The sequence below is a fragment of the Pistacia vera genome, unplaced genomic scaffold (genome assembly GCF_008641045.1).
Source record: "Pistacia vera cultivar Batoury unplaced genomic scaffold, PisVer_v2 Contig935, whole genome shotgun sequence".
NCBI lineage: Eukaryota > Viridiplantae > Streptophyta > Magnoliopsida > Sapindales > Anacardiaceae > Pistacia > Pistacia vera.
In genome coordinates, this window is record NW_022196818.1 from 129,727 (window position 1) to 190,674 (window position 60,948).

The window sequence follows — 60,948 nt, forward strand, 5'->3', positions numbered from 1 at the left end:
TCATCATCATGCATAGAGAGGCTTCATAATTAGCAATCAATCTCCTAAGTCTGTTCTTTTTAACCATCAGTTCCTTGATTCTTAACTTGGAGTTTGTCCCATACGTCTTTAGCCATTTCACAGTTGGCTATATTTTTCATTTAGCCAATACTAACAGCATTAAAGAGTGCATGGAGAGCTTTAGAGTTGAAATTAGACTCTTCCAACTCAGCTTTGGTCCATTGATCTAGGGGTTTTCCTTTGTTACCGCCTTCTTCAGTCATAACTTGTGGTTCTTTCCAACCAACGACACAAGCATTCCAAGCCCTTTCATTAATAGATTTTAAGAAGGCTTTCATCCTAGGTCTCCAAAAAGAAAAGTTGGTTCCCTCCAACAATGATGGTCTATGAGTAAATCAACCTTCAGTAAAGAAACTCATAGTGACAAGACAACAGATGTGGTCACATAGAACGCGGTGATCACACATATAAGAATGAGCAGATCTACTCAACTAGACACGAAACGAAAGATAGCACAGACAAGCACAACCTCAGATTAAAGATTTGACAAACAAGCAAGGATCAACTAAAATAACTCTTCATAATGTGCTCTGATACCAAATGAAAGTTTTAAAGGATTACCAAGTGTTTAAAACTTATGCGGATTGGGTTGCTTGTTTAATTTTTAGTGCAAATGAGTTGTGAGAAACTTAATTAAAACATACATCAAAGCAAGTAAAGAACACACTCATTTTTACATGGTTCGACATCAAGCCTACATCCATGGGACCATGTCCAGAGGAAGCAAATTCACTTTGAAATACTTATGAGTTCAAATACAAAGTAAGATAACCAAAGTTGTAAAACACTCCCTGTTTTCTACACAACAACTCTATCTTCTTTGGTTGAACTTCAAGTCCTCATAGCAAATTTCACGAACACAACACCATCATGTTGAAGAAGAGCTCCTCTAAAGATTCAACAATGAAGATAGGATAGCAGCTTACACACAAGCTCTCATCATAATGGAAACGACATCCAAAGATCTCAACAAGGACAAGTGAGGATGGTAATTCTAAGCCTACCAAAGCATAGTAAGAAACCTTAACCAAAATGAGAACCTTAGAGAATATTCAGAGAGGAAAACAAAATGTTATTAGATTCCTTAAAGAAAAACGCCAGAAATGAGTGAATATAAAGAGATCAATGCGTCAAGGGTTGGGGGACAAAAAAGTTGAATATTAACTTTTGTGTTTTTCATTTTGTACAAGAAATTTGGGACCAAAGAAAAAAGTAATATTCCTTTTCTCTCACAGCAAATAAAAGGTGGACAAGTGTAAAAGAACAAAACAGAATATCAACAAGGAATAATATTGTCCAAAAAGTAAAACGAGTGCATGCAGTGTGATTGAAGGGAAAATATTTGCCAGAAGCATTGTGTACGCATACATGCTAAAGTGCTCACATTTGTAAAGGTGTTCACCTTTAGCAAGTGTGCCCATAATGGCAGAAAGGAAAAAATAGTGCTGGACTCAAAACAGGATCATAAGGTGACAAAAACACTAACAATTTTAATTTTTTATTCTACATTATCATTTTCATTTTTTTATCATTATCATTATCAAGCAGCTAAAGTATGACTATTTTAATTTTTGTTATTATGAAGTAGTTAGAGTCATGATAAGAAATAGTCCCTCAGAGCTATATAATCAGGATCCATTATTTGAATAAACATTTGTTATTCTTTTTTTTCCCTACACTAAGTGTTTGGAATAGCTTAAGGTTGTTTTGCTAGTGCAAATATCCTGTTTAGTAGCATTTGCCTCTGAATGAATCGCTTCCGCTATGCCAACTTAAGACCGAATCATTTAAATGTTAATAATATAGAATTGTTGAGGTGAGTTTTGTAATTTGATTGATTGTAGGCTCTTCCATACCTAGTTAGTAAATAAGGGTACGGCAAAAAAAGGGTACGGGAATTTTACAGGTATGATACGGCAAATGGTGAAAAATACGTTTGTAAAAATTTGGCAATAAAATTCGGATACGAAAAAAATACGATATGGGTATATATGGGTTTAATACGACACATTGTCAATAATACGTTTTGAAAAATACGGCAATATCAATCCTAGTTTTAGCGCTTTTCATGGGCCACTTAGTTAAGATCTATATAGCATTTCAAATATACGGGTACGGTAAAAAAATGGTACAGGAATTTTACGGGTATGATACGGAAAATGGTGAAAAATACGTTTATAAAAATTCGGCAAAAATTCGGTAAAAATTCGGATACGGGAATAATTCGGGAATAATACGGCTAAGGCATATAATTCGCGAATAATACGGATGGGCTTATAAAATACGGCTATTCGCGAATTATATGCCTAATAATACGCGAATTATATGGCTGGGTGTATAATTCGCGAATAATTCATAAATTTACTAACTAGGCAGTTCCATACGCCCAGTGTGTTGGTGAATCATTTCCCATGACAAAGAGTGAGCATATTTTGAGGCAATGGAATTGACAGAGCATGGCCAATTGTGCCTTGACCATCTTCCCGAAGTCTATCATTTTGACCGTTCGATGTCTCTGATTGGAATGCGATACTTGGAGCCTCATCATATTATTCTAAGGAAAGGCTTGGTTGCTGGAATTGAGTATCCATTGCTTGCAGAACACGTCTGAATACATGGCAAGGACTCTTCTTTCCCATCTCTTCTTTACCGTAACAGTATGAAGCACAAACGTAATGGTAAGAGTTTTTACATCATTTTGATTTTGATTTAGTATACAAATATTTTTTGTTATGTTCCTTTTTGGCTATGTGCCTTTTTTTGTTGTTGTTGTTGTTGTAGTTGCTGAATTTTGTGGAAATGCTGAGCTCTACCGCGTTATTGAGCAATTTGTCTTCTCTTACCCCTACAAAGTTTATGCATATAACCGTTTCACTTCTTCTCTTAGCAATTTGTATTTTAATGCTTGAAATTGTTGAGTTGAAAACCAAGTACTTAATATATACCGACTTCTTTCCATAATATATGGGAATTCTTTCTTTTTGTAGTGAAAAATGCCAAAACGTAAAGCTCCAGAGATATAAAATATTTGACACAGGATTTACGTGGAAACCCTTGCGGGAAAAAACTACGGCAAAAACAAAGGATTCACTATGTAATTTGGATATACAATTTTCTTCTCTCTCGCAACACTCTCCTACGGATACAAATATGAGACTTTGTGGTTTTGATTTTTCCTCTCAAAATCGCTCTAACTCACTCATATTTCCAAGTCTCTTCTCCGCAGCTTATGCTGCCCTTATATAGAAGTTTTTAAGTCGGCCACCGCTCCAGCTATCTTCCTCTCAAGCTTAGTCATCACTCAAGATAGCTCCAGCTGCCTTCAGCCACTCCAAACGTTTTTCTCTCAAGCTGCCGGCAAGAATTTAGCTTCTAGGTGTCTTACATAATTGTTCTACTGAACCGAGCAAGCAATCATCCAATAGTCCAGCTGCCATCAAGAAGTTTGGTCACCACTTGAAGCCTCCAGGTGTTTTCTAAATGGAGTACACCTTCACAATTCTCTACCTTGGCTTGAATTCCTCCAAACATAACATATTATCTTTCTCCCTTGCCTCTCCTCGATATTGTAGCTTATCTGCAACATCCAATAGTGTCCAAGCAAAGCTTGAACTTAGCTATTGGAATTGGTTTGGTCATCATATTTGCAGGATTCTCTATTATAGATATCTTTTCAACTGCGATCTTTCCCTTTTTCAATAATCTCTCACACAAAATGATATCTGACGTCAACATGCTTCGTACTTTCATAAAACACCTGATTTTTGGTCAAGTGTATGGCTCTTTCATTATCGCAATAGACATCAGTCTTCTTCTGTAACAATCTCAGATTGCCAACTAAACCACACAACCACAAGGCTTCTTTCACTGCCTCTGTTCCACGTAAATCCTGTATCAAATATTTTGTATCTCTAGAGCTTTACGTTGTGGCATTTTTTTCATTACAATGTACCAATTGTAGTAAAAAATGCCAAAGCAATTGTTAAATTCACTGGTAATTATTTTTGAGATCACTTGATTTCCAAAATTGGAATAAGTCCAAGCTCGGAAAGTATATGAGATGAATTAAGTTTTCTGATCTATTATGCTTGTCTTGTTATCTTTTGCGTAAAAATTGTCAGCTTTTTAAGTTTAAAATTAAATGATGATTGATTTTTAACACTAGAAAATATTGACGATTAATTTCACGATATGACGGCCAGGAGGATTGTGGGTGTTACCGCTGTTGAGGATTCTGAATCAATGGAGAATGCTAGCAAACGATTAGCTTGTAAGCGGCGAGCTCTTGAATTGGCAAAAACGCTTCTAAATGAAAGACTTGTTAGGATATTGTAGCTTGCTTTCCTATTTTTTTCCCATGTAAAATTGTATGCCTTTAATAATTTTTTTTAATAAAGAATACAATTGTAAATAGGAATAAAATTTAGGAGTCCTATCATAAATTAAAATATGAATCCTATTGAAAATAAGATATCCCATATACTACCTATAAATATAGGGGTAAGAACCAATTCAAGGTTATGAGAGAATATGAGAACACAAGGTATTTGATGTAAGAGTTATTAAATACCATACGTAGAGTGTCTTAGAAACTAGGATTGTTTATACTCTAGGTTTGAGTTGAGCGTGGTTGGAAACTAGGATTTTTTCTAGTATGTTAATTATGTACTGATTTTATGGTGTTGTGTACTCTTGTATATCGTGTTCATGAAACTATAGTGGATTTTGACGAAATATGGAATGCCTTTATTATTGATTTCCCTTGATCTCTACTGGTTGAGATTAAGGAGTGATTAAAGTTTCAATCAATCAACTTAATTCATGTGATTGATTGAACAATTACAAGGATTTTTGTATTAATTAATTTCCTTCTTTACATTTACAAGAATGTATAAATTAGCCAATTGTACAGCCTTACAATATACTGAATATAAAAAATTCTTCACTCTTTCTCTTCTCTTGGCCATACTCTGGTAGTGTCATTATCTTGAACTGCTTCTCTTTGTCCTCTCTCTGTCTCTATCTCGATTCCTTACATGGTATCAGAGCTCAGCTAAAAGCTTCCGCTTGGTTATCAACTAAGCTTCTTTCTCTTTGTCCCTACAAACAACCAAAAAACCCCATTACCTTTCAGCATGGAAATCAACCCAAATACAACTACAACAAATCCAGACAACCCAATTAATACAAATAACCTAATCACCACAGATAGTCCACACAACTCCAGCACAAACATCTAATCTATGTCTGCTACAACCCACACAACCTAAGCCCACACAACTCAAACCAAGCCTGACTCAACCCGTTATCGATATGGAATGTCGGGTTTCAACCTAGATTTTTTTACCCATTCAAGGCCTGACCTAGCCTCTCTTGGAATATCGGGTTACAACCCGAATTCCTTTCCTACACCGGGTTTAGATCCAAATCCCTCCCCATCTCCCTTTTGAATTATTCCAGCCGCCGGGAATAATCACGCTAAACCAGGTGATGTTCTCTTCTTACCAGTCTCTGATAGACTTGAATTAGTCCTCATCAAACAAACCCTAACCAGATCAGACAACTATGCCTCTTGGTCTCACAATTTCTAGCGAGCCTTCATCACCAAAGACAAAGATCCTCTTGATGGGGCTTTTCAACCATCGCCACAACCTCATCTTCACCACCATTGGAATCGTTGCAATATGCTAGTCTAATCATGGATCAACAATTGTCTTTCGTCAAAGGTTGCGACTAGACTTTACCGACAGAAATGGTTGTCGAGATCTAGGCTAACATTAAGGAGATGTATGGGAAGCTCAATCTCCCCAAAACCTTCACTTTGCGGCAGCGCCTCATCAAACTCAAGCAAGGGAATAACTCGGTCACCAATTATTTCAATAGGCTCTCTACCATTTGGAACGAGTTAGAAGCTGCCGAAGAAACTTTTAAGGGCCATCAAAAACACTCAATCAGTACCACAAAATGCGAGATCATGACCGATTGTCCCATTTTTGCTTGGACTAAATGATGGTTTTCTTTCTTTCAGGACACAGGTACTAGCCACGTCTCCACCATCCTCTCTCTGCCGAAGTTTTCAACTGGCAGTGCAAGATGAAAGCCAACGACAGTTGAACTCTGACAGAACATCACCAGATTCAATGGTGTTGGCAAAGTTGAGAGAGAATGGCGATCAATAGCGACTAGGGCAAAATGAAGGTGAAAAACCTTCTCTTATATATGACAAGATGAAGGGCTTAGATTCAATTTTGTGATCTGACGGCCAGAAACTCATTGCATTTTTAAACGCATCTCACAGCTCCAATCGTGCCACGTCACAACATGGGTCAAACAGGTCAACTTCTTGGTCAATAGGTCAAACGGATCTGGAAATGAGTCAAACGGGTCTGAATCTGGGTCAAACGGGTCGAAAAATTCAAGATCCAATAAAAACCGATTGTATTGTGATTATTGCGAAAGAAGAAATCATGATCGAGACAATTGTTAGAGATTACATGGTCGTCCGAATTCCAACAACAAGGATAGAAATGGTAATTCTTCTTCTTTCCAAGTTTCTCTTGGAAATCAGTCAGCACCCACTCTCAATCCGGAATAATATAATCAATTGCTCCAATTGTTGAATAAAGTCCTAACTGCTCCCACCGCATCTTACGCAGGTACCTCTTACTATTTTAATTTACTCACAACTGATATATGGATTATTGATTTACGGGCTAGTGATCACATAATTTGTCACCCAAATTTTTTTACCACTATTTCCACTACCTCGTCCACTTATGTTCGTATGCCGAATGGGAATATCACCCCAGCTACTTATATAGGGACCGACCACTTATCTGCCACTTTATCACTTAAAAATGTGCTATGTGTTCTTGCATTTCCTTTTAACCTCATCTCAGTATCCAAACTATGTGAAGACAATAGCACTATAGAGTTTTATCTTAACACATGTAAATTTCAAGACCCTTCGACTAGGAAACTGATGGGCTTGGGTAAAGTCAAGAGAGGCCTATACTACTGGGCACCTACTAAGTCTACTAAAAATTTTCTTGCTTGTAATCCAAATAAAATTTCCAATTGTAATACGATGATTAATAAAAATTCTTTTATTCTTCATCAAAGATTAGGTCACAGTGCAACTATCCCTCAACCCTAGTGTCCCATATGTCCATTGGCTAAACAAGCCCGCATTACCTTTCTGCATAGCACTTTCACTACAACCCAACATTTTGCTTTAATCCATCTTGATATTTGGGGTCCCTACCACACCCCAAATCATGATGGATCCAGAATTTTCCTCACCATTGTCAATGACTTTTCCCGGGGTACATGGACATTCCTTATGCAATCCAAAACCTAAAAACTTACTCAAATTAAGAATTTTTTGTCCATGGTCACCACCTAGTTTCGTATTTCTGTCCAAAGAGTTAGAACCGACAATGCTAGGGATTTCTTTAATTATAATTGTTCATCTCTATTTTTATCTCTTGGCATTCTGCATGAAAGCTCTTACACATATAGACCACAACAAAATGGGGTTGTCAAAAGAAAACACCGCCATCTGTTTGAAGTAGCTTGTGCCTTTAAACACCAAGCCTACATACATGTTTTCTTTTAGGGCGATTATGTGATCACAGCCACATACCTAATCAACCACATGCCAACCAGAGTTCTTCATGGTAAGACTCCTTATGAGATACTATTCAAGAAGCCACCAGCTCTTGACCACCTCCGAGTATTTGGTTGCCTTTGTTTTGCTGCCACCCTTGGCTCTCATGACAAGTTTGGTACCCGAGCCACCTGTTGTATATTTATGGAATATCCTATGCTTCAAAAAGGTTATAGGCTATATGATCCAGTTGAAAACAAGTTCTTGATCTCCAAAGATGTTGTGTTTCATAAAGACACTTTTCCGTTTGCCACAAACGACACTACTACATTTACATCACCCAGACTGGTTCCTGAAGATAATATCCAACAGGATCCTCTATTTACTATGATAACAATCCCTCCGGTTCCTTAGCCTGACTCCACTACCTCTGATTCTAATACAACGGCCACTAATGATCCTCAAGAAGAAACACCTATTTAGATTCCTACTGCTAGTTCCCCACTAGGATCCCCTGTTCCAACTATTTCCACACCAGGATCCATTGTTCCAGTTCCAATTATTCCTACACGCCGTAGTACTTGGCAGACTCGGCCTCCAATCTGGACAGCAGATTATGAATGTCCCAATATTTCAGATTCCTCAAGTACATTATATCCTACCTCCAATTGTGTGAGTTATGATCGTCTCTCTCTTGTACACATAGCCTGTATTAGTCACATCTCCGTCGATTAAGAACCCATTAGTTACTCAAATGTTGTTCAATACTCTCATTGGCATCAAGCAATGGCTGATGAACTTACCACTCTAACTCAGAATCATACTTGGGATCTAATGCCTCGTCCTTCTCACAGAAAACTCATTGGCTGTAAATGGGTCTACAAAGTCAAGCATTGTGCTGATGGATCCATTGAATGTTACAAAGCTAGATTGGTGGCTAAAGGCTTCACTCAACGTGAGGGCTTTGATTATCAAGAGACATTCTCACCAGTAGCCAAACATGTCACCATTTTTACTTTCCTCACAATGGCTTCCATTCGTGATTGGCCTCTCTATCAAATGGATGTTCACAATGCTTTCCTTCATGGTGATCTTCATGAAGAAATTTATATGGATCTTCCTCTTGACATTCACAGACAGGGGGAGAATACAGTATGTCATCTACAAAAATCCCTCTATGGCCTCAAACAAGCATCCCAACAATGGAATGAGAAATTCACCAAAGCTCTTATTGGCATAGGATTTGTTCAGTCCAAACAAGACTATGCACTATTTACCTGGCATAAAGGTAAAACCTTTATTGCTCTAATCATCTACGTAGATGAGATTCTTATTATAGGGAATGATGAAGTAGGCATCAAATCCTTGAAAGAGTATCTCAACAGACAATTCTGAATAAAAGAATTGGGAGAACCAAAATATTTCCTAGGAATCAAAATTGCAGGATCCCTAGCAAGAATATCTCTCAGCCAACAGAAATATCTCTTGGAACTAATTTCTGATTTTGGGCTATAAGGATGCAAGCCAAGTATTATTCCAGTAGAACAAAACACCAAATTGACTACCCAAGAATACGACAATGGGACATCACCTACTGAAATTGATCCACCTCTTAAAGACCCCACAAACTATTAAAGACTTGTTGGGTGATTAATCTACCATACCATGACTCGCCCAGACATCAGTTATGCGGTCCACATCCTTAATCAGTTCATGCATGGGCCTAAACAATCTCACATGGATGCTACAATAAAGGTTCTGAAATACTTAAAAGGATGTCCTCGCTTAGGTCTCCTCTTTCCTCGAGACAAAGGTTTGGATATCACAGCTCATTATGACTCAGATGGGCCACATGTCCAATGACAAGAAAATCACTTATAGGATTCTGCATCAAGCTAGGGGGAGCTCTTATTTCTTGGAAAACCAAGAAATAATTGACCATATCTCTTTCTTCAGCAAAGGCAAAATATAGAGCCATGGCAAAGACAACATGTGAGATAGTCTGGATTCTGGGATTATTAAAGGATCTAGAACTACAAGTAAAGTGATTCTTTTATACTGTGACAACAAGGTTGCAAACGACATAGCAGCAAATCTAGTATTCCATGAACGAACGAAACATATAGAAATTGATTTCCATTTTGTCAAGAACAAAATACAAGAAGGGGTAATCAAAACTTTACATATTTGTACTTCAGAACAACCAGCAGACATCTTCACAAAGTCGTTATGTAGTAGGCAACATTCATATTTACTTAGCAAGCTTGGAGTTTTTTACATCTACAAACCACAAGCTTGAGGGGGAGTGACAAAATATGGAATGCCTTTATTATTGATTTTTCTTGATCTCTGCTGGCTGAGATTAAGGAGTGATTAAAGTTTCAGTCAATCAACTTAATTCATGTGGTTGATTGAACAATTACAGGGATTTTTGTATTTATTATTTTCCTTCTTTTTACATTTACAAGAATGTATAAATTGGTCAATTGTACAGCCTTACAATATACTGAATATAAAAAAATCTTCTCTCTTTCTCTTCTCTTGGGCATACTCTAGCAATGTCATTATCTTGAACTACTTCTCTTTGTCCTTCTCTCTGTCTCTATCTCGATTCCTTATAGATTTCTCTCATCCGTGGATGTAGGCGGGTTATGTTGAACCATGTAAATATCATGTCTCTTTATGTAGTGTGATTTTATTCCTACATTATTTATCTTGAATGTTTTTTTTCCGGTACACGATCTCCAACAAGACAAAAATTCTAAACCATTACGAAATTTGTTCAGAAATAAGGAGGTTTCAACCATAAGAGTTTTAGGCAAAATGAATGGTATAATTCATATCGAGGGTGTCTTTGTAAAAATAGTTTCACATTCTATTTTAAAAAGAGAAGCAGTGTTCTGGACCGGTTCAACCGGCAACCGGCGGTATTTTCGGTCTGGTACATTGTAAAAACTGGCATTTACCATTAAACTGGATTAAGCCGCGGTTGGACTGCTGGAATACTGCCGAGTTGCAGTCCAATCGTGGTTCAATCGCAGCTCCTTCTCGCCCGATTCTGGCATCGTTCGACGGAGAAAACACCCCCATTCGATGTGACGGCATCTCCATGACCAAACCCATCCATTTTTAGTGGCCGTCATCCAGCCTTCATCGCTCGCTGTCCACCTAAAGTTTACGCGATGTCGGATTTCTTTTGTTGATTCCGACGAGTTCCGATGCCGATGGAACTCCCTAGCATCACCATCAGAGTCGTCGACACCTACACATCAAAAGCCCCAAGATTCCAGCTTCGATTGGCCATCGATCGTCGCTGTCGCCACCACTCACTAGAATCTTCGCACAACAGGGGTGTTTTAGACAGATTTCAAACCTTAAGGGAGCATTATTGGGGTGTTTTTGATGAATTTCAAACCTTTAGGGACTAAAATGTAATTTTGTAGAATACTGTCCAACCAACTGATCCAACCGATCAAACCAAAAATCGGACCCTTGAACGGGTCATTGTCCGGTCTAGTTTTCAAAACATTGAAGAGAAGTACAAATGAGAGAACCATTGCTTCAATTCAAGATTATTCTTGGTTGTAAGTTTGCAATTCCAATGACTACTGTTCATATTAGAAATTAAATAATTTTTCTTTTCCTTGTATGGTTTACTTTTAAATTAACTTTGTGTTATGAATGCACTGATCTTGGTCTTCTTGATCAAACTACTTTCATCAAAAGCTAGTAAGTTCTATCACCAATTATCTCAAATTTTGTGTTTGAACATCCAGTACTAACATAATAAAAAGTCTTTCTTCATTTCTATCCATTAAAAATATTTGAAGATATTAAGAGATGGGCCTGTTTGGTAGATTATTTGAAATGCGATATTCTGAAAAGCTATTTTAAGTTAAGTTGAGTTGGATTAAATAAAATAAGATGGGATTCTGAGGATGTGTTTGATATAATATTTGAAAATTATATCAGAGTTGGATAAAATACTGAATAGTTGTTTGGTACGTTTTCTAAAAATATTTAGATTATATTTTAACCCCCTATACTTGTTAATTTGGCTAAACACCCCCCTACAATAAAACTTTAAAAATTAACAAAAACATCTCCCAAAAAAAAAAATAAAAAAATAAATGAAGCTGTCAACGACAACCAAAATCTGGTTGTCGTCAACGACTAAATAGATTTGGCTGTAGATTTGGCCGAAAACGGCAAGATCGATACATGACCAACCGGTCATGTGTCGTTCCGATGCCTGCAGCCGGCGATGGTTGCCTGTCGAGGTGCTTTAGTTAATTTTTAAACTTTTGCTGTGAGGGTGTTTAGCTAAATTAACAAATATAGGGGGTTAAAAATAATTTAAATGTTTCGAATTAAATAGAATAGGATAATAGAAAACAAGTCTCCTCTCTTTTCATTTTCAATAAAAAAAAAACTTATTTGATTCAAATTAATCTCTAGAATAATGATCTCAATAAGTAAACAAACACATATTCTATTTTTTAATCCAAACAGGATAACAGAAAAATGATTCAAAAGAGTAAAACAAACAGGGCAATAATTTTTTTCTTCAAAAATCTTTGTACTGGGAAGCTTTCCTAGTGGCCAACTACTTATCAAAGCAATGATGACGGTGCAAAACTGATGCGGAAATTTTCCACATTGACAAGTGCTTTCCTTTTGATTAATCCTGGAATTTGAAAACTTTCAGCAGTTTATGCTGACTGAATTTTGTGAAAAAGAAATGTCCAATAGAAAAGTCTTTTCCTCTACATATGAGACTCTCATTTTCAACATTGTTTGCAATTTTGTATGAATCATGATCGCATCTTATTCTTCTTCGCAGTTTATGGCTTTGGCGCCTTGTCTTCGATATGATAGGCTGATCTCTGTTCATAGATTTCATCATCGTCATTGACTTTTATTTAGAAATTATTGATATTATACATGGAGTTGATAATTATAGAGCAGTTTAAACTTATATTAATTCTATCCCGCTTCATTGACTTTTACTATATGTTATTACATTATGAAAGCTCCCTTCTTTATTAATTAATTTATTTTTAATCAATCGTGTGGACTCATCCTTGACAAGAATTTTGGTGTGGTAGTGATAAATAGATTATCAAAATCACTGGTAATGATTTTTGAGAGCACTTAATTCCGAATGTTGGAATAAGGCCAAGCTTGGGAAGTATATGAAATGAATTAAGTATTAAGATTATGCTTGTCTAGTTATCATTTGTCGTTTGAGTAAACCTTTTTAAGTTTCAAATTGAATGATGGTTGATCAACGCTTGAAAATATTGACGACTTTATGATATGACGGACAGGAAAATTGTGGGTGTTGCCCCTGTTGAGGATTTTGAATCAATCGAGAACGGTAGCAAACGATTAGCTTGTCAGCGGCGAGCTCTTGAATAGGCAAAATTGCTTCTCAAGGAAAGGCAAATTTCCAGACCATCACTGAAATTTGTTCAGAAAAAAGAAGGCTTCAACCATAAAAAGTTTTTGTAAGAGATTTTCATAATGATTTCAATCAATATTAATCAAACAACGAACCATAAAATTCAATCTGAATCTCAATTTTTTAAAATCAACGTATAGATTATAAAATATTGAATTGAATTTTGAAGGATAATTAAAATACTGGTTGGAGCCATGATTTCTGAATTCCTGAATTCCTGATTGAAGTGATCAGTCTTCATTTCCAGTAACACACTGAATGACGACTTCCAAATGGGTTTCAGTTGTTCTATCACGTTTGAAAAGGGGATCTAACCATTTTATATAAACTTGTCGGACTCTCCCATTATGGGCCCAATAAGTCCCAAAGTCCACACTTTGTCCTTAACCCAAATTATGTAAAATGAAGTGTTACGGGCAATCTAAATTGACCAGATTAAGCCCATCAGAATATCTAAGGGTCCGTTGGTTTTGTTATTTGCAACCCTATTTCTTATCCTATTTTCAGAGTATGTGTTTGTTTTATTATTCAAAAAACACTATCTTCAAAATTTGATTCTGACAAATGTGACCATTGTCTGTCTATTTTGCAGTGCTTTCTTCTTTTCTTTCTTCACTTTTTTTTTTCTTTCTTTTTGTTCTATCTTGACTCCTTCACGACCATCACAACGATCTTCCTCTCAATTCCCAAATCCCCCTCCAAACGATCTTTCACCTGAATCAGAAAAAAAAAACTCAAGATCTTACAACTCTCCTTCCCCAAGATCTCTGTCCCAAAAGTAGTCATATAACAAAAATCTTCCCCAACCACCGCACATTGTCTGTATTCCGCCACCACTCATCATCGGGAATCTCTCCAAACTATCTGCCACCTGAATCAGAAAAAAACCCAAGGTCCACCACTATCGTCGCACGATCTTGAAGGTCCACTGTCGCACGATCTTCAAGATCCACCACCATCATCGCACGATCTTGAAGACCCACTGTCGCACGATCTTTAGCTCCACCATCGCATGATCTTCAAGATCCACCACCACCGTTGCACAATCTTTAAGATCCACCGTCGCATGACCTTCAACATCCACCACCACCGTCGCACGACCTTCAGCATCCACCACCACCGTCGCACGACCTTCAGCATCCACCGTCACACGATCTTAAAGATCCACTATCGTAGGATCTTCAAGATCCACCACCACCGTCGCACGATCTTGAAGCTCAACCGTCACACAATCTTCAAGATCCACCACCACCATCGCTCGATCTTCAAGGTCCACCATCGCAAGGTCTTCAACAGCCACCACCATCATCGGCCACCCTCCTCCAACGCTATCTCCATAGGCGAGCTCCTTTGCTAGATCTAGGCACATATATTTCAGTTACACATTTAAACCTGTTGACACCAATATGCTTCATTTTATTTTTACGCACGTTGGCACCTAAAAATACAGGCAACAGGATGATTTTTTAGCTAAAAAATTAAACATAAATGTACCTATCTTAAAGTGGGCAAAAATTGGTTAATTAGGTCCAATTGCACCAATCTGTTGCGTTTTCTTAAAAATGCAAAAAACAAATTGATGTAAATCTTGAAAGGGACTAACAACTTGTACAGGTAATGAAAAAAGGAAAACCAAAAAACAGAAAAGAAACTACTAGTAATGAAAAAAGAAAAAAGAAACTGAACATTGTGTGGTGAGTGTTATGTGGCGAGTTAATGGAGAAATTTTAGGAGAAATTTTTTTTGGGATTATTCCAAATATTTTTTTGGGATTTGTCTAACTTATATACTTGTTTTGCAGATTCGGCATCGTTATTTGATCGTAAGAACAAACTACGATCATATGAACAAATGTCAACATAATTTGGCCCGCCGTCATAGGATCGATTACTACTTTTAGCAGAAGAGGAAGCTTTGATATTTTTCCAGACTTGGAGTTCGTCATACACCCTGTTGGTCAACATTGCCCGTATCTTCCCCTGCATTGACGGTTTCAAGTAGCGTTGGATCAAACGAGGTAATGATTTATCTATGTTTAGTTTATGAGGTTTAAATGTGCGTGTGTGTTGGTAATTTGTTTGCTGATTAGTATAGTGTCCTAATCTTGGTTGTCGTTCTCACCGTACTATTATTAGATGAGTGATACTGTGATCTGGTCCGCTGAGATGACCCACAAATTTCTAATCCTGTTGTCTAAGTGGGCAAAAACTTCCCACAGTACTTCAATAAAAACAGTAGAGTACCAGGAAATGTTGAATGACTTATCATCATAGGTTGGGAGGACACTCAACGTGACACAACTAACCTTTAAGTATTTTCGCCTGAGAAAAGTATATCAAGCATGGTGGAAATTGCTTCAACACACGGGCTTTGGTTGGGAACAGGAGTCACAAACTCCAATGTGTCCCTTACAGGTTTGGCAAGAATATGTCAAGGTAAATTTTAAAATTTTTAATTCATATTAATCAATGACATCGTATTTTTACGAATTTTTTTTTTTTTTGGGACTGACAGATATTAATATATGTTTATTTTTCATTGCCAGCAAAACCCACTGGCGCATCAATTCTTCAACAAGGGACTTCTTGACAAGGAGCCATATGAAGTCATATTTGAGAAGCAAACTGCCACATGGAGATATGCGTACACATCTATGTCTCAACCAGTGGAGAACTTCACTTCTTCCAATCAGGGATCGGTTGACATTGAGGATAATGACCTCAAACCTGATCCGGATCAGACGACAAGGGAAAAATAGCCAAACACATCTGGTAATGGAAGATTGAGAAATAGGAGGAAGAGAAGCGGCCTAGGACCGACACTTGTGGATGTCATTGACAAATTGACGGACGTGCTTGTGGAGAGCAGGAGTATGGGATCGAGGGCTAGCAATCGCAGTGAAGTTGAAGGGGAAGAAGAGAATACCAGTGCTCCATCTGATCCTTTTTCCATGAACCATTGTATTGACATCTTGACGGCCATACAAGTACCCACAGAGTTTTACATGCTGGTTGTCAAGTACTTATATCAAAATCCAGGGTGGCAGGAGGTATTTGTAAAACTTCCACCCGAGGAAAATGCTAATTGGATTTATAACGATTTTCGCAATTTGTAGATGACCCTGTATGTCCTAATTGTTTGCCCACAGTTTTGTATGCGCCAGTGGGCACTGATCCTTTTATGGCTAAACCAAACTGTTTTTTAAGCACCTTTATTTGAAAATGTTCCCAAATGTCTGCTACTATATGAACTTATTCATTGTGCTATTGTTTTATGTGAGATAACATGTTTCATATGAGTTTGAGATTGTAATTAGAATTAAAAATTAACTGTTATATTTTGCTAAGTACTACAACAACTATTAAATGTTGAACAATGTTTTGCAAATGTGTAGGTTTAAATGGCATCGTCTAGGCGTACAGGAAGAAGACGACGTATTGCAGATGACAAAGTGGAAATACTGACAGATATAACCATTGCATTATGCATTGTTGTCACGTTAGAAACAGATGGGCGTCAACAACGACATACATCCAAATTAACTGGTCATGATTACATGTTGGAATTACTCAGTGGTCATGATAACATAATCTTTGACAAGTGCAGCATGGACAAAGACTGTTTTACATACTTATGTTACATTTTGACACAGTAAGGGAAATTGCGACCAACCAGGAGGATGAGTATTGAAGAACAAGTTATGATATTTTTTATTATCGTTGGTAAAAACGAGATTATCAGAACGATGAAGGAGGATTTCCAACGTTCGGTTGAGACGATCTCTAGATATGTTGGCAAAGTTTGCGAGGCGATGTGTGGGTTGAAGACAGAGTTTATCAGGCCATCTGACTTTAGTGATGTTCCGCTAGAAATATCAACCAACCAAAAATATTACCCTTTCTTTAAGGTACTTCTTCATTATGTTTTATATTAGTGGATAGTTAAGTTCATTGTGTTATGTTGATAGTTGGTTAATATTACTAAAATTCAATTTTGATGATAGGACTGTGTTGAAGCCATAGATGGCACACATGTATATGCTTCGGTTCCTCAGGAATTTGGCGATAGGTACCAGAATCGCAAAGGAATGTTGTCACAGAATGTAATGGCTATATGCGACTTTAGGATGATGTTCACTTATGTCGTCATTGGGTGGGAAGGATCTGCGCATGATTCAAGAGTTTTAAATTCAATTCTTGATGATCCTAATTCTGGATTCCCACATCCTCCACCAAGTATAAGTATTTTCTTCACGTATTATAGCATATTGGCTCCACTTTTGAGGCCTTGGAATTCAAATAACGTGTGATTATATTATAGGAAAATACTATTTGGTTGATGCGGGTTATCCAAATAGAGAGGGTTCCTCGCCCCTCATAGGCAAGTGGCTTACCATATTTCTGATCATGGTCGTAACCGAAGGGGGCCACAAGAGTTGTTTAACTACAGACATGCATCACTCTGCAATGTTATGGAGAGAACCTTTGGTGTTTTAAAAAAGAAAGTTCCATATTCTCAATGGAATGAACAATTACCCGTTGGACAAACAAGGGAAGATTTTTATGACATGTTGTGTACTTCATAATTTTATCAGAATGTACAATATTGAGGATCCTATCTTCCAACGGTATACTGAAAATACGGATAATGAGCAAGTATATTTTGATGGCCAAAACGAGGTAGAAGATGGCGGAAATGGAGAGGGATCAAGTCAACCGAAGCAAGGTATTATAGACAACATGACGACTGTACGGGATAACATAACGACTAAACTGTGGGCAGCACATATGACCACGTCGTAGTTGTTAATGGAGTATATGTGTACAAACGATTATAAGGGTTGATAATTATTAGCTTTGTCATATATGTATTAATGTGGTGTGTTTTTTAAACAGTTGGATTAGTACTTGAAATTAATATGGTTTTTTTTTTTTTTTTTTTTTTGATATTTAGTGGTTAAGAAATTAACAATCAAATGTTTAATATTATTAAAATGTAAATTGATGAGTTTGTAGGTTATAATAATAAATTATTTTTACAAAATGCACAAAAATATTATATTAATAAATCATTTATAAAAAATATATCAAACAAATATTCAACAATTTATTGAGCACAAATAACAAGGTCAAAATACTCTACCAAACACTCTATTATTCAAATCATATTCTCGTAATAATAACCTATCCAAGCCAAATCTCCGATACTATTTCAAAAATCATATCCAAAATAACAAAACAAACGGACCATAACTGGACTATGCATTTATCTGCTTTTATCAAACCAAAATATAATTAATATCATTAGAAATTTTCTAACAGTTTTAGTTAAAATGAATGGTGTATTTCATACAGATGTAGTCTTTGTGAAAGTAGTTTCACATTCTTGTTTACAAAACAAGTAGAAACGAGAGAACCGTTACTTCAATAAAATAAAAATTCTTGGTTGAAAGTTTGCAATTTCCGAGACCTCTATTCATACCAAGAAATAAAAATTTTCATCTATATTTTACATTTGTAATAATACTACACAAATAACATTTTCATATAATATTTCTCTTATAATATAATGTAGCAAAAGATGATTGAGTTAAAGTTTATTTTTAATTTAAAATCAGTTAATTATCTTTTATCACATCATATTTTTTTAAAAATGTTATATAAAAATATTATATGTGTAGTATTATGCTTGCATTTATATTATCTTTGTGTTTGACCATCCAGTTACCCAACATAATAAAAAGTCTTCATCAATTAAAAAATCCGAAGATATTAAGAAAACCAATTATTTTTCCCCAAAATGTAGACTTTTGGCTTGCCGGCTAGTTCGTAGTGAAAGCTTTCCACTCAGTGGCCGAGTACTTATCGAAACAATGATGACTTTACAAAACTGATGTGGAAATTTTCCACATTGAATATTTGTAAGTGCTTTCCTTTTGATTTTTGGAACTTGAAAACTTTCTGCAGTTCTTGTTCACTGAATTTTGTGAAAAGAGAAATGTCCAGTAGAAAAAGTTTTCTCATCTATATATGGGATTCTCATTTTCAATATCGTTTGCAATTTGCTAAGAATCATGATCGCAACTTATTGTTCTTTGCAGTTTATGGCTTTGGCTTAACTTTCTTTCTCCTTGTCTTCGATATGACAAGCTGATCTTTGTTCATAGGTTTCATCTTTGTCATTGACCTATATTTAGAAATTATTGACATTGCACATAGAGTTGATAATAGGAATAAAGACAGACACTTCGATCAACATGATTCTTATTCTCTAAAACATCGTATTTGATTATTAGACTCCTAGGTTAATTACTTTCCATACTTGGCCTTGTACTCACTCCACAGTTGACTAACCGTCTTCCCCAGCAGATCAAAGAAGAACCTCTCATTATATCCATTTCTCATCTTCTTGTTAAGTTCTGCAACAAACCCACTTCTCAAACTGGTAAGGTAGTCTAGAAACCTGGCCGTAACGTCATAGCCTTGATCCCACCTGTCGCCCTGACCAGGTTGAACCCAATGACTCGGCGCATAGTTAGCCTTTAACCTCACGTAATCAGCAATCCCTTCAATCAATCCTCCGGGAGTCTGTCCGTTTCCATTCCATTGCCAAATATGTGTCATCTCATGGTATAGTACACCAGTGAACTCTCTTTTGAGATCACCAGAATAATTTCCTATATAATTCGCACTGAAGTGAATTTCATTGTTGCTAGCATATGCGACCCCGTCCATGCTATCGATAAACAAGCTGACTTTTTTTACATTTTTCCGATCAGCTGCGTTGTTTTGTTGTAAGATTCTCCATATAAAATTCGTGGCAGATACCAGTGTTTGCTTGCTGTAGTCGGCCCCGATTTGTTTGTCGAAGCGGGCGCCACCAGCAGTTGTGATGGCGGTGTTTGTGACAGCGTAGTCAACTGCATGGCAGCCTTGCATTGCTGCTAGTGTAGTTAATATTAAAGAGAGGAAAAACATGTGGTGCGCCATGGATCAGGAGTGCCTTTCTTGTTCTCCTTGGGTGAAATTTTGTGCAAGAAATCTGATGTTGCTGAATGGTTTATATAGAATTTAGGTGTGTATATATATATTGTTAATAGGAGGATGCATGGTCCATGGTCCTCCTATTGTTCTTATTAAAAAGAAAGAAACCTGGAATATTCAGAAGAATATTGTTTTGTAAAAACAGAAAAATGTTAAGAGTATCAGAGTAGTTTTTAGAATGAAGATTTATGGAAATCATAATATTACTTTTGAATTTTATCTATAGATACCTTAAGAAAACATATATGAAAAAATTATTTTTAGATGATCAAGTGGTTCAAATAGAGACTCTTGGTGTATTATTCAAAAAGTCATAAGCTTAAGTCTTTTCTTGGTGCTAATAGGGATAAGCACTGAAATTACGTGCTTGTAGTTTTAAAGTCTCGGGATTAGTTGAGATACGTGAAGTTGGTTAACACCTAGGTCATTAAAACAAAAAAAAAAAAAAAAAAAAACCAAGAGATATGAAAAAAACTTTTTCTCATTACTTGACTTTGACTGGATTTGGCCTGCCGACAGTTTAAGATGAGAAACAATTCACTTTAGTAATTGAATCATAATATTTTCCAGGGAAGGGAAGTTATGTTCACTGAAATTGAAACGATTGGTTTACCCTAATGTAATGGATGTCCCATGAACTCTGAACAACATTGTGTTGATGCATGATTTTGACACCAACTAAACACACGTGTGAAATACTGAGCTAACTCAGAGAACACACACAATTGAGGGTATGAGAATGGATAAAAGATGGAGAAAGCTGTTAAAGTGGTTCAGATGTTTAAACAAGCGACTCCTACGTCCATTGATATTGTATTAATATACTGAGGTCAGCTGGTAGCGTTCAACGAACTGACTTACAAGTGATTATAAAGAGAAAATAAGTAAGTTATTACAGAGAAAAATTAGCTAATCCCACAAACGGGAGAGGAGCCATTATTATGTGGTATGAAATCACGTAATGATTACTAAATCAGGAAGTGGGTCAGATTTCCGTCCAAATCCTTCCTTGTGCCCCGTTATTCACCTGCCCGAGTGCTTTACTCGATTCTCGCAGGGATTGGACATGTGGATCACCTCCAACCCTTCACCAGCCTGACGCGCACCTATTACAGTGGTAGGGGCACGCCTCTTGCATCGGCGCGCGACGTGGCTGCACCTAAACGACACCTGGACTTACCTAAGCTCTGACCACTTGTGCTGACAGGTTTCTGTGTCAGCCCTACTTTTCTAGGCATAACATATTGTAATACGATATTTGATTAAATTAGTATATGTATTTAGATGTGTTTTTCATTCCAATCAAATCTGTGGATATATAAATATAATGCTTATGAAATGAAGAGACAGGAATTCGGTAACAAGAGAAAATATAAAATAGTTATGTTTTATTTTCCACTTACAAGGAGGTTAGATTAGAATAGTGATTTTTAGTCCTACATATTTTATCTTTAAATCCTACCACCAATTTGAAATAGGATATAAATGTAATTTTATCTTTATATTTAAAAGTTAAAACTCCTTTGAAAGAAAAATATCCTAATAACTTAAAAGCTTTGTGAAAGCTTCGTAAAACCGATCCTGAGAGATGTGCGAAAGCAAACTTGCTTGATTCTACTGAACAACTTGTCAGCTAGAAAAGTAGATATTTTCAATAGTTAGGTATATTTAATCCTTTAATCTTATTCTGAGGACCAAAACCTCAAATATTGAAGAGGTAATTATCTTGCTTTTGTGCCTAATTATACTATCTACATAGCTTGATTAAGTTCAGAGTAAAATATTCTTAGTAATTTAAAAGCTTTGTGAAAGTGATAACGATATTAAAGAAGAATATTTATTATGTTTTCATGTGAAAATAATAGTTTATATTAGAATTGATATTTGCTCAACAAGTTAACAGAATTCAAGAGAAAATCCAAAGTTTTAGAATTAATAGTTGATTTAACAATAGAATTTGAAAAAGAAATCCCGAATTTGATGGAAGAATTTCTTTCATATTCTTCAATTTCAGGCCTTGAAGAAGATGTCAGACTTTGTGGAAAAAAGTGGGTGAGGTTAACGATAAATGAAAGATTTTGTCCTATTATTTTATAAACTACTTTAATTACAATTCTGTCCCTTATTTGGGAGCTAAAGAGCAACTCAATGGGGTCTAAAGATCAATACTCTAGATTAGCCGGGCTCCGTTTGTTTCACTACTTTCCCGCTATCCTATTCCATTATCCTATCCTAAAAACCCAAAAATACATTTGTTTCAATATTCTCAAAATCTAATCATATTCTATTCAACTCAAAATATTTAGATTATTTTTAACTCCCTAGGTATGTTAATTTAACTAAATACCCCCAACAATAAAAGTTTATAAATTGGCAAAAACACTCTCACCCACCCACATTTGCCAGATTCCAGCTACCACCACCAGAAGGTGGTCGGAATCTACCATAATGGCACATTACCGGCTGGATTTGGCTAGTAGTGCATCGATCTGGCCTTTTCCGGCCAAAGATCTAGTCGTTGATGGCCAGATTTTGTTGATGACGATGGCCATATCTTGGCCGTCGTTTGGATGTCAATGACGGCTAGATCTGTGGTTATAGATCTAGCCTTTTCTGGCCAGATCCAAGGTGGATCTAGTCGGGAGAGGCCAGATCAACGTACTACTGGCCAGATCCAACCGGTAGTGTGCCATCACGACAGATTCTGGCCATCTTCTAGTGGTGGTGGCCGAAATCTGGCAAATGTCAGTGGGTGGAGGTGTTTTTGTCAATTTATAATTGTTATAGGTATTTAGTTAAATTAACAAACCTAGGGGGTTAAAAATAGTCTAAATATTTTAAAAAAATGTACAAAAAACTTCTGAGAATACTACTTAACTCAACATTTTCCAAAAGACTATTCTAAAAACTACCAAAATAGTGAACCAAACGGATTTCTCTTCTTATTCAAAGGACATGAGACTAAGCCCAAAAGAGAAAATAGAAAAATAAGCCCAATAATGAGACTAGTCCAAATGCAAAATAGACTCAATAAACACAAAAGAGAACAAAATTCAATGTATCAACCCTACCCATTAGGGGTGGGCAATTCCAGGTACCTGCTTTTTTTAAGGAACCGGAACCAACCAGTTCCTTTGATTTGGAACAGGAACCAAAACCAAAACCAAAGGTTCCAGCTCCTAAAAACCTAGAACCAGAACCTGTGTTACAAGTTCCAATTCCGGTTCCGGATACCCGGGCAAACATTAATTACCCCATATTTAAAAAAATTACAATTACACCCCTAACCGTTTTCTGAAATGTAAATACACCCTGCAAACTTTACAAAAATTACAACTATTCCAATATCCATTTCAACCGCCCAAAATTAAAATTACATAACACTTTAAAACTTTAAATAACACAAGCACAACAACATAATAACATATCAACTATCAAGTTTCATCCTCCCAAAATTAAAATTACATAACACATTAAATAACACAAGAACATCACATAATAAGTTAAAATCATATCAATTTTCATCCTCCAAAAATTAAAATTACATAACATTTTAAATAACCCAAGTACAACAACATTATAACCACAATACTATGTGTTAGGGATTGATTAACACACTTCGGTGATGGATTACCCATTTTAAAGTGCAGCGAAATATTTACCAAGTTGATTATGCAAATCCAATTTGAACACATCAAACATAGGTGCAGAAAATAAAGAACACCACCATAGACATGGTTCGGCTAAATCTACTTTTAGCCTACATCCATGGGACCTTGTCCAGATCGAAGCAATCCACTAAGTTAAAAACATATTACAAGATATAGTTCAAAGTTGATCTAAGTTAAAGTAAAAAAAAACTCCCTATTCAACTTTACACTTAGCACCACGCTATGAATCCTTAACATGTAACAACTCCTTGGATCTTCTTCATGACGGGAACACACCCAAGAACAACTTGTAAACAATCAAGCTTCAAACACCGATGCCACACACCAGCAGTAGCAAATGAACCATGTTCCAAGAGCTATCAAGTCTATGTTTGATATGGTGAGGTTTGGGCACAAATGGAAATGAAACTATGAACCTTAAAAGAAGAAATACTCTAAGAAACTCAGAGTACAAATGAAATAAAAGATCAAAAGGTTAGATTGATTTACGTAAGAAAGAGTATTATATAATGAAAGATTTCTTGCTCAACAATATAGTGCCACGTCAGCCAATAAGGGGTTGACCCATGTTTGTCCAAATAAGGAAAGTATTCCTTCTTTTTGTTTGGACCACAAAGCAAATCGGGAAAGTTAACTTTATTCCTTAGGACCATCTAAGCATTTGTGACATATGTAGAGAGGTACTAAAAAGTAAGAGACAAAGATAAACAATATCTTTTCTACTTTATCAGACAAGCAACTCATGTTGGGTTGCAAATATTTGAAGTGAGAGTGTAAGCACAAACCATTGTGCACATACACTCGAAACGAACCAAGCCAAGACACAAGTCTGGCAATTAGTGTGCACGAGGAACTGATGTGCACACACACAACAGATGAAACAAGCCAAACAAAAGAATTGGCAACCAGTGTGCACACATAACTATTGTGCACATACACAAATCATAAGTTTGACAAATATGAATATTCCACATTCTCCCCCTTTGTCAAACTTATGAACAAAGAACATAATAAAAGAGATCAAGTGCAAACCTGCTTTAAATCAACCAATTAAGACATGCAGTTTTGCACAAACACAAACACATAAACAAAAATAAGCAACATAAATGTAAACACATGATTAGTAAATAAAACAAATAAAACAAGATAAAATTACTAAGGAGTTCAGAGAGAACAAAAACTAAAAATAGTAGCAACCAAAGAAACAAACTCCCCTATGGAGAGATAATAAAAAAAATTCTGAGTTTTTCCAACCCCATGCTTCTTACTCCCCCTCTTTGTTCATAAGTCTTGAAGACTTTCGAGAGGGTTGAGAAGAATGACCAACTTTCCTCTTGGTTTTGCGTTTCGGAAGGGCTGTGAGAGTGACATGTGAGTCATCCACTTGAACTTTTGGAACCGTAGCAGGGGAGGTGACAACAGGTGTTAGAGTAGATGCCCTAGAGCCAATCAATTATTGTGGAATTGACTCTTTGTAATAATGTTCATTAATCAATAATAAAAGGCATTTTATTCTATATCGCGTAAATCATTATTATTGCAATATGTATTGATATATGTCCCTTCGTAAAACCGATCCTGAGAGATGTGCAAAGCAAACTTGCTTGATTCTACTGAACAACTTGTCAGCTAGAAAAGTGATATTTTCAATAGTTAGGTATATTAATCCTTTAATCTTATTCTAGGACCAAAACCTCAAATATTGAAGAGGTAATTATCTTGCTTTTGTGCCTAATTATACTATCTACATAGCTGGATTAAGTTCAGAGTAAAATATTCTTAGTAATTTAAAAGCTTTGTGAAGGTGATAACGATATTAAAGAAGAATATTTATTATGTTTTCATGTGAAAATAATTTTATATTAGAATTGATATTTGCTCAACAAGTTAACAGAATTCAAGAGAAAATCCAAAGTTTTAGAATTAATAGTTGATTTAACATAGAATTTGAAAAAGAAATCCCGAATTTGATGGAAGAATTTCTTTCATTCTTCAATTTCAGGCCTTGAAGAAGATGTCAGACTTTGTGGAAAAAAGTGGGGGTGAACGATAAATGAAAGATTTTGTCCTATTATTTTATAAACTACTTTAATTACAATTCTGTCCCTATTTGGGAGCTAAAGAGCAACTCAATGGGGTCTAAAGATCAATATCTAGATTAGCCGGGCTCCGTTTGTTTCACTACTTTCCCGCTATCCTATTCCATTATCCTATCCTAAAAACCCAAAAATACATTTGTTTCAATATCTCAAATCTAATCATATTCTATTCAACTCAAAATATTTAGATTATTTTTAACTCCCTAGGTATGTTAATTAACTAAATACCCCCAACAATAAAAGTTTATAAATTGGCAAAAACACTCTCACCCACCCACATTTGCCAGATTCCGCTACCACCACCAGAGGTGGTCGGATCTACCATAATGGCACATTACCGGCTGGATTTGCGAGTAGTGCATCGATCTGGCCTTTTCCGGCCAAAGATCTAGTCGTTGATGGCCAGATTTTGTTGATGAGCATGCCAATCTTGGCCGTCGTTGGGATGTCAATGACCTAGATCTGTGGTTATAGATCTAGCCTTTTCTGGCCAGATCCAGGTGGATCTAGTCGGGAGAGGCCAGACAACGTACTATGGCCAGATCCAACCGGTAGTGTGCCATCACGAATTCTGGCCATCTTCTAGTGGTGGTGGCCGAATTTTATCTATAGATACCTTAAGAAAACATATATGAAAAAATTATTTTTAGATGATCAAGTGGTTCAATAGAGACTCTTGGTGTATTATTCAAAAAGTCATAAGCTTAAGTCTTTTCTTGGTTGCTAATAGGGATAAGCACTGAAATTCTTACTTGGCTTGTAGTTTTAAAGTCTCGGAAGATTAGTTGAGATACGTGTAAGTTGGTTTAACACCTAGGTCATTAAAACAAAAAAAAAAAAAAAAAAAAACCAAGAGATATGAAAAAAACTTTTTCTCATTTACTTTGACTTTGACTTGGATTTGGCCTGCCGACAAGTCTTAATGGATGAGAAACAATCTCACTTTAGTAATTGAATCATAATATTTTCCAGGGAAGGGAAGTTATGTTCACTGAAATTGAAACTGATTGGTGTATCCCTAATGTAATGGATGTCCCATGAACTCTGAACACATTGTGTTGATGCATGATTTTGACACCAACTAAACACACGTGTGAAATACTGAGCTAACTCAGAGAACACACACAATTGAGGGTATGAGAATGGATAAAAGATGGAGAACGATGTTTAAAGTGGTTCAGATGTTTAAACAAGCGACTCCTACGTCCATTGATATTGTATTAATATACTGAGGTCAGCTGGTAGCGTTCAACGAACTGACTTACAAGTGATTATAAAGAGAAAATAAGTAAGTTATTACAGAGAAAAATTAGCTAATCCCACAAACGGGAGAGGAGCCATCTATTTATAGTGGGATGAAATCACGTAATGATTACTAAATCAGGAAGTGGGTCAGATTTCCGTCCAAATCCTTCCTTGTGCCCCGTTATTCACCTGCCCGAGTGCTTTACTCGATTCTCGCAGGGATTGGACATGTGGATCACCTCCAACCCTTCACCAGCCTGACGCGCACCTATTACAGTGGTAGGGGCACGCCTCTTGCATCGGCGCGCGACGTGGCTGCACCTAAACGACACCTGGACTTACCTAAGCTCTGACCACTTGTGCTGACAGGTTTCTGTGTCAGCCCTACTTTTCTAGGCATAACATATTGTAATACGATATTTGATTAAATTAGTATATGTATTTAGATGTGTTTTTCATTCCAATCAAATCTGTGGATATATAAATATAATGCTTATGAAATGAAGAGACAGGAATTCGGTAACAAGAGAAAATATAAAATAGTTATGTTTTATTTTCCACTTAAAAGGAGGTTAGATTAGAATAGTGATTTTTAGTCCTACATATTTTATCTTTAAATCCTACCACCAATTTGAAATAGGATATAAATGTAATTTTATCTTTATATTTAAAAGTTAAAACTCCTTTGAAAGAAAAATATCCTAATAACTTAAAAGCTTTGTGAAAGNATGTCAACTGGAATCTGTGTGATCACTTCATTTTTGTAAGTACATGATTATGTTAACATGCACAAAGAATGAAAATCTTAGGGATAATTCTAATTCTGATTTCTGTTTATTGTATGAATTATAAAATATAGTAAAATGTTTTTATTTTTATTGATTCTAATTTTTTTTTTTTCCAAACCCAAATAATTTCCAAAGGGCGAAGAAAAAGAAGATAAATACTTACTATATCTATGACTGTTTTAGGGTTTAGGAATGCAGGAAGGTGGCCTTTGCCATATGCAATAGCAACTGGGTCAATCATCCTAATGATTTTCAAGAGAGAAAAAATTAGTGATTCAGATTTTACTGAAAGAGTGATACTAAGCATTTCATATTAAGCCGACTTATTATTTGCATATGAGGGTGTGTAGACACCATTTGGAATAATAAATTCGTGATACTACTAGAAATAATAATATTACTTCTAATGAAATACAAGAGAATTAATAGATTATAGCAAGATGTAATTTATTGATAACAAAAGAAGGGGGTACCTGTTTCCTTGTATCCATCCAGGGAAAGGCTCCCTAAAAGTGCTTTCAACAATGCTTGGACGAACAATAGCAACTGGGATTTCTCCTCTGTTCTTATCAATTACTAGTTCTCCCATGGCCTTGGTAAACTCATAAACATTTTTCCAACCACAACTTTTTGCTCTGTGAGATGGAAATTTGTAATCAGCTAGCTTTACTGATTTCAGGGAAAAATTCAAAATAATATATCTTGACCAACTAATTTTAACATAATTGTACTATATCCAGAGATAGTCAATACATATATCTCACAATGATATTTAGCTTAATAACATCACCAATCTTCTTTTCTAGACCTAACAAGTACATGTTCACAATACATTTATCAAATATGAAGCAAGGTCAATTATAAACTGAATAAATCACCTTTCTAGACCCATTTCTTTCATTTTCTGAGTAAGTTCTGCACCTCGATGAAAAGCAAGACTTGAATCCAAAGCCAACTTCACTTCGGCATCAACATCCACAGTAGGGTGTGATAATGGTGTGGTTTTGGAGGTGAGAGTCTCGCCTAAGTTTCCCATAGTAACGTATGCTACACAAGATGAAAGACTAAGTACATCTATAGATTAACCTAATTGTTTAAATTATTTCATAATTTTCTACTCTTTAAATTTACTTACCAGTTGATACATGTATGAAACAACAAAGTTTCTTGCACTGCTTTGCGAAATTGAGTATTTGAGATGGTCCTTTTGTATTTATGTTCACAGCAACATCAAATCTAAGTTGCATTGAACAAAGTTTAAGTATGTATAAAATTAGGATGTCATCAAATAAAATTTATATAGAAGAAGAATTGTAAAAATTAATAAGGATGAGGAAGAACCTCTCATCAAATGTTGTATTGGCTGCTGAATTTATAATAACATCTACATCTGTTGCAATTTCGTTCTCTAAATCAGGATTCATTCCAAGATTTGATTCACCAATATTTCCAGGTACAGGAACCAGCTTACTTAACATGAAATCTTGGTAAGATTCCCCATGCATATCTCTCACCAAGTTGAATAAAGTTGAATTTATAATCTATTGAACAAAAAAAAAAAAGGAAGAAGAAGAATAAAGTTTGTTAGTGAAAAAAAAAGAGAAAAGTATAAAACAACTTATAATAAATTTATAAGATAAGTAAGAATATTCGGGTGCGAATGTCTGCATGATTTTTAAATCTGGACATTTGTTGGTTGACGGTAATGAGGACTAAACAACTTATAATAGTTTTTTATGAAGAGCATTTTATCTGGATTTTTGTCTTTTAGTGTTAGAAGATCGTAATGAATCATTTAACACTACCAGCAACCCAGACATCTCCACCAAGACAAGCTGAAAGAATAAAGCTTATGTATTAGATGGAGACCTACTTCATATTTTATTCTGTCTAATGCAGCTTCTTTGCTTTCTGCCTTAATTAAAAGATAGATTTTGCCAACCTCAGGTGTTGCTCGTAGTATCTTCTCAACTACAGCTGTAAAATAAAAAAAGGAGAATAGATGAGGAATCAGTATCCTTCGTTCCATCGTGGTTCAAAAAAATAAAAAAATGTATAGATATATAGTTTTAATTTATCGGTTCACTAAGTAGTCAATATGTGCAAAAATAAATAAATAAACTACTGTAACAATGGAATGTAACGTAAACACATTATTTATAGACCATATGAAATAATGAAAAGATTGTAAATTAAGCAAAAAAGTTATAATACTGTGCCGTCCGAATATGACTACGGGGTGTGACATGTATATGATATGAATTCTATACAAACTCATTTATTGGCACATCACATCTTTTAGTTTTTGATTGATGAAAGAAAGTTTCGATTGAACATTTAAAAAAATATATATATTTATTGCTAACTGATACTAGTAAAATGAGTAGTGTATCTAAAAGAAATATGGAAATCCACATTAAACAAGATAAGTTGTCTCTTTTACCTTTGGCTAGGAGACCAGTGGCACCACTAATGAAATAGTTCTTCCCAGGAAGAAAATTAAGAATGCCAATGCCATTCTTGCTCCTTTCAACCTTGGGTTTCTTATCATATACTACTGATAGTTCGCTGTGTATTGACACTCTTTCTTTCGCAACACTTTTGCTACCCAATTTAAGAGTATTTTTCTTCAAATTCAACTTCAACTGAGAAGAAAAACCATAAAATGTATTGTAAATACAACTTGTATTATCTATTTTATTAGAAAACCTATAGTGTGCATTAATTGGGAAAGAATTTAGCTGCAATGAGTTCATGGCTTCAAAGAAAGAATTGCGAGCTGATTGTGATCAAAATGGGGCACAATACTTCATATATATAGAATTAAATACTTCATATAGATGAATGAAAGTTGGTAAGCATGGAAGAAAAGAATTGTTGTCTGTTGATGTGATGATGACCTCCATATATATATTATATAATACACATGTGTGTGTGTATGATATGTTTGAGATGATAAGATAGTTTATTAAAAGATAGGGAAAAATCCAGAAAAGAAAGTTGGTAAGCAAGGAAGAAAGATTGTTGATGTGACCGTAATAATTCAGCTCGCAAGAAAATGTACAAAAAACGTGATTTTGGAAATATTGCAGAAGGCTGAAGAAGAATTATTTATTGTTGCAAATAGTCTTTAAGATGAATAGCGGAATTGTTGATGTGACTAATAATTCAGCTCGCAAGAAAATGTACAAAAAACGTGATTTTGGAAATATTGCAGAAGGCTGAAGAAGATATTTTATTGTTGCAAATAGTTTTTAAGATGAATAGCAGTACTTAGGATGAACAAAAGCACCCATCCCATTACTTATCCCTAAATGCTATCGATCTTCCTAAAGGATTTTAAATATTTAGTACTTAAATGAACAAAAACACTTTCGTATATGTGAGAAATTATTTGGATGCAAATACTGAGATAAAAGTGATTCAAGATTTTCGAAAACACATAAAGATAAAAACAAAATAATTGGAGGTATCTAAACACATCTAATGATGCCAAAAAAAAAAAAAAAAAATTACGGAAAAGGAAATATATCTAATATGTACTGCCAACAACTACTTACTTAAAATCCCTAAATGCTATTAACCTTGCTAAAGGCATTTAAATGCTACCAACAACTACTTTTACTCTTCTAGATCTATCAAATATTTAGTACTGAAATGAACAAAAGCACTTACCCCCCCATTACTTAAAATCCCTAAACGCTATCGACATTGCTAAAGCATTTTAAATACTAACATAAACTCCTCTAGTGTTCTAAATCTATTAAATATTAGTACTTAAATGAACAAAAGCATTCCTATATGTGAGAAAATTATTAGAGTGTTTTCATAAGAATCCCTTGACAATATACAATGATATTTTCCAACTTTTTCAATTTAGATTTACCTTGGTTAAAACTTTATCTAAATTTTAAAATTTAATTTAAAATATCTTAAATTTTTCTAACTATGTATCCCATAAAAATAAAAAAATAAAAAATAAAATCTTACCTTCGCAAAGAAATATATATTTATAGATCTTTATCATGCTTTTAGATTGCTCTATTTTCTTCTTGCATAAATTCTGTTGAGTCCTTGAGATATACCCACCTTGATGAATAGTTGCTTCTAAGATATATGGTATTGACTAAAGAGGATTGCTCTGCAGTGCTATACATGTCAGCATGTTGTTATAAAATATGTTGATTATCTAGCTAGAATTGTTTAAGTATCAATAACTCTTCCCAAAAATTTCTAACAAATTCAATTCCAAGTGATGTGATCTGCATTGATATTAAAATTTATTCCGTATTTCACATCTCAAATGATGTGTCATCACATGGAATTGTCATATAATTTAATGATTGTCATTATACGTGATTGACCTAAATTAGATTTATCCATAATTAGATGACATGGTAAAAAAAAATTAATGTAAAATTTTTAGTAAAATTTTAATTTAATATCTTAAACTTTGGTAACTATGTATCCTCTCAAAAAAAAAAATAAAATAAAATAAATAAAATTCTTACTATCACGCACAAAAATATGGTTCATAACTTTTATCATTATTGTGTAGAAAAAAATCCCCAACTCAAATAAGCGAGAAGCTCAAGGCACACCCAAGCACTGAGCGAGAATTAAGCTCGGAAGAAGAGAAGCTTGGTAAGAAGCGCGAGCACCCAATCCAAGCACAGCACAACGTGTGACAAGGACGAGACCCTAATGAGTGCTTGGAAGTGCACTCATTCTTAGTGATTTTAGGGTATTTATGTGAGAATTGGGTTTAATTAGTTAATTTTAGTTAATTTATGTATCTCTTTTGTTTTCTAGAATCACAGATATGTTTTGTGAACTTTAGGTATTAGTGCTAAAAAATGAGGATCCAAGTATGCACATTGAAGGTAAAGAATCAAAATCATGTAGAAACAACGGTTCAAGATCAGAGCTCAAACGAAGAAGTTATGAATTTTTAAAATTGTTCGCCACAACAAAACTATTCAAACGCTGCGGCGCCACAAAATCATGCCGCAGGGCAATTCGTGAATTTTATCTTAAGGTTTTTCTGCTAGACATGTTGCACGAAAATGGCATAATTTGAGCTACACAACTTTGTTAACCTGATGCTTATGGCATTTTAAAGCTAAGAGACAGAGATACAACTTTCTGTTTGGTTGTGCCCAGTTCAACCTGGAGGTGGTTAAAAATGGATCTGAAAGTTACGTCAGTGCATGGAAGACAGCAGATGTGTAATTTTTTTTTTTTTTAATCGGTTATCATAATACCCTCACAGCCTCACTACTATAAATAAGGTCCTTCTCAATATTTTAGGAGAGTTAGAGTTTTTATATCAATTAAAATTATAGAGGGTTTTGAAGAAGGAATTGAGGCCTCCCTAGGTTTTTAATCAAGTCTTTGATCTTCATGGCTTTGGGGGAAGTTGAGGTTTGCTTCTTGATAATTATGTGTAACAAAACTCTCCACTGGATTCAATGTAGCCTAATTTGAAGGTGTAAGTATTCTATCAACTTAGAGTCTAGTGTGGTAACACTAGTTTTGATGTGGGGACTTCTATTGTTTTATGCACAATCAATTCTGTTTTATTCTAGTGTTATGACTCTCTTGTCATGTGACCACACTCAATTAAGTCTATTTTCATGCATGTCGTGTCGGCACATCATAGTTCATGATAACACTCGTCTAGCCAGATATTTATGTACACTTGTTGAGTCTCCTTAGTTGCTAGGATATTATCTTTATCTAAGATTTGTATAAGTGGCTGTACACTTGTCATTAGCCCATATGTGTATTGAAAAATTTGTTTGCTCTGTTTGTGGTCTATGAAAGTTTGGTGAAATCTTTCCCAAAATACCTAAACACAAAAGCACATGTTGGCTGGTTGTCCCCTTGCATTGGTGAGCAAGTTTCTATATTTTGTCTTCTCCAATGCATTTCATTTCAAGCCTGAATACACCTCTGATAATTCTTGCATATTCCTTGATTTTTTTGTTTTTCATTCGGGTTCCATAGCTTAGGTAGGCTTCAAATACCTTTGTTGATCCTGTTTTATTCATGGCTGGAACTTATTCCTTGTTGATGTTTGACAGGTTTCAGGTTAGAGCTAAGTACGTCTTTGGTATTGATCCTTGAAGGGAGCTAAAGGCCACCAGTGGTCTCGAGTGTGAAGCTTGCTGTGAGGGCTAGAGGTTCAACCAAGAGTGAAATTGAAGTTTTGTCGTAAGCAAAGAGTGTTGTTGCAACTTGTGCTATCTTTACTTTAGCTTTGATTTGCACCAAGAGTTTTCCATAGTGAATTAGCTTCTTGTGGACTTGGTCCCATGGATGTAGGCAAGTTTGAACCATGTAAAATGTGTGTGTTTTTTATTTGTTGCCATGGATGTTTTGTTTATGTTGTAATGATTAAACCAACACAAAAGCAAAAATGAACAAGTTAACCCATTCCGCTTAAGTTTTAACAACTTGGTAATGTTTTAAGACTTTCATTTTGGTATCAGAGCTTATTCTAAAAGTTATTTTTGTTATCCTTGCTTGTTCTTTGTGCTATATCTTGTTTTGGTGTCTATTTGCATCTTGATTATTTTTGTGTTGTTGAGCAGTTTCTGCTCGCTACAGACCTTGTGACCACATCGCTCTATGTCGCACATCTGTTTTGTGAGCTATGACTATGACCACCTCTGTGGTTATGTACGTGACCATTGTCTTCTATGCTTGTGTGTGACCACATTAGTCTCTGTGTGATGATATCTGTTGTGTTTTTACCATGAACTTCTTCATGAAGGTGGGTATACCAATAGACCACCCATGTTAGAGGGTCCCAACTATGCCTTTTGGAAACCTAGGATGCATGCCTTTTTTAAGTCTATTGATGAAGAATATTGATGTCATGTGTGGTTGGTTGGAAAGAACCGAAATAGAAGAAAAGGTGTGACCAAACCAAACGCATTGAACTGTACTAAGCTGAGTTCGATACTTCTAACTCAACTCAAAGCCCTCCATGCTATGTTTAATGTTGTTAATATTAACCAGATGAAAAATATTGCTAACTATGAGATTGCTAAAGAGGCTTAGGATAAACTCCAAGTTAAAAATGAAAGAACAGACACTATGAAAAAGAGTAGGAACCACATCATGGCAAGGGCGGAATAATAAAAAAAATTCTTGTCAGGGCATGATTCCCTTACCAAAGATCACGATTTCAACTAAATTAATCAACATAAATTAAAACAACCATACGATTATGTGATATATGTCCCGTTGGTGGCTCCTTCTCTAGATTAAAACTTTCAATACTTTTCACCGCACCGTTCACTAGTACTGTTCACGTTGTTCACAACACTGTTCACTGGGGGTTCATTCATCACACTGTTCTCAGGCACTGTTCATCGGGTACTATGGATGGGTATTGTTCATAGGTACTTCATTATCGATCCAACATAGGATCGAGTTTGTCAATATCCACACGAAGGTAGGCTCAAGATCACCTTAGGATTTTTTGCTAGATTAATGGAGGGCTTAAGGGAGGTGGTAGATTAGAGAGAGAGAATTTCTCTCTTTAGGGTTGCGGCTAGGTTTTTGGGAGAGTTAATTTTGCTCTTTTTTGCAAAATTAACTTTATGATTATAGCTCTCTCAAAATAAACCCAATGCCCCTTTATATAGACATCCCAAATAAGGTCCAATAAGGATTGTAAATCGTTAATTCCTATTTGATTGGATTACAATCCTTATTTGAATTGGATTGTAATCCTTGATATAAGGGAATATAATATCTCTTAAAATACTCTCCTAAAATGTGAATCCTATAAATAAAGATTTCTATTTATTTAATTCCTATATAAATACATATTCTAATTAAATAAATATTACTATTTATTTTACTATTATTTAACTATATATATTTATCATATTTAATATATGGGTTTTAATATATATTAATTAAATTAAATAGATATTTTCCATATTAATTAAAATTAATATTATTCCATTTTGCTAAAAATTATCCTAATAAATTGGATAATGGCGTCAATCCTTAGCAAAACTACCAAAGTGCCCTTTTTGCCTATAATGATGCCCTTGGACTCCTAAATTACCGAAATACTATTTTCGGCCCTAGGACAAAATTGTCCTTCTAGTTCCATTTCTCACTTAACTACCTTCTATGTGTATGACCCGAAGGCTCTTCACTTTGTCGGTAGTGTCCTGCTAACTAATTAAGCATCAAGCAATTAGTGTTTTCATACATCAATCAAGATTGGCCTCTAACAAGGCATCATGATTCCTCAATAAGTAAAGAATCAGTGATTTAGGCTTACCTTGTCTTCAATATGGTTACTATGCAATTCGATCCATTTCATCATCTTATATCTCATCAAGGTTTGAGGTACATAAATAGTGTCTACCTCAAACTCGAATCTGAAGACTATATAAAATTGGATTCGAGCACCAAATCGATTCCACGTTGGCCACGGATTTGAGGTCATGGTTTTTAACCAAATATCTCACCGAGATAAGATCTCTTGTAACCAGGAGTGATGAATCATTTGTCGTTCTACCATAGCCATAGTGTACTTCTCAATGTAACCAATCACCTTTCTGGTAATCCCTAAAAAAGACAACGTTAGGCTAGTGTCAAGTCACATCAATATTTATACATGGCGCTTTAGTGATCTCAAGTCGAAGGACTACATGCATCACCATCCATAAAAAGATGTATTCCATAGACACTGGGTACCATCTTCTATGGAATCCTCTAATGGGTTAGTCCAGTGGACTTACACAAGCAAGCACCCATGCTTTGCACCAGGTTTATGCCCACAACCTTGACATGTGAGATGTGTCACTACCTTCTGATAGGGTCATTTAACGCGATGATAGTCTCTCCATATAATCTATGTCCTTGGTCAGATTTATACTATGACTACAGACGACTTAAGAAAGGCCACGATTTGTGCTCAAAGGATTCTCACAATTAAGATTTATAACACTTAATTCTCTCGTCACTAGTTCCAACCTTTCTAAGGACATATACTATTTTATTTACACTTATTAAATAGATGCTACAGTATATGCTCATAAATAAGCAATGCCATTTATTCATTAATTTGAAATATTGTTACAAGAGCTAAATTGTTGGTTCTAATGCACCTACTCTAACAAAAAACTAGGCTTAGAAGATTGGTGACAAATTATGAAAATATTGTCATGCTTGAAGATGAAACAATTACAGATTTTCATGGCTAATTGTGTGATGTGACTAATGAGTGCTATGCTTTGGGTAAAATCTATTCTAACTTTGAATTTGTTAGGAAAGTGTTGTGTTCTTTGCCTAAAAGATTCATGTCTAAAGCCACCTCCATTGAAGAATGTCATGACCTCAATATCATGCAACTGGATGAACTGATTGGCTCTTTGCAAACTTTCAAGCCTAATTTGAAAAGATGGGAGAAGAAATCAGGTAAAGGTCTTGCCTTAAAACATGAGGTAATTTCTAAAGCCCTTGGTGATGTTGATACTAGTGATGTGGAAGATGATGATTGTTCTTTGCTTTCAAAAAAAAACTTTGCAAATTTTTTGAAAAAGAATATGAGAAAGTCAAATGTGGCTAAAAGGAGAAACAACCATTTGTGAAATAGTTTTTTGACCAATCTGCTCAAGGTATCTTTTCAAAAAGATTTTCAAGAGAAAGTGAAAAGAAAAGCAAAGGCATCAAATGCTTTGAGGTGAGGGGTATGGCCACATCCAGTCTAAGTGTGCCAACACTTTGAAGAAAAAAGGGTAAAGTTATGGCTGCCACCCTGAGTGAGACTGATGATAGTGAGAATGGGGATGATGCACCAATAAGGATAAAAAAAATTTGGCCTTAATGGTTAACCAAGAGGACAGTGATAGTTTGTCCTCGGATGACTCATGTAATGTCTACAAAGAGCAACATAAGGCTTATGATAGGATGTATGAGTCATGGTTAAAGGCTATCAAGAAGATTAAATCCTTTGAATTTGAAAAATCCTCCTTGATAGAAGATAACAAAATTTTGAATGGCAAAATGAAAGTTTTTGTTAAGTCAAGCTTTAAATGAACTAGCTAAGGCTAAGGCCATTATTGAAAGGTTAAATGCAAGTTCATAAAAACTTGATGAAATTCTTGGACAAGAAAAGATTTTTGGTGATAAATCGAGTTTGGGTTTTTCTCCTAGTGCAAGCACATCTAAGCCTGATGTGACCACATTCGTCAAAGCTTCTGAATCATTTCCAAAAGTTATTGCTGCCCCTTGTGATGAATCCTTGAATGAAAAAGGTTCACTCTAGTCTGTCATTTTTGTCAAAAGAAATGTCACATCATACCTAAATGCTTTAAATTCATTTCCTACTTGAAAAAATGTCTTGGAAATCATGATTTTCTTTCTCAACTGTCACCACATTGATCTTTTATGTCACCACACCAAAAGATGTTTTTAAAAACAGAAAAGTGTGAAGACCCAAGTTAAGTGCTAACTGCCTTGTTACTCATACATCATTGCTTGTATTTCAAGATGACCAATGGTACTTTGATAGTAGTTGTTCGAGACACATGACAGGTAACAAAGCATTATTGACTAATCTTGAACTTGTGGAAGTCGGCCATGTTACCTATAGTGATGGCAAAAGAGGTAACATTCTTAGAAAATACTCAGTAGTCATTCTTAGCTTCCCAATGTTGAATGACGTGTTTCATATTGAGGGACTTAAAGCAAATCTAATTAGCATTAGTCAAATTTGTGACAAGGATTGTATTATACAATTTCAAAAAATATTTATCAAGTCTTGAATGGTGATGGTACTTCGTTGCTTGAAGGAAAGAGGTCTAATGATAATTTTTATTTGTTGTCTAACAAAGTTTCTTGTTTGACACTAAGACAGATTGTGTGGATCCATGGCACAAGAAGCTTGGGCATATGAACTTCAAAGATCTTGTGAAACTTTCCAAGAAGGATGATGTCAAAGGTCTACCCAAACTTATGTTTCCCAAAGGTAAAGTGTGTGGCTCATGCCAACAGGGTAAGCAAATGAATCTAATGGGTCATGCCAAAAGTGTGTGGCTCATGCCAACAATGTTTTAAAACTGCTCCATATGAATCTAATGGGTTTTATGCAAACTAAAAGTTCAGGAGGTAAGAGATATGTTTATTTATATGTTGATGACTATTCTAGATTTACATGGGTTGATTTTTTAAAAGAGAAGTCTGATGCATTTGAAGCTTTTCAAAGTCTTGTCAAAAGGTTGCAAGAGGAAAAAAATTGTCGTGTAAAGGAAGTGGTGAGAATAAGGAGTGATCATGGGAGAGAGTTTGAGAATTCTAACTTTTCTAACTTTTGTGAAATGCAGGGTATCTAGCATGAGTTTTCTGCCCCTAAGACACCTCAATAGAATGGTATAGTGGAGAGAAAGAAAGAGTTTTTCAAGAGATGGCAAGGGTAATGTTGAATGCAAAGAAGTTGCCAACAATACTATGGGCCGAGGCAATAAAACACTGTATGCCAGATTTCCAACAAATTATTCTTAAGGAAAGGTACATCACAAACTCCTTATGAGTTGTAGAATGGTAAGAAGCCGAATCTTTCATATTTCCATGTTCTTTGTTGCAAGTGCTATGTCTTAAATGATAGAAAAGACTTAGGGAAACTTGATGCTAAGAGTGATGAAGGTGTTTTCCTTGGTTACTGATTATCAAACAATAGGTCATATATGATTTTCAATATGAGAATTGAACAAATTGTTGAATCATTTAATGTTGTATTCTCTAATTCTGAAGATTACTCAGAGTTTTCTCAAGTTGATGAAACTGTAGACATGACTGTTCCTCATGATGTGCCTACAAGCAAAGATGATATGACCACATCGGACTCTCTAGAAGCTTAAACCAGTGTGGCAACACCCGTATATGATTTGAACACAATGGGAGATCAACAAGGACAAGCATCAGGTTCTAGTAGTGATAGACTTAAATTAATTATTGATCTTTATGATGAGTTCACTCTAAGAAAGACTCCTACAAGAGAAGAACCATCCTCTTGGATCAAAAAAGCACATCCACCATCCATTATGATGGGAAATCCTGAAGAGGTAATGGTAACTAGAATAAAAAGGTTGAATAAAATTAATCACTTGTGTTATGTTTCTCTTATAGAACAAAAGAATGCAAAACAAGCTTTGGAGGATGATTGCTGGATTGCTCTCATGCATAAGGAGCTTGAACAGTTAGAGAGAAATGATGTTTGGAGCTTGGTTCCTCGGCCTAAAGGTATAAATGTTATAGGAACCAAGTGGATCTTCAAAAACAAGTCTAATGAGTTTGAGAATATTGTCAAAAACAAGGCCAAACTTGTTGCACAAGGATACACACAAGCCAATGTTTGTCTCAGTTTCCTAGGTCACGAGCATCCCTTTTGTGGTTTCCTGCTTGGTCAGGCAGCCAATGGGGGCACTAGTAGAAGCCATGCCACGGAGCGCAACAGGCAAGTTCTTTATGGCATTGATACCTTTCGACCATCTGGTAAAATTGGGGGAGGGATATATGGTCCTCCTTCTGAAGGTCCTTCCATAACCCAATCTGTGATCTTATGCTGGTGATCATGAGCATCTCAATCGCCTCTTCAAGCATGTCAACCACCTTGCTTGCTCTATTTGGAATCTCTTCAAATAAGAGGTTAGGCTAACGCCTTGCTTTTGGTGGATGTTGCTAAGGTAGATGATTGGCATAGCGAAACGTCATTGAGCTTGGGATTTTTGTAGGTAAAGCTACGCAAACTGGTGCTCGGAATGAATGGAGTTTGCAAAGAGTCGCTTATACCTTCTTTTTGTGTCGCCCATCAGAGTGACCGCATAACATTGGCAATTAGTAAGGTCAGGTACCTGATATAGCTCTATTAGATCGTTGAAGGCGTCAAGGTGGTCTTCAGGGTCACCTTCCCCACTAAAGTTGATGTCGGGGGTCTTGAAGTCGAGAGGTAGAGGTCTAGCTGCATCTCTTCTAGAAACGAAGAGCCAGAGGCAATCATTGCCTATTGGACTTGTCAAATTTGCAAGTTGTCAAGCATCTTTTGCATGTCCTCCAACTAGAAGTAACTAGAGGATCAACTAGGGGTATTGTGATCCCTTTATTTTGAGCAAGCGAATGGCAGAGATTGGGTTTTTGTGCGTTAAGGTATCTATTAAGATTCGAGTCAGGATTTTGTTGGTTTTCCTCATTGGGCATTCTTGCGTGCAAGGAGGAATCATAGCTCCTTATGTAGTAGGGACTGTCAGAGGTAGACTCCCGCGACCTATTGTGGTGTGGGCTTAAGCTAGTGAGCTGATCCTGGACGTCGTGGTGGCGTGGGATGTAATTTGACTGCATCAACTATGAGCGTGCTCACATGACTATCCCCTCGCGTTGGGTCGGACCGATCCTCGAGTGAGAATTGTCGGGTTCCCGACGGGTTGCCTCCTCCATCATTGACTGTTTTCCAGGACGTCATTCTTGTTGTGCTTCTATTGCTACATCGAAATATTCTTCAGCAATTATGCGCTCCCAACTAGGAGTTGGTATTTTGATGCTTCGTAGGTTTGAAGGACTTTTTGAAAATTGTCCCTCCCTCATATCCATCACCTTCCGTTGGAGATTTTCATTGGCGTGAGTGATTTTTTGGAAGATTTCGACAATCTAAGGATTTCCTGTGTCAAGCATATCCGTCTCAAAGGCGTCAATCTGATTAACGCCAATTTGACTCTGGTTGGTTCTTTTCCGTCATGCCATTTCTATCAGAAAGTTGTGGTTAATCTAGTGGCACGTCTTAAATCGGAATGGGCTTAAATTGGAAGGTTTTAGCCCTAGCCCTCCTTTAAGTACCAAAATGCTGATGCGAATTCTCGTACCACCAAAACATCGAGACTCGAACATGCATCAACTAGAGATGCTCGGTTGACCATAAGAGGAACCGAGCAGGATGGGTGTGTGATTCCTGGGAACCATAAAAGATGGGCATGTATGGGTTGGACAATGTCGGAGTCAAAGATGATGAAGACAGAGAAATAATAATTGGAGAAGCAAGCTTTTTAAAGTGGTTCGGCCAAAGAATCGAGCCTACGTCCACTATTTCTTTTTATTGAGATTCGTGATTACAGTTGATATGCAATGTACTCTCTTTCTATTCTCTATTTTTATTTTGGGTAAGTATTTATATTCTCTATTTGCCTCCTTCTCTTTAAGGGTTTTGATCATGGTATTTATAAGAGTTTGCAATGGTAGTTGTGAGTGGGGACTACGTTAGCAAGATGATTACTGTCGACCCTAACAGGTGTTGGACAGTCGAGGTCGTCAGGGCATTATTGCATTTAATCCTAGTTGCAATTGTGATTAACTATAGTTTGTCGGAGAGTAGTCACTAGTTAAACGAAGTAGCTGCATGTATTGCACATGGTGCTCACAGCTTGATAGACTCCTTAGGTGTTGCAATGAGTGTTGCGGTTTGTTGACACCTGTCTGCATGCTGTCACTTGCCTTGGGTGAGTATTTTGCTCGGTTCGTTTAGTGCGGCATCCGAGCTAGGACCCCTGTGCTTCCCCGAGCTCAAGTTGGATTTTTATTTTTTGCACAAAAGTGCCATGCAAGAGTTTATTCAGCATATATATATATATATATATATATATAATTTTACGGTGAGTTATTGCCTATAATAATCAGTAATGAAACCAGTGGCACCGGTAACGAAATAGTTCTTCCTCGGAAGAAACTCAAGATGCCATTTTTACTCGGGTCAACTCTGGATTGTGCTTGAACTTGGGAAAGAATTTACGTTATCTTCTGTTAAGTCCACGTCAGCTTTCTGTTAGTTGTTAATTAGTCTGTTACTAGTTGTTAAGCTGCTAAGTTCAGCTTCTATATAAAGCAACATTGCTTTCTGTACATTGTAAGTTCAGTTAATAAAAATCATTACTCTTTCAGATTAATAAACTTCTTTAAAGCATGCAGATGAGATGTCTATCCTATCACACCATCTAATAAGTAAAATTAAAACAACTTTAGATTTATACAGATTATAGCAATACAAGCCAAAATATGGCATTAAAAAGGGAGCAAAGTATGTATAATAATCATAACAAAGGTGAAATATTTTGTCATCAGAGTCTACATTTAATCATTCCTTCCTTGTCATGTTTTGGAGTGAACATTCTTTCCTATTAAGGACATCGATCATATGATTTTGCAAGGTTAAAAATATTTTTTAACCCGAAATTCGATAGAAAAGGTTGAAAATTATAGAATACCCTTGAGAGTCAAGCAATTAAGAGTTGAAAATAGCTTCTACGAGAATATTGAACTGACTTTATATAAAATACAAGACTTTTTACAATAACTTTGGCATAAATTATTTAGTTTCCACGTTGCACAAGCTGTCTTCGACCCATTTTAATATAAATATTATAATTTTGGCCTCAATTTACTTTCCATTGCATATTTCCTCAGACCTGGAATATGAATATTGGAAAAATAGTCCTTCCAATCCAAGCTCTTCACGTCGAATCCAAAACTCAACTTCTCTTCTAAAGACATAGCTTCCCACAATTTGTAGGTATCGCTGCTTTCAAACCTAAATATACAAATTTTCAAGAAAATATTTAGCCAATTAACTATAAAGCTTAATTTCATTATTTGTAAGTTAATAGTCTTCATATCGCCAGGCAATAAAATCATCACATAGTAAATCAACAGAGCCCAAAGTGATGTCTCTTTCCCCTTCAAGTTTACCAACTACTGTACCGGAGTGAACTCCTTGGCCAATGATTTATATTTATACTATAAATCAAATAACATGGTTCAACTTTTGAAGTAATTTAATTTAAAAGATCTTAACACTACCTAACCATGTATGATCAGGGAAAAAAAAAAACTCTTACCACCGTGAAGATAAATATGGCTCATACATCTGTATCATATATTTCGTTTGCTTTATTTTCTTCTCGCAAAATTTTCTTTCGAGTTCTTGAGAAACAACCCCATTTTTTGGAATAATAGCTCCTGATATATGTGAGAAGATGTCTTCCAATGAGCTAAGAAATTTGACTCTTTTAACCTCAACTTCTTTACCCTTCAAGTCTTTGATTGGAGAGGACTTGAAATGTTCATAGCACACATCAAATAGGAATGTCATCGTCACTGGATTTACCCTAGAAGATGTAACGTGGTAGACGTTAAGCTCTGGTTTCCTGGTAATTCCATGCTTTGCCATTGCAGAAATAATTGCATTCACAACCATATCAACTGGAATCTGTATGATTAATTCATTTCATAAGTACAATAAATATTTATTTGTAGGGCTATCTCAACGTGTATGTTCCTAAGGGAAGACTATTACTGAGATAAAAATTTACCAAAAAAAAAAAAAATAAAGTTTGAGTTTGTTGAAGAAGTAAATCAACTTTTTTTTATATGATTATTGGATTGTAAACCAAAAGTAAGTAACTATTAAAATGCTAAAGATTTTGATCGATTCTAATTCTTGTCAAGCATTTCGGAAAAAGGCAAAAAATAAAAAAATAAAAAAAATTATTGATAAAATGGAGTAGAATATAACCAAAAGAATTTGTATACTTACTATATCTACAACAGTCTCAGGGTTTAAGAAGGCGGGGAGGTAGCCTTTGCCGTAAGCAAAAATGAATGGGTCAACCATTCTAATGATCATATTCAAGAGAAATTATTAGTAATACACATCATAGCAAGGATATAAAAAAACTTGAATTCTGAAGTGGTCAAATATAAACTACTAAATATAAATAAAATAAAATTTTAAAAGGGTTACCTGATCCCTTGTATCCATCCAGGAGAAGGCTCTTTAAAACTGCTTTCAATTACGCTTGGACGAATAATAGCAACTGGGATTTCTCCTCTATTCTTATAAATTACTATTTCTCCCATTGCCTTGGTGAATTCATAAAAGTTTTTCCACCCATAACTTCTTGCCCTGCGGGATAGAAATTTTTCCATCGATTAATTACTAAGAAAATGAAACCCGAAACAATATGTCTACATATTAATTAATGTGTATTATAACTAACAAGGTTGTGTTTTTCAATATCATTTTAATTACAAATGTTTTAAGGAGAAATGAGAAAAAGAACTTATAATTAAAAGAAAAAAAAAATCTCACTAATGATTTGATTGGTTCTGATCATTATCAAATGCTTTCATTCTAAATTTATGAGATTATTATAAGTGCATATATACATAATACATGTAGTTTTATAGCATATTCACAATACATTGATTAAAATAATATAAAGAAAGGTTAAAATATAAATTAACTAAAGTAATCACCTTTCTAAACCCATTTCTTTCATTTTCCGAACTATTTCTGCACCTCCATGAAAAGAAAGACTTGAATCAAAAGCTAACTTCACTTCAGCATCGACATTGACAGGAGGGTGTAATAATGGTGAGCTTTTGGAGGTGAGAGTCTCTCCGACGTTTTCTATATTAACATATGCTAAAGAAGAAGAAAATTTGATTTAAGTATATATAGATTAGCCTAAATAAATAAATTTCTTCATGATTTTCTACTCATAATTAAATTTACTTACCAGTTGATACATGTATGAAACAACAAAGTTTCTTGCACCGCTTTGCAAAATTGAGTATTCGAGATGGTCCTCTTGTGTTTATGTTTACAGCTACATCAAATCTAAGTTGAGTACATCCAAGTTTCAGTATATGAAAAATGAACTTGGATATCATAAAAATTAATATGAGTGATGAGGAGAAACCTCTCATCAAATGTTGTATTGGCTGCTGAATTTATAATTACATCTAGCTCTTGTGCTATTTCGATTATTAAATCAGTATTCATACCAAGATTTGATTCACCAATATTTCCAGGAACGGGAACCAGCTTACTTAACATTAAATCTGTGTAAGATTCCCCATGCATATCTCTCAAAATGTCGAATAGATTTGAATCTATTATCTTATTAACAAGAAAAAATAAAAATAAAACTTTAGTAAATTTGTTAGTCGAAACAATGGAAACATAGATATATTTATATATTTAGAAAGAGTTTTGTGTTATATATATGCAGATATACTTCAGTTTTTATTCTTTCTAATGCAGCTTCTTTGTTTTCTGCCTTGATTAAGAGATAGATCTTACAAACGTCGGGTGCTGCTCGTAGTAGCTTCTCAATTAGTGCTGCAAATTTTAAACAAACATAGAAGCATATATCAAATTTACTCCTCAATTTTACAAAAATTCACTACAGAAAAAGCTCTTTATTATATTGATGCATGAAAATAATATAGCAAAATAAACTTTTTGAAAGATTCGGAGGGTAATTTGGTTGAAGTACAAGGACAATAATGTCTTAAAAATCTTGTATATAAGGTTAAAATTGTCTATAAAAGTTCTTGTAAATTGTTTAGATAACAAGGACATTACTATCATAAAAATTTATTGATAAAGAGTAAAATTGTAATAAAAAAAAAGATCACTAAATAATCTTAAGATATCTAAAAAAAATTTGTTAATCAGATTACTACATATATAACCAACAATGATTACTATTGATATTGGAAGATTATCAAAATATTATATTATTTGACAACTAAACATGGTAATGTAAATAATATAGAATAACATTACTGAATAATGTCAAATTACCAAATACCCCCAACCAAACGCACCATTAAATGGAAATAAAAGGGAGATGTAACTGGATCTAATGAAGAAAGTTCAAATCACAGTCAAATTTGACATAGATTGCGTGTATATATATATATATACACGCTCATATAGATTGTTTAGTGACAATCATTTTAACACAAACATCACTACCAAAACATGCTGACAAACTTTTCGGTCACCAGATTTTGATGACGGATAAATGACACAGACTAATAATTTTTTTAAATAAATGAATTACATGGCTTATTTAATGTTTTCATGAAAAGCTTATATATATTTACAATTAAAAAGATATCGTGTAGATTATTTATTGTATTTAAATTAAGCACATGAGCTACAATACTATGCCATGCAAGAGTTTTGTTCAAAATGTATATTACCATAGAGCATTGGGTTTACCTTTGCCTAGGAAACCAGTGGCACCAGTAACGAAATAGTTCTTCCCCGGAAGAAACTCAAGAATGCCAATGCCATTCTTACAAGTGTCAACCCTGCAATTTCCATTAGAATCCACAGTTTTCTTCATTTTATACTGTGCTTGAACTGGGAAAGAATTTAGTAGCAGTGAGTTCATGGCTTCGGAGAAAGAAGAGCTGATGTTGAGAGTATAAGAACGGGAAGAGCTCTATTTGCAAGTGAAAATGGAGACACAATAATTCCCATGTATATAATGCTAATGGCATTTAATATAAGTTTGTTGGGCAGTAAGCACGGGCCTCTGTGCACATTAATTATAATGTTGTGAAGTGTGATGAAAACGTGATGAAAAAATTAAATTAAGTGGGCTAAAACGTGACCAACCTGACAGCGAACTTACAACTTCCAAATACCGCAATTAAGAGTGATACAGCCAGAATTAATTCTAGCATATATTTTTTTAATGCAATATTGGATTTTTCTTGTAAATCTTCACATACTTAAACATAAATACATAGATTTGTAATAAAAATTCCTTTTTTTTATGATTATTATTATTAAATTTTTTGAGTTAAACAATTACGTTAAGTATATTCTAGCCACTGTTTTAAAACCTGAACAAAACCAATTAGTCGGATCAAGAACCGACCCTAATTTGGTCTACTGAATTGCTAAAACTCATTTTAGTCATTGAATTGGATTGACTCGATGAAAACAGTGTCAAACTGCAATTCAATCGCTGGGCCAGAGAACCAGTGGTTAAACCAGTCCACTAAAATGCAAATGAAATCCCTAATTCTATTCAATTTCAAATGAAACCAATTTGAAACGAAAGGGAAGGATAGCACCATTGGAGAAAAGCGTGATTCCATTCGATTTCATGTCATGCTAACGTCAGAAGAGTGTGGATGTTTTTAGTAAATGGATCAAGGCCCGATCCGGGTACAAAAACCTTGATTCTAGCTAGTAAAGAATTAATTTAGTAAATGTGTTTTAGAAAAAGCTATCAAGTATTTTATATAAAAATATATTTTATTAGAAGATGTTGATAATATTATCTCGTTTCTTTCATAAGTTTCTTTACGAGTTTGAGTTTGGATTTTTGTGCGAAAATATATCAAATATAAATACAATTAGTATAAGGAATCAAAATATTATTACAAGTCGGGGTACAATTAGTGACACTAAATTTGCAGAGATGTGGAAAATTTTGTTTAAAAACAGCTTTAAGTTACCATTAATTTTGGGGTTTAGTGACAATAATGAAAGGATGCTAATTGTTAAACCAAGAACTAAAAGGATACTAATAGTGTTATCTATTCAAATAATGTCTTTTTCCCTATTTAAAAAAAAAAACTTAGTTTTATCCCTTTCTTGACTTACCAACTTAAGAGAAAAAAATATTCCTCATAATATTTATAAATCATTTAAAAATAATTTATTTTAATTTGTTGTAACTAAAACACTTAATTTTACCACAATACTGTTATTTTGATTTTGTCTTAATTAAATTTACTTTAAGGTTGATTATAAATGATCTATCCTTTATTTATAAATCTCAAAACATTTTATTACAATAAAATTCCGAACTACTGTATCTAGTTATTTCCTCTTTTTAAAAGGCTAGTTTAATAACTTATCAACTTTTTAATGTTCTAATGAAAATATAATTATTTCTATAGTTGATCATAAATCAATATTCAGTTATTGGTTTGTTTAGATTTGTAATATAAATGTGTAAACTTGCTTCGGAATGAAAAATTATGAGTTTAAGTTTGATTTTGATTTTGTGGATTTCAATATTTATTGAATGAAGGATTTAAGATATTTGTCAAGTTGGCAAGTGATGGGTAGAGGGAAAATAGACTTTTAATTTTAAAATTGGATATTACTAACAATAAAAGTGGGGTATCGGATGAGATTGACTCAAGCTAAAACCTCATAGGAGGTGTGGGATAATAGACCTTCTCTTTTTTGCTGGATTCGATGGGAACTTTGGAACCATTTAATAAATATGTATAGTTTTGTTGGGTTATTTACCCTTTCATCCTTAAGGTTTGGAATATATTACATTTACGTCCGGTATTATAAGATACTAACAGTTCAGTCTAATTAGTTGAGACTATTAAATAAAAAGTCTAAAGTTTAGTCTAGTTAAATGAGACTATTCAATGAAAAGTCTATAACACCCATGTTATCTTATACACATGTTATTAGAAATGAATAATATATATATATATATACTGTTTGCCTAAAAGAAAATAATCAATTTTTCATGAGAGTAGTATTGTAATAGTTGATATCCAAATATAATACGGATCATTTTTAGCACATTCTTTTTTATTATATATGTATATTTTTCTTAATTTCTATTATCATATAAATAAGAAAATAGGGGTAATATAGACTTTTTATTGAGAAGTCTCACCTAACTGGGTTAAATTATTCGTATCACGTAGTATTGGAGATAAGGACAATATATGTGGAACCCTAATGATGAAAACCAGTATTGTTCAAGATAACACAAGTGAATTTGTGGCTGCTAAATAATTTATTTATTTTTATTACAATTGAATGGCCCACTGACGTCATCCTTACTGTATCATTATTAAATTATTTCAAGGCTGGCTAACATTTTCAATCCCACAAAAAAAAAAAAAAAAACTGTTCCTTAAATTTTGAATTGACACCAAAATATTAGTTTTACCGTTACAAACCTTTCTTAGATTGCGAACAAAAAAAAATTCAACTGAACAAGAACAAAAAAATACATATTTTATTTAACAAAAATGGCTCTGGTGGTGGTGGCCGCTATCTGGTGGCCAATCGCTCACGCTCAAGACCCAGTCCATGATGGCCACCTGGATTGCGTCTTTGCTATTCTATTTTCATCTTCCTACTCTTTTTTCTGATTTGAACACCTAGATCGTGCTTGACTGGTCGCTTGTTCATGCGTTATTTCAAACTTTATTTTTTTTTTTTTTATTAATGTTGTGGTTTCAAATTTGATTAACTTTTAGGTTGTTTTATTTGTATAAGTATTTATGTGTCTGGGAAATTACATTAATGCCCTACTCTTGCTAAATTTAACGCCTTAATCTATAAAATGGGGGTTGTGTTGTATGTTTATGAAACTATGGGGATTATTTACTTATGATATGGGGGGTAACAATGTCATTCGGCCAATATTTCAATCATAACGTTTATTACTTAGAGTGTGGTTGGTTCATGTAATGTTGTATTATTGGGAATGTTAAATTAATAGAAAGATAGATTACCTTGAAGATTACTAGGAATGTTTAAGAAAATGTGTTTGATTAGATTGGAATAAACTGATAGTATGCTATGTAGATTACTAAATTGTCTTCATTTTTAAATATTAATATAATATTATTTTTATTATTATTTTTTGAACCATTTTAATTAACCTTTTACATTTGAAATTTTGTTAAAACGCCCAAGCTTATATAAACTTTGATTTATAACAAAATCACCCCCACCCACCCCAAGCCACTGTCAATTGCCATTGGCAATCGTCGAAATGGCGTACGATCGGCTATATCTGGCTAGTCGTGCACCGATATGGATGTTACCAACCATATCAATGGTCGAAAATGACTAGATAGCCGTGGATCTAGCCATTAATAGTTAGATCTATTCTGACCATTTCTGGTCATATCAATGGTCATTAACGGCCAGATCTGTGGTCGTTTTGCGCCATGGATCTGGTCGTTAACGACCAAATCTATTCCGACATCCACGACCAAATCTACGGCCATATCGACGCAAGGAGGCCATTTTCGGTGACTTCCAATGGTGGTGGGCGGCAACCGATGATGGTTGGCCAACTGCCAATGGTGGTCCTAGATGGCCTGTAATTTGTTTTAAATATAAGAGTATTATTGTCTAAAAACTTAATTAAATAAGGGTAAAATTATAATGGAAGATTCATGTAAATTAATTTCAAAATAAGGGCATTATTGTTCATAAATTTTATTAATAAAGGGTAAAATTGTAACAAAAATAAGATTACCAAGTAATCTTAAAATAACTAAGTCTATTTGGTTTAATATTTTTCACTATCCTATTCATACTTTTTCTAAAATACTAGTTTGTTTCCCTATTCTGAAAATACTATTATATTTTATTCAACTATTTTTAAACCACTTAAGTTTATTGATTTAACTAAACACTTCCCCAAAAAAAAAGTTTAGAAATTGACAAAAACACCCCCACCCACCTAAATTTGCCAGATTCCGACCACCACCGTCGAAACTTAACCGAAATCTGGTATAATGGTACACTACCGGTTGGATTTGGCTGGTAGTGCGCCGATCTATCATTTTTGGGACAGATCCATCGTGGATCTGGCCGGAAAAGGCTAAATAAGCCAGATCTTTGGCCGTAGCTGGTCATCAACGATGGCTAAGATATGATCGTCGTTGACCACCAAACATGGCCAGATCTGGCCGTTCGTAGGTCTTGCCTTTTTCGGCCAGATCCATGGTGGATCTGGCTGGAAAAGGCCATCTCAGTGCACGACCGGCCAGATCCAGCCAGTCATGCGCCGATACTGCGACTCCGACTACCTTCCGAAGGTGGTGGTCGACTGCTAGTATTTAATGGATGGGTGGGGGTGTTTTTATAATTTTTAATATTTTTATTATAGAGGTGTTTAATAAATTAACAAACCTATGGGATGTTTTTGTTAATTTTTAAATCTTACCTCGTTATTTCTACCCAACTCTAAAAATATCAAAATACTATCCAAAATACTAAAACAAATGCACCCAAAGAAACTGGAGATAATTAGATTACCTCCTATATTATCAACAATAATTTTTATTAGTCTTAAAAGATTACTAACATCTTATATTACTTAATAATCAAATATAATAATCAAGTAATATAGTATAACATTACCCAAATCAAACAGGTCGTTAGTACTTTAGGAAATCATTTTGTCTAATAAATGCATTTGATTCCTGGAAACGGTGAATAATAAATGATAACGTGTAATTCTTGATCTTTGCCCTAAGGTACATGTTGACATAATAACCGAATATTACGTTTAGGGAGTGTTTGTTATTCAGTATTGTACTGCACTATGACACGCCAACGTATTAAAAGTTTCTAGCCAATGTTATTTGCCAGGCTTTAGGGAGGACCAGAATGCCCACTAAATCAGTCTATAGTCCTATCGCAATGCACTAGCTAGGGCTGTCCCCCTTCAAGTTTGCTAGAGCAGTACTTGGCTAATGTTATTAATAGATAAATTATTTAAATAACTAAGAATTTAATTGAATAACCATAGAACATAATTTAAAATTCTAAAAATTTAAAAGTCATGTTTTTTTTTATTAACATTTATTATAAGATAAATAAATATTTAAAAATGTATTTTTCTTTACTTTTTTTATTTAAATTTATTTGATTAACTTTAATGATGAAATTTGAACTTATTGTTTTATATTATCCAATCTAGTTTGGTGCAAATAAAGTAGTACAATATTTTATCCAATCCTTTGCAATCAAATTCTATTCAATACAATTCTAAGAAATTAGTCTTATATGAATTATAATGAAATAGTGACACTTTGAAGTTCTGTATAAAACGAGGCAGGGAATGAAGCCGCTACAAAGAAGTTTTGGGAGTTACCAAGAAAACTTTGAGCTTATATTGGTCATGGGTGAGAACATTAATTGAACTCTAGCCGTCATTGTTAATTAACTTGTCTAGGCCTCATGTTTCAAGTAAACTTTTGAAAAATCCTTATTTAATTCAGCCAAACCCCGGCCTAATGCTTAGGTGGGCCTGGGTAGGCTCTGGTAGGGCTAGCATGAGGAAATTTCAATTATTTTGTATTTATCAAAGTTTGAACATATATTCATCTCGTGTCATCGTCACTTTATATGAAAAACTTAGTGTACAAATTACAGTATTATTCTTATAATCTCATGCATACAACAAACATTTTACGTCATATACAAAATCAAGTTGTATAAATACCATAGTTTTTTTCATGCTAAATCTACATTAAACACATCCAAACTGAAAATCATAGATAGTACTTACGGATATTTGGGAATGTTGTATAACTAGAATGTTATATTAATGGAAAGATGGATTACCTTGAAGACTACTGAAAATATTTAGGGAAATGTGTTTGGCTAGGTTGGAATAAATTGGTGGGTATGTTATATTAATATATTTGAATTGTTCTTTAACCCCCTACATTTGAGATTTTGCTAAAACACCATAGCTACATAAAAGTTTAAATTTTAACAAAATCACCCTCACTCACCCAAGTCATTGTCGGTTGCGGCCAGAACATCGTACAACCAACCGGATTGAAAAACTTTGTATACAAAATTTATGTGTAGTATCATTCTTAGGGGTAAGCTGTTTTAGGTACTCTGCAATTTTTTGGGAAACCGGAATCAAAACCGCACAGTGCAGGTTCCCAGGAAAAGGAACCAGAATCGGAACCTTTAAGTAATGTACTAATGTAGTAAATTACTAATGTTTATAATATAATGTTATAATTAGTTAAGTAATCATACTATAAATCTATAATGTAATGTTATAATTAATTAAATTTGTAATCATTTAATTAAGTAATGTATTAATGTAGTAAATTACTAATGTTTATAATATAATGTTACAATTAATTAAGTAATCATACTATAAATCTGTAATGTAATGTTATAATTAATTAAATTTGTAATCATTTGATTAAGTAATGTACTAATGAAGTAAATTACTAATGTTTATAATGTAATGTTATAATTAATTAAATTTATAATCATTTAATTAAGTAATGTACTAATGTAGTAAATTACTTATATTTATAATATAATGTTATAATTAGTTAAGTAATCATACTGTAAATCTATAATGTAATGTTATAATTAATTAAATTTGTAATTATTTAATTAAATAATGCACTAATGTGGTAAATTACTAATGTTTATAATGTAATGTTATAATTAATTAAGTAATCATATTATAAATCTATAATATATTGTTATAATTAATTAAATTTCTAATCATTTAATTAAGTAATATACTGATGTAGTAAGTTACTAATGTTTATAATGCAATGTTATAATTAGTTAAGTAATCATACTATAAACCTATAATGTAATATTATAATTAATTAAATTTCTAATCATTTAATTAAGTAATATACTAATGTAGTAAGTTACTAATGTTTATAATATAATGTTATAATTAATTAAATTTGTAATCATTTAATTAAGTAATGTATTAATGTAGTAAATTACTAATGTTTATAATGTAATATTACAATTAATTAAGTAATCATACTATAAATCTATAATGTAATGTTATAATTAATTAAATTTGTAATCATTTAATTAAGTAATGTACTAATGAAGTAAATTACTAATATTTATAATGTAATGTTACAATTAATTAAGTAATCATACTATAAATCTATAATATAATGTTATAACTGATTAAATTTATAATTATTTAATTAAGTAATGTACTAATATAGTAAATTACTAATGTTTATAATGTAATGTTACAATTAATTAAGTAATCATACTATAAATCTATAATGTAATGTTATAAATAATTAAATTTGTAATCATTTAATTAAATAATATACTAATGAAGTAAATTACTAATGTTTATAATGTAATTTTATAATTAATTAAGTAATCATACTATAAATTTATAATGTAATGTTATAAACTTATAATTAATTAAGTAATCATTTGACTAATAATATACTAATGTTTATCAATTTATCATATACAATTAATTAATTACTAATTTATTATAGATATACTTAGAACTTGATAATTGAAGTAAATAACTAAATATTATTAAATCAAATATATTATTTTATTCAAAAACAATTCTTTTAATAACATTAAAACACTTTTAATTGGATCCTAATTCCAATTATATACTTAATTAATTAAATAATTAATCAAAACTTTAATATTATAATATAGTAAAGTTTTTATATGTATAAATTTTAATATATATATATAGTGAAGTATTAATTTATATTTGATTAAGTTATTATAATATATTAAAGTTTTTTATATGGTAAAGTTTATATGTATGATTGTATATATATTTAATTAGGTTATTGTAAAATTTTAATCTTTTATATAACATTAAAGAGTAATGCTACAGTTACCGAAGGATGAGCACCGAATTACGTGGCGCAATCTTGACCGTCGATTAATATTAATTCATAATTAATCGACGATCAGGATTATGCCACGTCATTTGACGCACGAATTCGATGCGCATCCTTCGGTAACTATATTATTTTCCAACATTAAAACACCTGTTAGTCCCATTTTAAAATTTTATATGTAAATTCATAGACCCCCCATTGTTTACATATATTTTATTTTAGTCCCAGGTTCCAATGCAAGTTCCATACTGTGTAACCGACCTTAGTTCTAAGACCGATTCTAATTTAGGTACCTGTCCTCGGTTCCAAGCAGATTCCAAATCAGGTACCTACTTTTGGTTCTCATCACAAGTCCCGGTTCCGGTTCTGGTTCCTCCACATGTAGGAATTAGAACCGGACCAAAACAGTGTCGATTCCAAAAAATTGGAACTGAAACCTACCCGCACAGTGTCAGTTTCGAGTAGGTTCCGATTTCGGTTTTAGGTCTACCCGCTACCTGTGCTCACCCCTATTTATTCTTATAATCTCATGCATACAACAAACATTTTACATCATATACAAAAATAAGTTGTATAAATACCATATCATATAAGTATTTTTCATGCTAAATCTACAATAAACACATCCAAAATTGACATCAATAGATAATACTTAATAGATGGCACATTAATTGTTCCTAAGGAAATTCAAAACTGCTTTTGAAATCAACATCATAAGTTCTATAAATTACCAACTACCTTTAGGAAAATACCAGATCCATACGTTGATTGGACCATATCAATGAACAATGGAAGTTGCAACTTAGCAAATATTGTTACCGGAATAGAAGCCAGCAATATAATTGGAATGGAAACCCGTCGCCATCTCTCGTCAAGTACAATGAACAAAAACCCTAAACCCTAAACCTCTTAGGTAATGCTATGAGGAAATCTTCTTTCGCGTATCGTGCAGTAAGGATGGACAAAAACATCAGTAATGAAATTGATGAAGAAAACATAGCTAGTGCATCTGAAATGGCAAACACTATGAACAAGTTGTTGGGCAAAAAAAATTGGAATGCCTATATCACTTGCATTGCTTCCTGGTACAGTAAAAGCTACAAATACGACAGTTGCAATGAATGTTGAAACAAGGAAGAATTTGAAGTTTCTTTCATCCACTTCTTTCCTTTGTCAGCTAAGTCTTTATGCTCCTCCCAGAGAACATTTTTAGCTGTTTTACCATCTGCATTTGTCTCTTCTCTAGACGTAGGGTGAATTAATTTTTCCACCTCCTAATAGAATATCAAAACTAAATGTCAAATTATGAAAGTATTAATCATTATGAAATCAATGAGCTCTCGTATCACTTGTTAATAATTTTGAGAGCAATTAATACTAATATGAGAGTCTTATTACCTCACTTGGCTGAAGTAGTGAGTTTATCCAATAAAACAAAGACACATATTGTTAATTTTCAAAACCACCTCTTATAGTAATGTTTCTTGATTAATGATAATAGGTAACTATCTATCAATTATGGTAATGAGTAGATGAAAAAAAAAAAAAAATTTGGCAAATATGTGGCGATAACATATGTTATTATATTATTAGAATTTAGACAGTCTTACCATATTAATCAAGTGGGGTTGTGAGACTATCCTAAATAAGTTCTTCTGAACCACGTAAAAAGAGTAAAAATAATCATATATGCAAACAATAATCATGTTTTACAATTACATATACTTAAAATAAAGTTATTGGATCATTACCTTAAACCATTGCAACTCTCTTTGCATTTGTAGAGCAGTACCAGAAATTGATAAAAGTTGAGAAGAAGGTGCCAATTTTGCTGTCAGGTGTAAGATGTTGTTTTGTGTTCCATCTGAGGCATTAACCAATAATGTGCTAATCAAAGGCACCTCGTTTATTAGATTGAATATCTTATCTTGCCGGCATTCAATTGCAACATGCAAGATGTTCCGTTTATTTGCTACTGTCTCGAAAATCAGATCTGGAAAATTGTTGAAGACAGGTGCTCACGATTTCAACAATCCCTGATATATATTGTGGCGGAGTACATGACATTTTTAACGAATAAGTTCATGTTGACATTTAGCTGTTTGCAAACATGATTTACGAGTTCAATAGCACATATGTGTTGCAACTTGTCATCTCGAACCCGTTTTACTTGGGGTACTGCAAGTGAAAATCAATAAAAATGTCAAAGCTATTGCGGTTGTACTTACGTTTTACTGTTAATTATCAATGTATGGTTACTTACTAAGCTTTTCAATGGCTTTCCCAAGTAATAGTTTGAGAGAATGAAGCACTGAAATGGAACAATAAGATAATTAGAGATATAGTTTCTTGTGTCGATGAAATATAGAATAAATATAGTTAAGAGACGAACTCACAAATTAACATTATGGAAGCAAATTTAAAATTAAATGAATAGTATCAAATCTAAAAATATTAATAAAAAATCAAATCAGATTAAATAATTTTTTTTTTTTTCTAAAGTAGGGTCACCAGCCCTACTCATATATAAGTGGGGTGGGTCCGTCCCCAAATACAGCATACATATTACTTTACATGATCCATTGAAGGAATAAAAAACAAATAACAATGCAGCAAAGCAGCTTGTCACAGGACATAATAAAATATTAAAGTTCTTAACAAGAATGTACTGGAATGTAGATTACAAGCCTTGAGCTATCAAGCTTTCTGATTGTACTGAGGTAGCCATTTCTGCAAGGTCTCTTGTGTTTCCAAGGGAATTCTCTACATCGAGCGTCGGTGAATGTGGTGGATATCTGATGTCCACACTAACAACTGTAAATACAAAAAAGGAAAAATCATGATTTAAGTATATCTATACGGGGTAAAACCAAAAGGGCACAAAGTGGTGATAAGAAAACTAACATTTATAGATCAATCTTTCCCAGAGTGTAATCTCGCTTCCACTGAGGAAGAAAGAAGGTTTCTGCGACAACCAAACCAGAAGATGAGATCCATTCCATGCAGCAAATGCTAAGCTAGGGTACCGACGGAGTAAATATATGGTTATATCTGTTGTAGTCAAAACACTAAGGTATTAATGTTGAATCATACAATTGAAAATGTCTTAATCTTCTATGAAATGTTTAAGCGAGACAGATTCACTACTTCATTCTGTTGATGTGATAAGCTCATTACGTATTGAAAAATCCAGAATATATTAGAATATCACATTATTCATAAAACTAACCAATGATTTGTGTCATATTTGAATATTTTACGTTCCTGGATCTTTATAATAAATGTGGTTAGTAGTTATTAATTTAAAAAATATGTAGCAATGATATATTGAAGGTGGCACAAATGATGCAGTACCCCTGTGGTAGCATAAATGTTCTCTTATGTATTATGGCACACCAGCAAAATAGGAATTGTCAGACCATCTTGCATAAGCGCTTCTTTTTTTCCTAATTTCTAGGGTTGATTTAATTGAACCAAACACGAGCCTAAATACTTACCATTAAAACCTGCAACAGTTAGCATAGGGATAGCTAGGATGCACATCTCTAGTTGCCAAAGAAAGGTACCACACCATCTCCTTATGTGGACGCAGGAGACAAATTAGTAGTGGAGTTTTTCCTTCATTGTTGGTTATTTGTTGTAACGAAGAGTTTTTTCTTACCAATGCCTTGGCAGTCTTTAAGCTTCCACCTAAGGCAACATAGTGGAGAGCTGTGCATCCATTGATATCTTGCACGGCAAGCGCTAAAGTTCCACCAACTTATGGATGACTTTCCATTGACATGCTCTTGCAGCAGCCATTAGTACTGTCAATCCTTGAGTTGTGATCCGTGATGTCCATAATTTTGTGTTCAGCCCAACCAAATTTCTAGCACTTTTCCAATCACCTCTTTCTGCTGCTTGGTACAAAAGTAGGTGGTAGTTTTGACTAACTGATCCCATCAGTACTGTTAACAAGTTGTACCCATAACTTAGAGAGAAGAGATAGAAATAGAGAATTAATGGCTTTGAAATCTATTTCTATGCATGTAACAATAACTACTTACAGACTTCTGATAATAATGGTGATGCTTCCCCTTTATTGAAGTGATAATGAGCTTCCATATCATGATCCTGTGAGCTTCCAACATTATACTCTTTATGTGCATTTGGTGGCAAATGTGCATAAACATCTAATGGCGATGCTACTGTGTACTCTTTGTATGCCATTAAGTTTGTTTATGGCACAGAGTTTAGAAGACTGTCAAAGCCTCTGGAATATATGGTTGATGAATATAAAATAAACTAATGGTGGCCAAATCTTCACATAAGAATAAGACTGGTGAGAGACAAAAAGTAGGCTATAGAGTTGGAAAAATCGTCTTGAAAAGTGTGTAGATAATAAACATAATTGGGCATTTCAAGAGAATTGTACACGCAGATAGTTTGTTTAACAATTGTTGATGCTGGATTTTGACACCAACTCATGCGTATAAAGTGCTAAGCGGACTTAAAAATTACACGTGGTATGGAAGTATAAAAAGAGATGTTGAATGGGTAGCAATTTTTAAAGTGGTTCGAATGCTCTAAGGCGAATCCTACGTCCACTGTGATTATATTAATGAGGGATTACAATCAGGTTGCACTCGGCGAGCTAGACTACAATAGAGAAAATAAATGTAGGGAGAGAGAGAGAGAATATATGCTTTGAGCAGTGGATAAGCCAATCTCGTAAAATAGAGGAGAGCCCTCTATTTATAGTTGGAGGATTCAAGCTGGTAATCATGATTCTGCGTGCGAGCAGGTATGGTACAATTCCTAACCTGCTTCCCATTGGTTGTTTGCACGAGAAATATCTTTAAATCGCGTAAGGCTTTAGTAGGTGGACAATTCCTAACCACTCATAAGTCTAACGTTCGCCTGCCTCACTGACAATGGCCTTACCCCTCTCGTCCTTGCGGGACGTGACTGCATCCAGAATTCAGAAAACCTTCTTGAATTCTGATTGGTCTTTGCTGATTTAAGCTCACGTCAGCCCTGGTTTTTTGGGCATAATAGAAGCCCTCTATTTTTTAAGGTTTAAGGATTGAACCTTGAGAACTTCACGATTATGACGCGAGTCAGTATGTCCTAGATAACGCTTGATCGAGTCGATCGAGCTGTATGGATCCTTGAGAACTACACTAGCAACCTGATGTGGTTTTTTCTGATAGGTTCAACGACTTGAGTCAGATCCCAATCATTGCCATATCAACATGCCCCGAGTCTCGATCATAACTCGTGACCTAAAAAGACTCAACACATCTTTTACCAAAGGCAAGGAATCACGTCGTTTTGAAGTCGATGCATGACGAAGAGTGTTTATTCGAACGACCTATTCAGATGTTATCTGTTGCGCATAATGGTTCACCTAACCAATAAAATAACCTTTATTCTGACAGGCTTGTCCATTACGCAATAAGTGCCAGCCATGCGCATTTAATGCAAGCCATGCTGAAGCGACATTCTCCTTCAAGGCATTAAATGCAGATGGAGGCGCACTTAATGTGGAGGAGGGTAACCGTGCCGTCGTTTGGTTGCTCTAATGGAGGGAAATGTCGATTGGCACTTACGAAGCATGGGGGTTACATTTCTCACGGATTAGTGACATATGGTTGTAATCAATGGCGAGAAACGTATCCCGCCCAAACGTCGCTTGC

The 60,948-nt window shown here is 34.4% G+C and overlaps 3 protein-coding genes across 3 annotated transcripts; all 3 read right to left on the reverse strand.

Moving 5' to 3' along the window:
- Window positions 1–19,441: 19,441 nt before the first annotated feature.
- Window positions 19,442–20,243, reverse strand: LOC116120458. The gene has a single exon (XM_031406405.1). The coding sequence runs from the start codon at window positions 20,120–20,122 to the stop codon at window positions 19,442–19,444; it is 681 nt and encodes a 226-aa protein (XP_031262265.1). The 5' UTR covers window positions 20,123–20,243.
- Window positions 20,244–27,900: 7,657 nt separating this feature from the next.
- Window positions 27,901–31,280, reverse strand: LOC116120453 (fatty acyl-CoA reductase 2-like). Its single transcript, XM_031406399.1, has 9 exons — window positions 31,272–31,280; window positions 30,423–30,624; window positions 29,853–29,956; window positions 29,321–29,520; window positions 29,115–29,215; window positions 28,858–29,026; window positions 28,453–28,614; window positions 28,143–28,221; window positions 27,901–27,933 (listed from the first exon to the last, which is right to left on the reverse strand). Exons 1-9 carry the CDS (start codon window positions 31,278–31,280, stop codon window positions 27,901–27,903), a joined length of 1,059 nt encoding a protein of 352 aa, XP_031262259.1.
- An 11,948-nt stretch (window positions 31,281–43,228) lies between these two features.
- Window positions 43,229–47,290, reverse strand: LOC116120461 (fatty acyl-CoA reductase 2-like). Its single transcript, XM_031406407.1, has 9 exons — window positions 47,070–47,290; window positions 46,075–46,178; window positions 45,757–45,956; window positions 45,574–45,674; window positions 45,311–45,479; window positions 44,796–44,957; window positions 44,589–44,667; window positions 43,891–44,261; window positions 43,229–43,583 (listed from the first exon to the last, which is right to left on the reverse strand). The coding sequence occupies exons 1-9, from the start codon at window positions 47,242–47,244 to the stop codon at window positions 43,415–43,417; spliced, it is 1,530 nt and encodes a 509-aa protein (XP_031262267.1). The 5' UTR covers window positions 47,245–47,290; the 3' UTR covers window positions 43,229–43,414.
- Between the last annotated feature and the right edge of the window lie 13,658 nt (window positions 47,291–60,948).

Excerpts from the sequence above, each read along its gene's own strand:
- LOC116120458 (XM_031406405.1), bottom strand. The coding sequence starts at position 20,122 with ATGGCGCACCACATGTTTTTCCTCTCTTTAATATTAACTACACTAGCA.
- LOC116120461 (XM_031406407.1), bottom strand. The coding sequence starts at position 47,244 with ATGAACTCACTGCTACTAAATTCTTTCCCAGTTCAAGCACAGTATAAA. Across the intron at positions 44,958-45,310 it reads AAAGAAATGGGTTTAGAAAG|GGCAAGAAGTTATGGGTGGA; the intron begins GTGATTACTTTA and ends TCTATCCCGCAG. Across the intron at positions 43,584-43,890 it reads CCATATTTATCTTCACGGTG|GTTTGAAAGCAGCGATACCT; the intron begins GTAAGAGTTTTT and ends TTGTATATTTAG.